Raw genomic sequence first — 72,089 nt, forward strand, 5'->3', positions numbered from 1 at the left:
CATTCCTAAATGAATCCGTGCTTGCATAACTGGGCTCATAGTGCCAATTTGTTTATAAATTTGACTCGATCCTTCAACAACTGAAATGACATCACATACCTTTCAACCTGTAAAGTTTCATCTCCTCTTCCCTTCCTGGACCCTTCACTGTTTTTTCAGGCCGTGTACTTATAATATCAACGTAAATGCACCCATGAAAATATTTCCAGAACAGCACATACTATGCGCTCTAGACGCCATCAAAATGAGGACTTCACCAGCTGCCGAATTCCTGTCGCTCTTCTCAGCAGCGTACGGTAAGAAAGGTTAGTGTTTAATGCATCGTCGACAGCGATGTCATTGATGTTGTAGAAGAACAGAGCTGGAATGGGCCGTGTTCTTAAGAGATCCTGGAATTAATCGGTAGCAACTCGACCTGTGTTATGACTGGTTTTATGCGGTCCACCACGAATTCGTCTCCTGTGCCAACATCTCAAAATAGCACTTGAACCAAACGACCTCAATTCTTTGTTGCATATATTTCCATCTCTGCCTTTCCTCACAGTTTTTAGCCTCTGCAGCTCTTTCAAGAACCGTGAAAGCTATACTTTGATGTCTTAACGTATATTCTATCATCTTCTTGACAATGTATTATATATGTTTCTCTCTTCTTCGAATCAACGGAGAACCACCCAATTTCTTGTCTGATCAGACATTCTAATTTTCAACAGATTTCTATAACTTCAAATTGCAAACGCTTCTGGTTTTCACACTGTACATGACTTCCATACAACTCTGTGCTCCAAAAGCACTTTCTCATAAATTACATCGTCATATTATGGAAAATGCTTGATACTAATAGGTTTTATTTTCAGGAATACCCTCTTCCCTGTGGTAATCCCTTTTCATGTACTCCTTGCTTCGTTCACCATAAATTATTTTGCTTCCAAGGTAGCAGGTGTCCTGCACATCGTCCACTAAAACAGAGACAGTTTTGATCCCGTAGTCACTACGAATCAAGACACAAAGTAATTCATGACGTGAGCTGTCAGTGGACATTGACTTAAATGAATGGGGAAAGTAGAAAATTTGTGCAGGACAGGGATTCAAACACGCGTCTCCTGCTTACTAGGCAGCAGATGCCCTGACTGTTGCACCACATGGACGCAGTGTCATTGCAGCTGCACAGACCACTGACTGAGAAAGTATCTCCTTGATAACTCCTTCTGCTCCGAACAATTACTGTCATGAGTAACAGATGGTGGGTAGGAATTACGATCTCATCTCTGTGTACTGCTTTTTTCTTGAAAAAGAAGCACTTCCAAATGTTCATAATGTAACCATGTGTTCAAATTAATTTGCGATGTGAATGTAAAATGCCTCCTTCCACGTCATTACGATCTATCGTTAAAATGGTTCGTGGAATGGGTAACTAATTAACTACCTAACTATCCTTGCACGCATCCCGCCAGACCCAAATTCACAACTTATCCACACACTACAGATGTAGTGCCTCTTGCCCATTAAGCTTATTACTTGCGGCATTTCGCCGAGTGTGCTAAGAGTTTGAGCATGGTGTGTATCTGCACTGAAGAGATCAGTTGGTCGCCCTCACCTAAATTATATATGTTGTTAGACGTCGCGGTCTCCTGACCTTCATTACTTACATGTTCCGCCCTCACAATCATGTTCTGCACATCAAGACGCATCATTCGAACCCAAACTCGATAAGACAAAGTCAATGTTGTATGAATTCATGTAAACGATACGCAATTGACAAGTGAGCGCACCGTGGTTGAAATACTCGAGGCTGGCATGCACACATGCATTCCAGACACGACGGTCACAGAGGCTTTTAGTTCGGGAGAGAGGCCGCACAATGGGATGCCAGGCCCTTCAGAGGACGACCCAGCCCATGTCGGCCAGTGACCACCTGTAGCGGACAGCGTGGGCCCGAGTGGAAAGGGGGGAACAACCCCGTGTTCGGCTTAAAACCAAATTCCGCTACATTGTGTGGGAGCGGCCAGCCTACACATTCTTTATACATAGCACGCAGTTTCAGAGATTTTCACAGGGAGACAGCAAACGCCTAACGCCAAAGCTACAAGTTTCCGGATTGGTCACCTTAAACGAAAAGTCATTCTCCCGTTTTAGAAGAGAAATGCTGATTGGCAGACGATATTTCTGACGCCTTGAGCTGAAGGAATAATGGAAAAGACTGAAAGATATACCCCTTTACGTCTGGCGTGGAGAGGCGCGGTTCTGTTGTCACTCTTGGAACGAGAACACGTAACGAGAGCGTGCGCGCTCGGACGTGTACTCGAAAGAGCGAGGAACAAATCTCTCCTCAGTACTTCACTGGGAGAGCACCTCTGTTGAGAGCGAATCAAAGGGCTACTCTATATTGAGTCCTTGCGATTAAGCGTTGTTCACTGTGTTGGCCGACACACTTATTGTGTGGCGTGAAAGGACAGAGTTACAGTTAAACGCCTGCGAGCGAATTTTGAGTGGCATCGCGGTGGACTGGTTATCTGACCGGTGTACCACGCCAATAGTTAGAATAGGGGCGAATAGGACTCCTTGACTTCATCAAGGCATAGAGTTTGATTGGCGAAGGTCAATCCAGATAGAACGAGAGTTATCTTATTTGTCAGCAGCGAGCGGCGCAGACAGCAGTCATCGTAGCTTACAGTATTGTGCGCTACAGCTATTGCGAGCCCCATATTTCCTCCACAACAGTACACTTCACTGCATTTCACACGCGACAGCCTCGACCGTACCTAACAGCATTCTAAAGGATAATTGTTTAAGTTGAGTAGGCACGCCTCTCAGCCATTCTGCCAAGGCAACAAGCATCTTAAACTTTGTATAGAAATTTCATTAGCGAATCCTATCCTTGAGAGGTAACTTCACATTCCGAAAAGAGCCAGGATATAACTTGTTCAGTTCATAACTAAAAGTGCCATTGTGATTTCTCAGAATTTTGCAAAAATAAGTAATAACTTTCGTTAGTTTCATGTTTTTCTTACACTAACTAGCACTAATCAAGTACCCAAGTATCCCACTAGTTACGTAAGAAATTTTGTGAATTTTTGTGTCATTTCCTTACAGCGGACGACTCCAGAAGATATTTATTGCTGAAAGTATTTCAGGCATTTCTCTTTAGAACGTCTGACTTCTGTAGTAGTGTGGGGGTGGAAATTGCATCTTGCAGGAGCCACAGGGTAAAGGTTACATCTCAGATTAATCCGTTGCGCAGAATAGCAGAATAACATATCAACCCCACACCTCAGAATGTGAAGCGTCTTCTTTCGGATATGTCTGAAAGAACACACAATTTTAATCCCGCAGTCGCTATGAATTAACGACATTAGCTGTAAGAGGGCATTGATTTAAGTCTATAGGGAAAGTTAAACATTTGTGTTGGACTAGGATTAGAATCCTGGTCTCCTGCTTATTAGGCAGATGTGCTGACCAATGCGTCATCCAGACACAGTCGCCATTGCAAATGGGCCGATTACACGGACTATCCTAGCAAATCACGCTACTCCCAATTTCACAACCTGTCCACGTACTATTGATGTAATTCCCTTTGTCCATATAATTAAGGTGAAGACGGCCAATTGATCACTTCAGTGCTTTTGCACACCACGCTCAGACTCTTAAGGGAATCGGCGAAATGCCGCGAGTACTGTGGATAATGTGCAAGCGGCACTACGTCATTAGTGTGGACAAGTTGAAAGTGTGGTTCTGATGGGAGGCGCGCTGGTGGTAGTTTATGCAGTTGCCATGACCACTGTGACCGGAGGGGTAGTAGGCAGCGCATCAGCGTAGTAAGCAGAGACCTGGGTTAGAATACCGATCCCACGCAAATGTTCAATTGTCGCCGTTGACTTAAATCGATGCCGACTGGAAGCTAATTTAGTTAATTCCTTTGTGTTTGATTTACATTTCTGCAATTCCTTATTAATTATTATCTTTGGTGTACTCTCTGTCCATTTTCTGTACACTATAGACTGTTAATTCCATTCAGCACGTTCTGCAGTTCTTCCTGTCTCTCGTTGAGGATAGTAGTGTCACCAGCCTATCATTGACATCCTTTCGCAAGCCATTTTAATTTCACTCCTGACCATTCCCTCTATTTCGTCAATGCTTCTCGCATATACAGGGTGTTACAAAAAGGTACGACCAAACTTTCAGGAAACATTCCTCACACACAAAGAAAGAAAATATGTTATGTGGACATGTGTCCGGAAACGCTTACTTTCCATGTTAGAGCTCATTTTATTACATCTCTTCAAATCACATTAATCATGGAATGGAAACACACAGCAACAGAACGTACCAGCGTGACTTCAAATACTTTGTTACAGGAAATGTTCAAAATGTCCTCCGTTAGCGAGGATACATGCATCCACCCTCCGTCGCATGGAATCCCTGATGCGCTGATGCAGCCCTGGAGAATGGCGTATTGTATCACAGCCGTCCACAATACGAGCACGAAGAATCTACATTTGGTACCGGGGTTGCGTAGACAAGAGCTTTCAAATGCCTCCATAAATGAAAGTCAAGAGGGTTTAGGTCAGGAGAGCGTGGAGGCCATGGAATTGGTCCGCCGCTACCAATCCATCGGTCACCGAATCTGTTGTTGAGAAGCGTACGAACACTTTGACTGAAATGTGCAGGAGTTCCATCGTGCATGAACCACATGTTGTGTCGTACTTGTAAAGGCACATGTTCTAGCAGCACAGGTAGAGTATCCCGCATGAAATCATTATAACGTGCTCCATTGAGCGTAGGTGGAAGAACATACTAACGAAACTAAAATGAGCTCTAACATGGAAATTAAGCGTTTCCGGACACATGTCCACATAACATCTTTTCTTTATTTGTGTGTGAGGAATGTTTCCTGAAAGTTTGGCCGTACCTTTTTGTAATACCCTGCATAGACTGAAAGCTGGAAGAGGAAGACCGCATTCCTGTATAATTCACTTTTTAATTCGAGTACTATCTTCGTGGTATTCCTCATGATTTTATCGTCTTGATTCTTGTACATTTGTACATTATGCGCGTTTTCCTGAAGCTTACACCTATTTCACTGAGAATATCCAAGTTCCTGCACCGTTTCACACTGTAGAATGCTTTTTATAATTCGAACACCCTGTGAAATTACCTTGTTGTTATTTAAGCTTTACTACCATTAATTAGAGTAATGTATGTAATACCTTCCCCAAAGCCAATCTGATAAGCTAGTAGATTTTCAAATTTCAGTTCCACTCTTCTGTGTGTTATTCTTGTTAGTAACATGGATTCATTAGCTATTCCATTGATTGTACGATAGTTCTCGCACTTACCTTCCCTTGCTATCTTTGGAATCGTGTGAATGATATTTTTCCCGAAGTATGATGATGTGTCTTCTTATTCATAGATTCTGCTCATCAACTTGCATAGTTATGTATGTATCTCTTCCTCCGACGATTTTAGAAACACCAAGGGAATGTTATATATTTCCTTCGCCTTATTTGATCGGATGTCTTCTAAAGCTGTGTTAAATTATGACCCTACTGTTGGTTCCCTTATGTCTTCCATATCGACTCTCATTTCTCTTTCTGTCATATCAGCAGACAGTTCCTCAGCCCCCTAGAAGCCTTCAGTGCATGCAGTCTTACCACCAGTCCCGTTTCTCATCTGCATTTAACAACTTTGAAGTGACGCAGGCAAACATAAATAATTACGACTGGCCTGGATATTAACTTCTTCCAATGCCACACCTTGCACAGTCATCACAGTGGAATCAGTGAACCGTAACACATCAGATGTCAGTTTCATAGGATGAAAAGGAAAGGCAATAGTGTGAGTGATGGGAGAAATTCATTACTGTTATTCGTACCACACAAAGGAATGATACGCCCATCGGCTCAAGAACTTTGGTCGTCCCCACGCGACTGTCGTACTTACTTAATTGTTCCGAATATTTTTTGTTTTTTGGTGCTTGTGAAAAATTTCTCAAGAAATCGATTTTGAAAGTGTCTGGCGCCTGTTGAACGCCACATGAGAGCAGCAGCCGCCGAGGCTGTGGCTGAGGCGGCGGAGCAGAAATCTGCCCGCAGTGCATTTGTGTGTGTTTCAGCTAAGTGTACGTGCCAGCAACTGTCGTTCAGTATGTGTTCTTGTTGCAAATCTGTAACTTTGTTTTTCATGCTTTTACATTATCTGTTATGTTGGTTTTCTAAAGTTCTGAATAGTTGTCTATCCCTTGTAGCTCCCTTGATTTCTGCGTAATTACTGCAACCCATATCCATTTGAACTTATTACTGCATTCGTGCCTTGGCCTCTTACTGCAAACTTTACATCTCAAATTTATATCTTCTTTTGGTCAAGCTGAGCCATAATTTATATTTCCCCAGTCACATTTACTCACCCCCCCCTCAAGCTGAGCCATAATTTATATTTCCCCAGCCATATTCAGTACCCCACTCCCCCTCTCCCATTACTTATTAAGATTTACCCATTTAAACTCCAGCGTTATTATGTAGCACCACATTTCAAAATATCCATTGTCTTCTCTGGTTTATCGTCTATGTTTCACTTTCCTTCAATACTACACTCCAGAAGACAACCACCTTCAAAAAACCTCATAATACGTAGATGTATAGTCTATGTTAAATAATTTCTCTTTTTCAGAAATTCTTATATTGCTGTTACCAGTTTGCCTTTAATTGCCACTCTAATTCTGCAATCATTAGTTATTTTGCTTGTCAGACAGCAAAACTCATCTACTAGTTTTAGTGATACATTCAGCAATGTACCTCCTTCAGTATCGCATGAATTGATTCGACTACATTGCATTAGCCTTGCTTTTCGTTTGCTAATCATCATCTTGCAATGTTTTGAAGACACTCTTCATAGTGGTAAACTGATAATACGTGCCAGAATGAGATTTTCACTCTGCAGTGGAGTGTGCGCTGATATGAAACTTCCTGGCAGATTAAAACTGTGTGCCCGACCGAGACTCGAACTCGGGACCTTTGCCTTTCGCGGGCAAGTGCTCTACCAACTGAGCTTCTGTAAAGTTGGGAAGGTAGGAGACGAGGTACTGGCAGAAGTACAGCTGTGAGTACCGGGCGTGAGTCGTGCTTCGGTAGCTCAGTTGGTAGAGCACTTGCCCGCGAAAGGCAAAGGTCCCGAGTTCGAGTCTCGGTCGGGCACACAGTTTTAATCTGCCAGGAAGTTTGATAATACGTGCTTTGTAATCTCTGACGGAGTTACAGTGTCATCGGGAAGCCTCTCTGATCTGTGATTTTATGATCGATATTACCCAAAATACTGTCGCCTGACGATAACAAAGAACAAATGTAATTGTAATGACTTAACCGCAAAACCATTTTAACACGCAAATGATTGTATCCATAAATAAACGTCATTTTATCTCGATTCGTTATTGTGGTTCAATTATACCTTACCACGAATAAAGTATTCCTTTCCTAACAAACGCGGTTCGTTGAAGCAATGCAATGCTGAAGGAAAATGGCAACACTCAAATGCAGTGTGGGCCTTAGCCGGTTGCTCTAACGATATTCAGCGACGTGTTGCGCTGTTGTAAGATTTCCACGAGCCTCGTAAAACCTTAAACCTCGATTTCTATAGAACACTTAGGAAATGCATCGTACCAGGGCAATATTTGCTACATTTTAGTATGTATTGCTGCAGCACGAAAGAAGAGCAAAATCCGTGACTCTTTGGATGTATGCTTCCCTATTCAGTCACCTATTGACATCTTGCAGGCAATAATATAATACATTATCTGGTCAAAAGTATCCGTGCACCTGTTAGTGTACATAAACATTTGATGTGTCTGTCTTCGCGTTTATGACGGGCTGAACTCTGCAGCGGATTCTTCCTATAAGGTGCCTAAAAGTCTGTGGAGAAACAGCAGACCATTTCTTCCTCAAGAGCCTAAGACACAAAAATTAATGATATTGGAAGAAACTCGTCCCCAACGAGTTCCATTACCTTCAGATCGGGACTCTGGGCAGGCTAGTCGATTTCAGGATAGTTATTGTCCACAAACCACTCCACCTCAGATACTGGATTATAAGAAGTTCCGTTGTCATGCTGAAATACTCATCGTCTGAGCACTGTTCCTCTACTGTACGCTGTACTCAACTGTGTAAACATATCCTTCAGAATTTAGCATTTTATTAAATGCAATTAATAGGGACCACACCCTAACCACGAAACACACCGAGATACGGTGACACAACCTCCTCAGTACTTGACTGTTGGCACTTCTATGACGGGTAGGTAACATTCCCCCGGCTTTCGCCAAAACCTAACCCTCAAATCTAATTGTAGTAGGGTACAGCATGATTCATCGCTCCAAATCGTTCGTTTCCAGTCATCCACTGTCCGGTGGCGCAGCACTTTACACCAGCACTGAGTACAGAAATGTTTGGTGTATGAGGAGCTGCTGAACCATTGTACACCATTCATTTCACCTCCGTATGCACAATGGTACACTACTGGCCATTAAAATTGATACGCGACGAAGATGACGTGCTATAGACGTGAAATTTAGCCGACAGGAAAAAGATGCCGTGATATACAAATGATTAGCTTTTCAGGGCATTCACACAACGTTGGCGAAGGTGGCGCAATCTACAACGTGCTGACATGAGGAAAGTTTCCAACCAATTTCTCATACACAAACAGCAGTTGACCGGCGGTGCCTGGTGAAACGTTGTTGTGATGCCTCGTGTAAGGAGGAGAAATGCGTACCATCACGTTACCGACTTTGATAAAGGTCGGATTGTAGCCATTCGCTATTGCGGTTTATCGTATAGCAACATTGCTGCTCGCGTTGGTCGAGATCCAATGACTGTTAGCAGAATATGGAATCGGTGGGTTCAGGAGGGTAATACGGAACGCCGTGCCGGATCCCAACGGCCTCGTATCACTAGCAGTCGAGATGACAGGCATCTTATCCGCATGGCTGTAACGGATATTGCAGCCACGTCTCGATCCCTGAGTCAACTGATGGGGACGTTTGCAAGACAACAACCATCTGCACGAACAGTTCGACGACGTTTGCAGCAGCATGGACTTTCAGCTCGGAGACCATGGCTGCGATTACCCTTGACGCTGCATCACAGACAGGAGCGCCTGCGATGGTGTACTCAACGACGAACCTGGGTGAACGAATGGCAAAACGTCATTTTTTCGGATGAATCCAGGTTCTGTCTACAGCATCACGATGATCGCATCCGTGTTTGGCGGCATTACGGTGAACGCACATTGGAAGCGTGTATTCGTCATCGCCATACTGGCGTATCACCCAGCGTAATGGTATGGGGTGCCATTGGTTACACGTCTCGGTCACTTCTTGTTCGCATGGACGGCACTTTGAACAGTGGACGTTACATTTCAAATGTGGTACGCCCCGTGACTCTACCATTCATTCGATCCCTGCGAAACCCTACATTTCAGCAGGATAATGCATGAGCTCCTGTTGCAGGTTCTGTACGGGCCTTTTTGGATACAGAAAATGTTCTACTGCTGCCCTGGCCAGCCCACTCTCCGGATCTCTCACCAATTGAAAACGTCTGGTCAATGGTGGCCGAGCAACTGGCTCGTCACAATACGCCAGTCACTACTCTTGATGAACTGTGGTTTCTTGTTGAAGCTGCATGGGGAGCTGTACCTGTACACGCCATACAAGCTCTGTTTGACTCAATGCCCAGGAGTATCAAGGCCGTTACTACGGCCAGAGGTGGTTGTTCTGGGTACTGATTTCTCAGGATCTATGCACCCAAATTGTGTGAAAATGTAATCACGTGTCAGTTCTAGTATAATATATTTGTCCAATGAATACCCGTTTATCATCTGCATGTCTTTTTGGTGTAGCAATTTTAATGGCCAGTAGTGTAGTTGGAGTACTGGTAGTTTCTTAGAATTCACAATTCTTATCAATGATTCCACACGATTTTTTCCTACCATCCTCCGCAATGCTTGACAGTCGCTGCCCGTCGTACATGAGGTCTTCCTGGTCTTCGTTTATGAAATTTAGAGACTAATCCAAGTTAGAAGTCACTGAACTCTCCTGACTAAGCCATTCTTACGTGACTGCTTCTTTAGGGAGAACACTCTTCGCCCCCTATTAAACTGCCGGCTTCCCCTTTCGACACAGTGGTCAACTGATTCCGCAATACATAATGTACATTTCTGTCACATTCTCGGGAAGGATCCTAGCTACAATAGCAATTGTGGGACCAGTTCCTGTGATTACCGGGAACAAAATATGTGAAGGAATTAGAAGTGAGGCTAGAAGAGGGTGTTCGATATGTATTTAGTCCCAAACGGTCAAACTTCGACGGCCGTCGGAAGTTACGTAAAGACGCGTGTGGCGCGACGCGGCGCGGTCCGGCGCTGCTCGGTGGTTGGTGAAGGGTGGGGCCGGTAAAAGTGTCCGACGCCGCCCCCTCCCCACCCCCACCCCCGGGGCCGCCGCCGCCCCTCCGCCTATAAAAGACGCCGGCCGCCTCATCCAGGCACCGCTCTCCTCGCCAGCCTCCAAGAAGCGACATGGCTCTCAACGCGCAGGTCAGTAACTCGCTCTCTGCCTCCGCCTCCGCCGCTGATCTAGTTTCCCACCACTCTAGCACACCGCTCCGCGATCTTTCTCTATCGGTTGAGGACCGCCTACAAACCTTTCTTTCTTTCTGCCCACTACACTACCGTAAAACAATTAAGCACACTGGACGTCTGAAACAGATGAAAGTCTGGTCTCTCAGTACTACTTTCGCCAAATTGTTTCACTTATTTGAGTCAAGTATTTCGTAATTGCACCCTTTTTTCCCAAATGTCCTGCACGCAAATGTGTGAGGACAGCTGTAAGTTGTAAGGGAGGTTAGTGTGTTGTTGTCGGTGTAGAGGCCATTACAGTCCGATTCAATTTACATCAGCATCGGACGTTTGAGGTCCAGAGATGGGACGTTATCGCAACAAGTACTGTGGGCAAATACCCACCACTATGCTCCGACTTCCGCTATAGGCCTCTATAATATATCGCTTTAAAGCCACTCCTATAGAAAAGTCACGCAAAAATTCTGAAATTCACAAATTACGTAGAACTCTAAAGCATCTCTAAGCATGTAAAAGTCTGTTCTTAGTTGTAATTAGTGTTAGTGTTAAGTTTTTTCTTGAAATCCTTCAAATTTTCGCACACAAAAAAATTATTTACTAAGAACTGGCACGTACAATGCTTTGCGCAGCGAAAGTGTCAACAACAGCTGTGGCTGATACTTCTAGACTCTTCATTAATGTACTGCAGCGGGACTAGTATCGCTCGCCAGCTGTCAAATGCCGGCTTTTTTGCTCGGACTCTAGAGAAGTAGGGCAAGCTATTGAAGAAGGAAGGTTGGGGAGTAATCGACAGAAGCCACTCTGGCAATCATCTTGAGTGCCTTAAGGATACTACAAGAAAGAAACAAATCTTTTACTTATCAAAGCGTAGCAAAGACTGCCATAGTTGTATGTTTCCTGCTGTGAAGTCAGCGCTTCTCCCTCGGAACAACATACCAAATGCTTGAAGAAGAAAGGAAAAAAAAAAAGTAGGAATTTTCGAATACCAGTGGCAGTGGCACTGTAATGTCATTAGTACCCTGATGTAATGATAAGAATTTCTGTCTATCGAGTCTTTCACACATCTCGAGGTCTGTTCTAGACAACTTCTTGAGTGCTGTCAGTTATAGTCTCATTGCTACAAGAATAGAGCACCGACGTGAATGACGAAAGAATGTACACTGTACAAGAAATGAACCAGGACCTGTTGAAACGTGCAAAAATGCAGTCTCTAGTCCGAGTACACGAAGAAAAACTTGTAGAGACATTTTTTCTTCCAAAGTCCCTTGGGAATTGCTGTTTATAGAGAAATCTAAGTGCAGAACGAAAGAACGTTCAGTTTTCCAACGGATCGCGATGAATCTCTACTTCCTGGTTGGAGCAGGTGTTAATGCAAATGTCGGTTTGCTTTCTCCCCAGGCCATACCTGCGGTATAACCTGCGCTTGTTGGCTGCACTATCGCCTGCATCAACATAATTGTTGGGAAAGCTGCAGAAGTGCATCTTGTCCGGGCACGAACCTCCGCTTAAGAAAATGAGTCGCCCGGCGTCGGACGATCTGGCATAAAAACAAGCCACTAACGTTACTGATGCAATAGCTTAAAAAGTAAACTTTGTCCACTGATTACTCCCAGCATCCATTTAAGAATGACAGTTACGACTTCGGTTACGGAGGAGCACGTATCTTCGAACCAACGTTATCCTTGGCGATGCTCCGTTTGTAGCTTGTGGATTTTTAAAATATGTGAGGCTCCGGAAAGAAATACGAGATCTGGGATTCTGTCTAAACATTGGCCTCTTTTTCTGATCTCCTGAGCATCTTATTTATCCGAGTTTGTTTCATAGTCGATCTTATTACGTGCAAATGCAAAAAAGTATTTTTTTAAAGCCAGTAATTACGGAATTTGCGAGTAAGGTACAGGAATAGACTGCAATAGTAACAATACTGACAGGAAACACGTGTACGCTTCATTTCTAAACTACGAGAACGTTCAGCGAGAGCTTACGTCTCACAGTAGACGGCAGCAATTGAGTTTGTATAGCGTACTTGCTCGTGAGCCATTGCAGCTGTCCTGCGCTCGTTAAGTTGGTGCTGAGGAGCTGATGGTAGTGCTGTGCAGTAATACGACAGTAACACAAGCTTACAGCAGTCCGTCCGGCGGAAATATATTCCGGGTGTCTGGTACGTAAAGGACAGAAGTCACAAAGACTTCGACTGATGTGGCGTGGAGACTGTGCAGATCACATCCACTAGCACAGACTATTACCACTTAGATGCACAGCTGATATTCGCAACTGACAAGGACTCACGGAAAATTATCAACGTACGAAACTAAAAATTCAGTAACTTCTGTGAATCGAACATGTAAGAAGGGAGACTAGTGTTTTACGTCCCGTCGAAAGTGCGGTAATTTTAGATGGAGCATAAGCTCGAGTTACCTCGAGTGAAATCAGCACTGGTCCATTGGAAAGGGGCTTTGCTCCGTATTGATAAACCCACTAAAAGCCAAATAATGAGGTCTAACGTTTCAGGTCATCAGAGATGGAGTGAAAAATCTGGAAGGAATAGGATACAGACCGTGGCTGTTTCAAAGGAACTATTCCACCATGTACCTAAAGCGATTTGGTGGAAGAATGGAAAACCTGCGTCTTGATGGCTGGACTGGGAGTCGAAACGCCCTCCTCTTGAATGCGAATCCGCTACCTCACTCGATGGCTTCGTGTTTGCTACGTATTTCAGCAGTTAATATGAATCGGCTACAAAAATCAATAATTTATGATGATATGTTTGGTTTGTTGGACGCTCAACTGCAAGGTTATCAGCGGCCGTACAAATTATGAGGACAACACAAACACCCATTCATCTAGAGGCACGTGAAAATCCCTGAATCCGTCGGGAAGTGAACCCAGCACCCCGTGCTCGGGAAGTGAGAAAGCGACCGCGAGACCACGAGCTGCGGACGTCAATAACTTAGGAGATATTCCTCTGAGTAATCTTCAGTAGCCCAAAATTGGCTACTTTCATCGTGTTACGAACGGCAGTTTCTAAAATTGACAGACGGACCAAGATAATTGTATACTTTCAGCAGCAACCTGATAGGAAGTGAGGCACATCCTTTTCATGTTCAGCAGCATTTCATACTGTACTGAATGCGTCATCTCGACGATAGATTCAGCTACTCTGCAGATATAGGAAAATATACCAACTGGGAATATGATGTGATTTGGAGATTCAGAGCTAGCAACAGTGGCGTGTATGCTTTGTTCGTTAAATGATCAAACTCGTACTTTAAGTATATTGGAGTCAAAACGCGAGTTGCAAACGATGAAAGAGGAAAATTTATAAGGAAAATTTCTGATTGTGATATCAGTTAAGATTTCTCAGACAGGCCCAACGGAAAGGGATCGTCAACAAAATGTTTAAAACTGGGCCGATAAAGGCTTCGATTTGAATTCAACTTCGTTCTGGCACATGTGCTTCACCATTTTTCTGAACATTTAGCTAGAGAAAATTCTTATTAACTGGGACGAGTATGGCGATCGTTCCCGGCTGTTTCGCTCAGATGCAGCCCTCCGCTATAGAGTCTCTTATCTTTTCTTTACGGCGTCAGCGTGAGAGCTAATTAGAAAAGAGCCGAGCCATAAAAGCACGATGATTACGCGCGCCGTCCATATGTTGGAGGCTAACTAACAGATGGGTCATTACCATCAGCGCCGATGGATTTGAAAGGCAAATGAAGTTATCCGCGGAGAATTCACGGCGCTCTGCTCTGGAATTAAAGAACTGGCCTCAGTATGATTTCTTAATAATATTACATTTTAAGCAGAATTACAGATTTCAATAAACATGGAAATACACAATACATTTTTCAATACGATTTGATTAGCGAAGGCTATTACAGCAACCGAGACAGTGACAAATGTATTGAGAATACAATGTATGGGACACAGGAATTTGGGGGCCGTAATTCTGCATGAGAATTAATCAAGAAAAAATTTAAATAAATTGTCTGTGACAAACAATTTATACAGTGAACGGTAAAAGATATATATGTGGTTGTGAACTAATACATATGAACGAAGTCATTAAAAAGTGAACAAAGCAAAATGCATGCACTGAAAAAAATGACATGTCTTCATTGAAAGAACATTGCTACCTCCAAGAGTTCAACAAGCAAGAATATCAGAGCAATTCGTGGTGCTACTAAAGACAAGAGCTTAATGATTCAGAGCAATCTGTGGCAGTGACTAGTTGAAAAGAACGGATGTGGGAGGAAGAGAACGGACACAAAATGTGTTACAGTTGTTAGTAGCGTAAAATTAAAGAGTCACTCAGGAAAGAGTAACTGAAGAGTTGTCGTCGAAAATTTGCTCGTGCAGGTGCGCTAAACCATTGTCCGATGGGACAGCCTCAGAGGGGTCACAATAGCTAACAAACTGGGAGAACCAAGGTTCAAATCTCCACCCAGGTTGAGGTTATCTATGGTTTACATAATCTATGATCTTGCAAAAGTGCTTGAGAATATAGGAACTGTTCGTTAACAATCGCACTGGCGAACTGCTTCCCGATAAAAGCTGATACCAAATTCTCAAATGGTAATGATGTCGATGTACTGCAAAATTTCATTTATTCCTCGCTGTTATCATTTTTCAGACAATAAAAGGCAGCAGATGAGAAGTCTACCAAGTTAGACAACATGTGAACACGAGAAAAATTGGTAAACTGGAAGGAGAAACGGGTTGCATTGCGTGCGCAATTTCACGTGAGAACTCTAAAGGAAATGCGTGCACAGATTGCGACGGAGAGTTAATTTTCTAAATAACTGTGAAAGTTTCGGCGCACGCAGGTGCAGCGGCACGTGACTAGAGAGCTGCTAGCGTTTCGGGTAGCGTGCTCGCTTGACGCATTCAGCGCACGCTTCTGCGGCTACCGGGACGTGCCTCGGTGACATGACAGGCCAACTGACAGCTGCGCGCACAGCTTTCTGTGTCAACACCGAAACCTGTGCGCGGCCCGCTGCTGGGAACACAGAATACATTCCCAAATATTAGCCACAATTGCGAATAATTTTGACACCAGTTGCATTAGGTATTGAAGGAATACCTGTTGGTGACACGCTTATTCGTACATATCGCGGCAAAGTTTCTCTCTAAATCCAACTGCGTTGATATAATCAAGACAATCGGGTCAACGTTTATGCTGCACAGCTTAGAGTGGGCGTCTAACTCCCCACTTGGTTGGTTGGTTTTGGGGAAGGAGACCAGACAGCGTGGTCATCGGTCTCATCGGAATAGGGAAGGATGGGGAAGGAAGTCGGCCGTGCCCTTTCAGAGCAACCATCCAGGCATTTGCCTGGAGTGATTTAGGGAAATCACGGAAAACCTAAATCAGGATGGCCGGACGCGGGATTGAACCGTCGTCCTTCCGAATGCGAGTCCAGTGTCTAACCACTGCGCCACCTCGCTCGGTAACTCCCCACTGAGCGAGGTTGCGCAATGCTTAGCACACTGGACTCGCATTCTGGAGGACGACGGTTCAAACCGGCGTCCGGCCATCCTGATTTAGGTTTTCGTGATTTCCCTAAATCGCTTCAGGCAAATTCCGGGGTGGTTCCTTTGAAAGAGCACGGCCGATTTCCTTCTCCATACTCCCTTAGTTCGAGCTTATGCTCCGTCTCAAATGAACTTGTTGTCGACGGGACGTTAAACTCTAATCTCCATTTACTCGCGAGGAACACACACCTGAAGACTAAAAATGGAACAGTGTGTCTGCCGGTACATACTCCATCAAAGTCACCACACTTGCCATAAAAAAACCTTCACACTCAATATAATACGCATGAAAAGGATTCAAAAGGAGACACTAGTTTAATCAAACTGGAAGATTTATTGTCTCTAGCACAAGGCACAGTACAAGTTCCTAACGTTTCTGCGCACACGAACTGACGTTCACTCGTATTTCGGATTGTTATTGCTTTCCTGAGGTAACCATTACTTCTACCGGTCTTTGCTAACGACTCGCTTCTAATATTGATGAATTCCCTACTCCGTCCATTTCTCACACCACGTGACCATGTATCGTCCATGTATCGTCCAGGCACGTACAACATCCAGCCACGACTCCCCACTACCACTTGCCTTCCGCGCCACCCGTGGCGGTTGGCGCCAAACCGCGCTATTCGATCACTGGGGAGTTCCTGGCGACACTTCTGCTGCGCTAGCCCGCTACGTGTACTGTACAGATTTCGATACTCAAGGAGTGACTATGTATGTAACCTTACACAAATGGAAATTTGTGCCGGAGTGGGCACGAACCAGGATTTCCTGCTTTTCGCTAGCGGTCGCCTTAGCCATCGGGCTATACGTGTACGCCTCCAGGTCGAACCAGATCTCCAGTATCCCACAATGTCTGAGACAAACCTGTCCAATGTTAGTAGTATCGTCAAGGAACGTCGAGACAGCATAATGATAAAAAAATACAACAAAGAATTTATTTGTGTTAGGAAAGTCTCTGCAACCTACATACAATACAGAATGATAGTGAGAAATGTGATTTTTTGATTATTGTAAGCTTTATTTTTCTTTCACTAAAGAATATATTTCGACATACAGTTCCCAGACGTGACACATAAAAGATTTCCATATTATCATTCAGTGGACACCCGCCAGGTTAGCCAAGAGCGCTAATGCGCTGCTTCCTGGACTCGGGTAGGCGCGCCACCCCCGGATCGAATCCGCCAGGCGGATTACCGACAAGGGCCGGAGTGCCAGCCAGCCTGGATGTGGTTTTTAGGCGGTTTTCCATATCTTGCTAGGTGAATACCGGGCTGGTCCCCACGTTCCGCCTCAGTTACACGATTCGAAGACATTTGAAACCCGTTCGCACTATTTCATGATCTACACAAGGCGCAATCAGCTGGGGTACGCTGATTCCATCCCAGGGAGGTAAGAGTTGGCGTCAGGAAGGGCATCCGGCCACCCATTTAAACTAACATTGCCAGATCCGATTGTAAGTACGTCAACACTGCATAAATTGCGGAACAAAGGCGTCAGCTATCGAATAGAATTGTCATTCACTGGAGCGCTATCTATCGAAACATTTTTACACATATTAGATGTTGCATACTTACGTTGTTGCGGTTGCGTGTACTACGTATTACTTACAGACGTTTAAAGTTGGCTTTGGAATTAATTATTCTTCTAAATGAAACCAGTAGCTAACCTGCTTTTAACTTTTTCATTGTTTATGAAATTTTCGTGTCGATTATGTAAAAGTTCTTTACACTTAAGCAACTGAATAAAATTTCTATTACATAAATACAAACTCACAAAATGAAAAAAGGGCACCTAAATGTTGTTATACGTTCATGGGAAACAGAATTAAACAAATCGAATTTTATAAGAATTCATTATACCATAGATTTTTCATTATTTTTTTGTCATTTGCGTGGTACACTAGAAAGAATTTACACCCTACCTGAAACTGTAATTTGTATTTTTTTATGACACACTTGTTGACCTTCTTCGCATACTATAATTTTTGTACGTATAGCCAATAGTGGAGCGTACGTCACAGTCATTGATGGCATACAATCATAGAGTAATACGATGCACTTGTAGTGATGTGGACTGTTACGTATTCTGTCTTCAAGAAATTATTTAATTGTAGCTCTCTCTCTCTCTCAGAAACTGTCTTTCTCTCTCTCTCCCGATATCTTTCACTTTCTTCACCCTCCGTTTCCAGGGCAGTTTTGTCTTTGGAGTGTAGACGAGGATTCACCTTACGTTTAAGGTGAGATAGCAGTACCACAGATCCTATAGATTGTATGTTTCAACGACTGAAAACACCGTTTTGAAATGTCATGCCCCAGGCGTTTTTGGAATTAATAAAAGAAGAACCCATCACGTATAGAAGTGTTTCACATTCACAAATTCAAATATTATTCACTCCCGAGATGCCTACCATTTCATTGGTCACACAGACCTTAGTGCAGATTTAAACACGATGGAATTTATTTTATCACTTCTTCTCAAGGATATGTTGGTTATTAAGACTTCATCTTCTGCCAAAAAGCAGCCGTGTGTCGTATTCAGTGTCTCTCTTTTTCTGTTTGAAACTAAATTTATTTCAAAGATGGGATTATGGAATTTGTGCTGTTTTTATGCATTTCGTGCTTATACGGATGTCAAATTTTTCTTCGTACTGTAAATGTTTGGTACGTTTCTTTGTGAGTTTAATTGTATGCACTTTCGTGTTATGTAGCAAGTTTTCGTATACAAAACGGAATTCCGAAATCTTCCTTTAGCAAATATCTTAATAGGGCATCCAGAACAAGACAACAAAAGTCCAAAACGGCACATTTAATCTCATTACTTAAGTAGCAGACTCTCTTCAGGAGTAGTGGAAGATCCCCACGAACTTCCTTCAACTTCGTATGTTGATTGCACAACATATTGATTGCACAACATACCTCGAGTGAAATATTTTGTTCGTGCACGATATGAGTACTAAATGGTTCAAATGCTCTGAGCAGTATGGGACTTAACTTCTGAGGTCATCAGTCCCCTAGAACTTAGAACTACTTAAATCTAACTAACCTAAGGACATCACACACATCCATGCCCGAAGCAGGATTCGAACCTGCGACCGGAGCGGTCGCGCGGTTCTAGACTGTAGCGCCTAGAACCGCTCGGCCACCCCGGCCGGCGATAAGAGTACTGTTCGACTGAAATGAGACGTGTGAGACTGTACAATTAAAAGATATTTCAACAACCCACCGTGCGTTCTATGAGTCTGAAGACTCGACAAACCCAATACCGGGAAAGCCCTTACCTGTAGCCAGGCCACTGTACAAATTATCCTCTTTATGTCGATACCGTTTACCAGCTTTGCTTTTTGGAGGCGAGTACGACGTGAGGCGGTGCTTTCTGTGGCAGGTGGTGGTGCTGTTGGCGACGGCGATGCTGGCCGGGGCGCTGCCGCTGGAGGACGAATACGGCAACGTGCTGCACACGCCGGGTGGCTACGCCGCCCCCGCCGCCTACGCCGCCCCCGCCGTCGCGTACGCGGCGCCCATCGCCAAAGCCGTAGTCGCCGCGCCCGCGGTCGCCTACGCCGCCCCCGTCGCTAAGGCAGTCGTGGCGGAGCCTGTGGTAAGACACCGAACCAGTCACATCATTCATATCCGATGCATCATCTGTGATGTAGTTCAGGGGTTCCCGAATACAACTCACACGAAAAAATAAGTCACCACCTTAAAAGAGCACACTGTCCCTTTGGAGCGCTTTAGATGGCACAGGACAGGTATCAAACGGTCACGTGACCTCCACCTCTCATTTGACTCATTACGGTGAGGGTATGTAACTGCCAGTCAGTTGTATAGAATCAGCGCAGCAAGATTGGTCGAACTGGAGACGAGACAGTGGAGTGCTTAGGTCTTTCGTAACTGGATGTGCCTGCGATCACATGGTGAATGTTGTTGCTCGATTTCTTGGTGTATCAAAATGGAATGTCAACGAGTCTACCAGATGTCGTAAACTGGCGAGGGTCGGGACATACTTATTTGGAAACTCACACTCAGATCACAGATGATTCGTGATTCAAGATCATACGTTTCTTCGCACACGAGTAGCTGCGCACGGGAGCGAAACAGCGATGGGGTTGCACTGAGATTTTTCGGCTGCGTACAGGAGTGAAACGTCGATGGGGTCAAGCTGAGACTTTTTTTGGTCACTGTGGGTGGAGACAGTACAGAAAGACTTGGATGTTAAACTACGGACGTAGAAATTGGGATGATAACGAGATGAGACTCTGGATTGGCTTAGAGGTCTGCTTTTTATTGCTTCTTCAAGTATTTTCAATGAATATACAGAAGAGCATAGACACTAGTTTATATTTACAGCAAGTGTAAAACATAAATGAAGCCTACTAGATTTTCAGTAAATTCCCAGAAAAGGAGGCCACTCCAGCCTATAACTTTATTAAGATTCGGGTATACACAGTAACGTATGGTAATGCAGACAACGAACCATGGAAGCGGCGGATTCTGTTGCTCTAATCGAAACCTTAAGTTCAAGTACTCGTCACAGTGAGAGTGACATGCATAAAAATGTAAGACAAAGACAGATAACCGTCGTCCAGAAGTAGGTACAGGCACGCTCTGCAAGTCGTTCTCTGTGTAAAAGCCTGACTAAGGATAATGCTCACTGTTCTGGCCACTGGACTTTGGAACTCAGCCTTGTTTGGTGTTTGAGGGCCGATTGCTTACAGATTGAATGGGCTGATGAAAGAGGTTTGTACTGTACGTATACCTCCACCTAAGTTACAAGGCTTACAACTAATATTCATAATTAGCTACATTTTTTGGCAACCCATTATGATTCGATCGTTACGAAGATCTACTCGTAGTCATAAAATGTTCGTAACCGAGAGCGGCAGGCGTCGCGTGTTGACAAAAGCCGATAGGAACTGTCGCTGTCAGTGAATGCAGATCCATTCCATCTAGTTTCCAAGCTGACATTGCGAAGGGGACTGCATGCGCTGTACGTTTACAGCCGGGTATTTCGGAAAATGCAGCTGCTCTCAGTAGCAGATGAAGCTGAACGTCTTCATCAGGCCAAAACATCGAAACTGTCTGGCTGGAAGCATGTGGTGTGGTCTGGCGAGTCGTGACTTCGCCATTTCTCAAATGACACACGGGGTGCAGAGCTTCAGTGGCCCACGAGGCATTTAGCCCGCAGTCTGTGGAGGATGAAGTTGATGTCAGAGGTGGTTCTGTGACGTTTAGGGTGTTTTTGTCTTGCCATGACGTGGGTTTAGTCATTTAGGTTAACGTGAACATGTACCAGGTTGTATGTTTCAACAATCGCAGTGACCTGCTGTTGTCTTTCTTCTATAACTTCCTGATGATTATCCGGATGCTTCAGTCTTGCAAGATGAGAACGGTTGTGTTTATAGAGCTGCATGTAAACATCCCCGGTATGACGAACAATCAGGCGCGCCATCCTCCCTCAACTGGGCTGTTGCGTCATCCGATCTTAATCCGAAAGAAGATTTTCCGGAGTATTTGGAAGATCGGAAGCAGTCAGCATCCTCGCCTTTGGGAAGCTCCGCGGAATCATCTGTGGGTGAATTGACAAGGATTCAGCATACCTGAAGAAACTTGTGGGTCCTCTTTCCTGTAGAAATGAAGCCATTATCAAAAGTGCAGACGGTGTCTCCTAAGCTGTCGTGCTTATCTTGTCTAAGTATTCGTAGGTCATAAGGCTCTTCTCCACATCTGTGTCCGTACTGTTTCATTTCTTCATTCCTAGGGATGTTGCGAACATGTCAACTATTGGCGCAAGGAGTAGTGAAGCTTCGCTCCTTAGCTCCAGTGCTCTGACAACGTCGAATCCTGCAGAAGGGGAAGTGATGAAGTGGCAGAAAGCCTCTCCGTGTTTGACTGCGTAGTACTTTAATGTCTTCGTGATTTTAGTATGGACAGCATCAGATCTTCCTGCTGTAGTATCCTAAGTTAATGAACTTATCAGACCTCTAAGAACGCCCTCATGCGCAATACCTGAGGCCCTCAGCACGTCATTGTTACTTTCGGTGATATTTAAGTAGAGTATCGTTCACAGTGAAACACACTTCTCAGTGATTGCAGGAGCTCCCTATAGCTCGAGTAGCTAGAATTCCACTTGATGACTAAATATGTTACACTTGAAAGTTTATAGAATAATTCTGTGGCTGTATGAGTCATGATCTGATGAGTCTTGGCCACTTCTTGCGTCATATTATTGGAAGGATACTCTGGAAAGCAAGGCTTCTACCAGCAGACTCATCATAACGCGTTTTCTTTCTGCTCCTCTTACTACACGTCGGAAATCAGCCAGATGACTGTTTCTGCTGTCCACTCGGATCCAACGCCATCGTGATCCACCTCCATTCCCCTCATCTATTTAACTGTGCTTTATTTCGAACTATATCGCATTTTTATTTCATGAGTAATTGTCCATTGTCTCCAAATGAGTTTCCCATTCTCATCGATATTGTTACATTTCTTCGTTGCTAGCTTATATTAAGTTCTTTTGTTTCTAGTTATTCATTCGTTTCCGTACCTAATAATGTACAATAATTCAGTTGCCTTTATATTTCGTTTCTCATTTTGAAAGGAAACGCAAGTATAGAAGTTTTACATATATACGTTATTTTATTACTTTAATATTTACAGACAATGCTTAGCACTACTTTCTCGAATTTTCAGGCTTTTATCGCCCATTGCTGATTCTTTGCCAGATCAATACGCTTTGGCCGGTACATATTTCTCCAGGTGTTACCTCTGTTCCTTTCTGAACTTATTTTCTTGTGATTAGAGAATCTGTACCCCGTACACATGACCCACGTAATGTAACTGTAGTTCGGCCAGAAAACAAATGCACAGCCAAGATTTCCTCCTGCATCCTTGCCCAGTTGGTAAAGAGATGTTAAAATTTCCTATTTTTCCCCTCTTCATTTCAAAAAATTGTTCTCTAACTTCAGTACGTAAGTCCATTTCCCAGGTGTCATTGCTTTTGCTACTGAGCTACTGACATGTTTTCATAACGTCACACAACACTGTCTGTTCCATCCGTTCTGTTTAGTGTTATTTCTCTCTTTCTCGCACATGAATTTCACATAGCTTCCTTGCCAAATATGTCTTTCCATTGCAACTAAAGTGAAATGAATTTAATTACAAGAACATATCTCTTCTGTGTTTTATCACTTATCGTAGATAGCAGGAGATATATTTTAAATCTAATGTTTCAATTTCAGTAAAACAGTTTTCAAGTTAATCTGATTCTTTGTTGTAACCGAAGTAATGCCTTCTAAACACTGTCGTCATCTTCCACCACTGTGCAGGTTGATGACTTGGAAAAATTTGTACATCACAAGCAATTATGTTTTTTTCGTAATTTCAAACTATACTAGAGTACTTATGTCCTATGTACTGGTTGTAAATACATCTGTGAACGCCAAACAGAAACTCAAAGAAACCCATTCGGGAAAATACATTTGCAAATCGATGCCGGTTGTTAGAAGCGTATCGCTTTAGTGGGCTAACTTTGACTGTCTAGACGTCTCTTTCCCTCTGCAGTAGACAGGTGTTACGGAAGAAAGGAATATTATGCTTCAACGTTTCGTCGACTACTGTGTAATTAAAGAAAGACTGTACTCTCGGACTGCGGACAGATATCGGCTGCTGTTGGTCCGTCATGGACACGGGACCTCGGCTGGTTAAGTAACTGTCAATATCAATAAAACTGACCAACAGGCGTGTATATTAAGATGTTATTTTATTTTATTTTGAATTCTACCAATGTCATCATTTCACTGTGCCACCTTCAGGTCTAATATGTATCTCTCCAAATTAAAAAAATAGAAAAGTCATGTAGAGCCATTAATCACTGGATGTCGTGAGTTTAATCGTTACACTAGTGCTTCATTAGAAGACTTGATTGGAAAGATGCATATGGGGCCTGAAGGTGACATAGTGAAATGCTGAAACTGGTAGTCTTCAAAATAAAATAAAATAACATCTTAATATGCACGGCTGTTGGTGAATTTCATTGATATTGACAGTAATCGACCTTGTTCTTTTTAAATCAAATCACTATTTGCCGAAGCGATTTCGTGAAATCACGGGAAACCTTCATCGGGATGAGCGGACGGGAGTTTGAAACGCCGTCCTGCTGAAAGCGCGCTGATTGTGTTGCTATCGCGCCGTCTCGTTCGGCCACCGACTGGAAGCGTCATGGCTGCTGTTAACGTTCGAAAGTGAGGTAGGTGTGCGAGTAACGGAGGGAGAGTGATTGACGGGGCACCACTGGAATGAAGACACAAAGAGAGAAGCAGAGGAATGATGATACGAGAACAACGCACGGTGGGGTATTAGCGTGTGGCAGCGGGACGACCACTCAGCGTCTTTACTGCTGGCGGCGGAGCTCCGTAACAGCCAAGTCGTTTGTGCTGGCGGGCTCTATGCTCGATAACTGACTCATAACTGCTCGGCAACAGTTGCGCTGAACGTCTGGTGTGTCTGCAGCGGTGGCGACAGCAGGACTGTCCATAATAGTCACCGTTGTGTTTATTGCAGCTTAATATGACTAAGGATGTCAAGAGAAGGAACTTTATAAATAATGTGCATTCGCATTACTTTCCATATGTATCAGTTACTTACATACTCGACGCAAGCGATAATGTAACATTCGCTCTACCGATCAGAGATCACAGTTACTGCACACCTTCCTAGTCGTGACAGTCGGTCGTTGCCGCCAAGTTTGACCAAAGCATATCGGTAATTTTCAAGAGAGCTGTACGTCGGCGTTCATGAAGTTAAAGTGCATTTATTAACTGTTTACGATGCTGCCACACAGGTGAAATGAAATTCCCTTGCCGCTGGTCAACATGAATATTGAAGATCACAAAACGCTGACGTGTTTCTCTTACGCTTATCTCCTGGCTCTGTTGATATCTTCTCGCGCTCTAAAATGAAAGCCTGAGGCCAGTGGTGTGTCTGTCACTAGTACACTGATGACCCAGTTCAAATACTATAGTATGTTTGCGTCTACATACATATTTCTCGAGCCACCATATGGTGAATGGCGAAGGGAACCTTGTGCCACTGCTAGCCATATCTCTCCTTGTTCCACTCACAAATACAGCGATGAGAAAACGAGTGTCTATATGCTTCCGTATGAACCTTGATTTCGACTTCCTTCTAAAGGTACAAATTCGAGTTCATGTGACATTTCCACGATACTCGCGTAGTAATCGAACCTATCGGTAACAAATCCAGCAGCCCGTCCCAGAATTGCTTCGACGTCTTACTGATGCGGATTCTAAGCACTCGAACAGTACTCAAGACAGAGTCTTGTGCGCCGTCTCTTTTATACGCATTTCTAGAGATCTCCCAAGAAACTGACCTTACAGGCTCGTTCCATTTCATATCACTTTGAAGCGGCAAGCTCTTTCGTTTTTAGATATTTTTATTCATTTGCCCCTATAGTAGCGTCCATAATTACTGATATCGTAAGAACCTCTGTATTCCGTTTGTCGTTTCGAAGGAGAACATAAGTATCATATATGTCTATGGTTTTATTACTTTAATATGTACAGACAGTGGTCAATATTATGTTCATGACGTTTCAGGCTTCTATAGCCCATTCCTGATTTGTTGTCGCATCGATATGCTTTGGTGGGTATATATTTCTCCAACTGTTTCTTTCCCCACTTATTTCCTTGTGGTAAACGACATCTTTCGTTAGTTTGCCTTTGTATATATGATCTCCATGTAATTTAGCTACACTTCGGCTAGAAAACAACTTCACAGCCAAGATTTTCTCCTCCCTCCAGCAGCAGCGTTGTCAGCCTTTCGACGGTAATTAGAAAACACCAGTACAATGACCGCAGAACGCATCTTGTGTCAGCTGTTTTACTGAGTCTGGGACGCCGCAACGCGTGCCAAATTCGTGGAGATATCTGAAAACCAACAAGCTACCCTCAACTACATTAACGCCCCCCCCCCACCCCTACCAGCCATCAAATGTAGAAGTTATTTAACCGGTACGATGACTCAGAATATAATATTGTTAATAGGGTGGTGCAAGCCTTTGAATTTGTCGCCTATTTAGCTGCCTATTTATTAGAGCAGCGCCCTTGACTCACATTGAGCGGAGGCTGCAGGGAACTAATAAAACGCAGAAAACTATAAAGTGGGCAACAGGAACAGTCACCACTACCCCCGTGCTTATAGTGGCTTGCGGCAAATCCTGTGGAGGCCATTTGAATACATCAAGCGTAGAGGTATTGTGTTCAAGCATTGAACACATTTCGATACTGTGTTGTTTTTCCGATGTTAGTTTAGAGACTTGTGAGGTCTGACAACTATATAGGTAGTCTTCACCAGAGTTATCTATATGCAGCATACGACCTATAGTTCCTCATCCTAGTGGTTAGAGTAGTCTACTCTTGCTGTACCATTTCAGATAACAAAGAGGTTCATAAAGAAAACTCAAAAGTTAGAGTAATTTTGAAATAAAGGTCGTTCTGTCAACTACAGAAGGTACTCGAAATATCTCGCAAGGTCCTGATTTCTATTTCAGACACTGTAACATAATTTCTAGCTTCTGTCAGGACAAATTTCATCGGTCATGAGATGGTAGACTTACGTACAGAAGTAGACTATACGAATTTCAGACTGTGCCATATTTGATTACTGTGCATTGGCGACGGACTGCGAACTCTAAAAGCACTCCGTCTTCAGGCCACGAATGGCCTACCGGGACCATGCGACCGCCGTGTCATCCTGAGTGGAGGATGTGGATAGGAGGGGCGTGGGGTCAGCACACTGCTCTCACGGTCGTTATGATGGTATTCTTGACCGAAGCCGCTACTATTCGGTTGAGTAGCTCCTCAGTTGGCATCACGAGGCTGAGTGCACCCCGAAAGATGGTGACAGTGCATGGCGGCCTGGATGGTCACCCATCCAAGTGCCGACCACGCCCGACAACGGTTAACTTCGGTGATCTCACGGGAATCGGTGTATCCACTGCGGCAAGGCCGTTGCCCGCGAACTCTAAAACGTTAGTTACTATGCATTCGAAGTACCAGTTGCCTAATTGTCTGTTTCTTCAGTCGTCTTTTATCGCCGCATCATGTTTGATCACGTGTGGCGGTTCAACGTTCAATTACTATACTCCCATTTATGAAGACATCTACGTGTAGATTTTCTCTAAATTCCTCTCATGATCTGAGGTGAATTCCAGGAGGGTGGTACTGAAAATACCGCGGCCAGTTTCCATCTCCATCGTTCTCCTATTTGAGGTTGTGCATCGACTGTCACTATCTCATCGTTGCTAGACATTAAGTCCAGCTCCTCATTCGTTTGGATCCTGTCTACTTATCATGTATGCCCAGATGTAAATATGACTGCGTATCGCCTGTTGGATGCTCCAGAGGTGAACCTAAGGATACTCCTGACCAGCAGCCGCTTTCCTGGAATAGTAGGGGGCAGGAGTGAGGAGTGGGACCGAGGAAAGCGAGAACGTAGCCAGCGGCAGAGGAAGGACGCGCAGCGATCGCTTTCTTGGCGGAGGAAGCGCCGGCACAGGGACAGGTTTCTCCGCTGCGCGGCAAAAGTGTTCCAGCCCGAGCGAGCTGGACACGCGCCCGGAACACGCCGCCAGTGAAACCCTGCCGGCCACTGACTCCAACGTGAGGCCTCTGGAGGCTCCAGTTAGTGCCAGAGGCAACTTGAGGATGCAAGAACTGTTGCGAACGCGGCCTTGCGGGACCCCAAGAGCAAGCGCGTAGGATCACGACTGGACTACACAAATTAACCGTCAAGAACGATACGTCCAGATGTTGCCGGTCTTATCTTCAGATTTATACCATTTTCTGCAGAATAAAGTGTTTTGCTGTTTGGCGCTTGAGGAATGAGACCATGATGCGTAGTTCACCGTCACCTATATTGCGCATCTTCATACTTGTTGCCACAGTTTCACTTTGACCTAACGAAAGTAAAATGTTGTGGCCGATTAGATCACATCGTTTTTGTCTTCTTTTTCTTCTAGCCCACGCTTTGATTTCTCTCCTGGGATCAGATTCAGCAGGGATACTCTGATTCGACCCTTATACTGAGCTCGTTATGTTAATTTTATTGTGATGGAGAGCAGGTGGAGGAAGGAATGGGAGTGAAGGTGGGGGTGGGGGAATGAGAAAAGAAAAGATTTTTACGCTATATACAATGTGTAACAACTAGGACTTTCTTCTGCTAGTGTTACGATCATCCCCTGACGATGGATGTAAAGCGCGATTTGTCTCCATTTCTCCTGAAGCGTGGACAATACTCTTTGGTTGAGTTTTACAGAGAACTTACCAGAACGTGATGTGACGCTCTTCTTCATTTGAACAATTTTCAGTCAGAAGCAAGTTCCACCTTTGAGCGGTCAACTCTGACGAGTCGATCTGATTTTCTTCAAACCAACGATGCAGTGACCCTTACAGAAAAGTTTAGATACCAAAATGCCACTACTGTGTGAAAATAGTAGTTTTGTCTGTAATAAATGGTTCCTTAAGTATCCACCGAAACTAATGCTCAAATTGAGTACCGGGAGAAGTGGCAATCCGGCAGTCGCAACTGTAACTGACCGCGATACCTGACGTCTTCGGAATCATTTAATGCATTCGCAGTTACGAATAAGGACATCCATCAGCTGCAGAATGGAATGAAGACAGTGAAAATTTGTGCTGGACCTAAACTCGAATCCGGATTTCCTGCTCATAGCGTGACGTTGCCTTACCATTGGCTATAACGTGCACGACTCACGGCCAGCCCCAAAGTTCCATATGTCGTCAACCATGCGTATACGACCTGTACTAGTACATCCATTATGTATATGCACGTACAGGTCATGCGTTGTACTTGAAAGTCTCTTTCCCAGTATCGGCAAATAAGTACGATATTGCAGTGCCTGTGTTATTCTAATTACGATGCAAAGTTCCTTTGCACATGCATGCATGTGTCGTATATATCGTATCGTATATTCGGAATCAGATGGCCGTATAGGTCTACCATAGTGACGACTGGATCTGATATTCCTGCTTCGCACTGTTGTTAGCAGCGGACCTGGTCATATATAAACTCCTGTCTATGAACGAATATAGGAACATGATAAAGAATATGAAGTCTGTGAAATACACATACGAAACTCTACGAAGCCCTGGGAGTCGTATGTGTAATTTTTGTATCATCTCGCAAATCAGTTAGACGAATCTAATGTGTTGCATATTTTACAAAAAAGTCACTGCAGAATGGACGCGATAGATGTTGTTACTACATGTCTGTTGGTGTGCAAGTGTTGGGGAAAGCCTCGCTTAGATTAGAAGAAATTCTTGTCCTCCCACGTGCGGTCATCGGGAGTTCAAAACATCCTACAGGTGTGGTTGGTGGACAAGAAGTGTACAACTGGTCTTTCAGCTCGGCGCCGGCCCACATTCACCCTGAGGCACGGTGAGAGGTGCGCAGAGCAGCGAAGAGGTGCGAACCGCCGTCCCAACCTCTGCACAAGTGTCTCCGGTACAGTCTGTGCTTGCAAACAACGGATCAGTTGACAAAGTGAATCTGTTTCGAGATTTGTGCAGACTTTTCTAAATGATACAAATAAACTTCCGACGGGTTAACTATTGTGATTCAACAAAAGAGTTGTTAACAGCACAATAGTGCTGTTCAAATATGTTGGGGAGAGAAATACCTCTCTCAGAAGTGAATATGCGGAGAAAGCGGTCATCTCAGGCCACTGTAAATCGATACTGGTGGAAAAGTGTCAGCGTCTCAGAGCTAGCATAGACTTTTTTCTCGGATGAGACTAATTAACAAGGAAAAGAATAGTTTTGAGTGACGGCAAGATGATTAGCGTTTAATCACCCCTTGACAAAGTAGTGGTTAATGACAGGACACAAGCTCTGATGAAGGAACATGTGGGAACGAACTCGGTGGCGTTCTTTTATGGAAACCACCACGGGACTGACATTAACGAAAGTCACACAAAACGAAAATAAATGAGATCGATAGTGATTTAAGACCTGCTCTTGTCGAATTCGGGCCCCCAGTAGGGAAAATACTCCCTCGTTTGGTTGTTGTGCTGGCAGACGGAGAGAGGCGGCGAAGTAGTTTGGGAAGGTGTTGTCCATAATTTCCCAAATCGTTTAAGGCAAACGCCGGGATGGTTCCTGCCAAAGGCCGCAGCCGATTTCCCTCGTCATGCTTGCTCCACTGCGAGCATGCGCTCCATCTGTCGCTGAACGCTTTTGTTCATTCCATCTTTACTGTTGACACATGCTAACTGTGATTACTGTTAAAGAAGTAAGAAAATTGGAATTAAAATTGATATTAACATTTTTTTCAAATAAATACAACCAAATTTTACTGATATTGAACTTTACGCTAGCAACTGGCCGCAGGGGCTAGAACTGTAAATGACGATAACCAGATTGATTCAAAGAATTCCTAACTCAGTTACATATAGCAAAACGCTGTTTTTTGCCAGAAAAAGTTTACACTTTTTGGCACTGAAAAATTCTCACAGTGTCTCCTCACATATTGGAGGACTTCTGAATTTTCTATCCTTGACGATTCCAGCTACACGTCAGAATCAAGTTTTTGTTTGCGAGTTACGAATGTCTCCAAATGTAAAGAATATTGTTTGTTTAACCCGCAAGGCCTTGAAGGAAGAATGCATGTATTATGAAAGTAACGGGGAGTAGGTAAGCGGATGTGAAGTGTAAAAGATTAAAGTTTCAGAGCGATAACAGGCATGTTTGCTGGGCTGCTCTCGCAGAAAAGGTGCGTTAGATGTACGTCTATTACTACTATGGAACTCTGTCGGTGTTTGACAGCAGAAAGCGTTAAAAGAGAGATCAGTTACGCTGCTAGAGGCCAGAGGGCACCCAAAGACTGTGTAATCAACGTGTTAGACCACTTCATGTAATTAAGGCTGTAAATGTCGCAGTGCTACTACAGTGATGCGCGACTGGTAGACACGATTTTCAGCCGTAATTCCAGCTGCGAACCGTGAAATGTGGCCTGAGGTTTCGGTGACGACCACCTCATCCACCCGACAGTGAGTGTTATCACAGTGATCAAGTAGTTTTCCGAAACAGAAGAATACGTCTTGTAACGATGTTCGAGTTTTTTGCTCTGCATGACTGATGACAATCCCTTTGGCCACTTATTCTTCTGTTATGTCACCGACTGCGTATTTTTAGTATATCATTTATTACGACGTGACGTATTATGGCTGAATTCTGGCTTGGGATTAAAAAGATATTCATAATTCCATCTATGAGAGACAGTGGAAATATTTTCATTCAATGAAATCACATCTAGAGACTTTGCCGCAACCATGGCGCTTTGTATATTTTTTATTTATTCATTCATGATCCTGTGAGTGCCACGAATGATAGAAATATTTAAAATTTTTAGCTTGTTGCGGAGAATAGTGAACTACTGTTCTCATTATTGTGGTATTCTCTTATTACATCCACTTCACACAGCTGTATTTAATGTTGTTTATTAATAGTTGTAGATTGCCGAGCGCTCAGGCCTTCATAATACGGCACATGTGGTGACAATCGACGTACTGTACACCCACAAAGTACATTGTTTCATAATAGTGGATCGTTATCTAGTGTGGCAGCACCTTAATTTTCGAGTCAGATCATTGGTGCATTAAATATTCGTAAACAGGTAGAGTTCACCATCTGAAAGTTTTAGACAGCATGGAAAGACAAAGATGGCATTGGAAAAACGGTCAGTGGGAACGGCATCTATGTGACCGCGCCATCAAATGTCTACTACAAAAATAATGTGAAATAAGTTCGTACAGCGATGTAGAAGAACAAATAGAAACCATCTACACATGATTCCACAGTAGTGGCGAAATGTGTTCAGGTGAACTTGGAACAGAAGAGGATCCAAAATAAAGAACATCAATAGCGTAGGCTTGTATGAGAGCAACTGTAAGTACCCGAGACGGCTGCCTTTAAATGCTGATCTTCAGAGCGGGAAGAGCTGTGCTCCAGTTGGGATTTGCAAGCGAGCGTACGCCGGCCAGGGCGTAATTAAAGTGAGGCGAGCGGTCGGCGCTCGATAGCGGTGAGAAAGTCGAGCAGCGGCTCAAGGTTTGTAGCTCAGTGGCAGCCGCTGCTGGCCGGCCGTCACTTTCGCCAGGGCGGGCGAGGGAGCTTCTCGGACCTGTCGCGGTGCTCGCCGCTGATTCACACACACACACACACACACACAGTGCTTTGCCCCCCACTCGGTAATCAACAAGGATCTCTCCCGGCATCCACACTGTACTTTTCTCCTCACCTACCTACAACTCTGTCACTTCATTTAGAATCGTTAAAACCAGGGTGATAAATTTCACTCTTTTTGGTGAAGTACGCTTTTATAACTTATACTAAAGATCCACCTAGTGGATTACGTGAGAGGCTCCACGAATCCATTCGCAAACGCTGCTGTCGTCTGTAGGGAGGTTGCAACGTCGTGAGAATGGCACTAAGTGCAGGAAGAGCTGCGGAAGATCGGCGCCTGGTGCAGGGACTGGCATTTGATATACATCTTCGTCTACATCATACTCCGCAAGCCAACTAATGGTGTGTGGCGGAGGGTACTTTCGGTATCACTATCTGATCCCTCCAACCCTGCTCCATTTGCGAATAGCCGGCCGGTGTTGTCGAGCGGTTCTAGGCTCTTCAGTCTGGAGCCGCGCGGCCGCTACGGTCGCAGGTTCGAATCCTGCCTCGGGCATGGATGTGTGTGATGTCCTTAGGTTAGTTAGGTTTAAGTAGTTCTAAGTTCTAGGGGACTGATGACCTCAGATGTTAAGTCCCATAGTGCTCAGAGCCATTTGAACCATTCGCGAAAAGTGCGTGGCCAGAATGACTGTCGGTAAGCCTCTGTATTGGCTCTAATTTCTCGAATTTACTCCTCGTGGTCAATACGAGAGATGTATGTGGGTGGAAGTAATATGTTGTCCAAGTCCTCCCGAATAGTGCTGTCCCGAAATTTCAATATTAAATCTCTCCGTGGTCCACAACGCCTCTCTTGTAACGCCTGCCAGTGGAGTTAGCATCTCCGTAACGCTCTGACGCCAGCTAAACGACCCAGTGATGAAACTTGCCACTCTTCGTCGGATCTTCTCTACTTCCTCTATCAGTCCTACCTGATAGGGATCTCAGATAAATGAACAATACTCAAGAATCAGGCCAACAAGCGCCTTATAAGCCACTTCTTTCGTGGATGAGTCACATTTCCTTAAGATGCTTCCGATGAATCCGAGTCTGGTGTCTACTTCTCCCACTATCTGTTTTATGTGGCCATTCTACTTAATGTCGCTCTGGATAGTTGCGCTTACTTAAGGTCGCTCTGGACAATTACGCCTAGATATTTTACGGTAGACGCTGTCTTCAGCCGTATGTCATCAGTAGTGTAGCTGTACAGTAGTGTATTTCTTTTCCTACGTTCGCGCAATGTGTTACATTTATTTAAGTTCAGGATCAACTGCCAAAATCTGCACCGTTCATCAATTCTCTGAAGGTCGTTCTGCAAATTCTTACAATCTTCTGGCATTGCTACTTCGGTATATATAACTGTTTCATCTGCGAATAACCTTGGAGTGCATCCGACGTTTTCTACTAGACCATTCATATACAGTGTAAACAGCAAGGATCCTATCACACTTCCCTATGGTACTCCGAATATTACCTTAACATCTGTCGATTTTGTTCTGTTACGAGCGTGGTGTGGAGTTCTATCTGCAAGAAAGTCTTGAATCCAATCGCAGGTCTGCTCCGACACCCCGTAAGCTCGTTTTTTTTTTCATTAAACGGTAATGCGGGACGGTGTCAAACGCCTTCCTGAAATCAAGGAACGTGGCATCAATCTGAGAGGCCGTTGTTCAGTGCGCTGTGGATCTCAAGGACGAACAGAGCGAGCTGAGTTTCGCAGGATCTCTGTTGGCGCAATTCATGTTGATATTTATAGAGGAGTAGCTCATTTTCCAAAAACGTCATAATTCTTGAGCATAAAACATGTTCCGTAATTCTACAACAGATTGACGTCAACGATATAGGTCTATAATTTTGTGGATCTGTCTTACGGCCTTTCTTAAAAACGGGAATGACCTGCGGTTTTTTCCAGGACGTAAATAAATATAACGTACTGCGGATTACTAAACGAAGAGTTCCACTGTTGGTTCGATTACACTATAGGCGACAAATTACTGGTGACAACTACTACGGTACCGGTAAATATGTTGGAGTAACCTAGAGTGGACAAATCTCCCGCTTTTCCCAGGATCTCGCGTGTTACAGCAGTATTTCTATAATCCTCACGGCTCGCTTATTGACCCCCTGTTTCTACCGAATATTCCGTCAGTGATCTCTTTCGCAAACAGTAATCCCACGGAGTACTTTCTATAGTTCAAGTTTCATGACCGACTGATCGCTGTTTTGTGTTCGTACTTCTGTGGAAAGAAGAAGGTTTGGCATAAGGAAATGCGAGGAGGCGGAACGAATGACATAGTCAAAACGTATCTAGAGAGGTAGTGAGAGGTGGATATTCAGCTGTTTCTCGGTCAGCACTGGCAGTCCACGGATGCTCTCGCCTCATACTAGTCAGCAACTGTGGCAGAAATGACACATGGAAGTAACAAGGACTCGGTAAAGACGATCAGAGATGTTGACGTTCAAACACACTCGTTTCGTTATTCTCAATTGATCTACATTTCACAGTAACATTCCGCAACATTTAGAAAGATTATTGTGTCTTACGAGCAATAAGTGGACGGATCATAGAAACATCAGCGGCTTAGAATTGATTAAGTCAGAGTTGATGACTCAAATCAATTTTTATTGTAATATAGAGTATATATATATATATTGTGTGTGTGTGTGTGTGTATGTGTGTGTGCGAGCGCAAATTTCTTGAATTTTTTTATGATTATATATGCATATTATATGCGACGAACACATCACTTTTGCTTAAATTACATTATACTTACTTTTCATTCCATAGACCCAAAAGTGAGAGGATTCTTCTACGTGTGGAAAATGGCAAAAAACTTAATACAACAAACACATTTAGAATGCTTGAGTGTAATATTCATTTTTGGATTTACACCACAAATGTCATATTACATGCTTTTGCACTCTGAAAACTTTCTCTGTTTGTGCTGTTGCCCCAAAATATGATACCGTATGACGTAATAGAGCAAAACTAAGCAGTATATGCCAGATGTTTATATTTACATCTCTGTTGTCAACCTGTCTAAGATAATACGACGTAGTTGTGCAGTTGAAATTTATTGCGACCAGATCTCTCTGGAACCTCCCGTAAATCGTGGTCAGGTCGTGGTAATCTCCCTTAAAACCATGATCAAATGTTGGCCTCCATAGAGTAACCACTTGGAGCGGGCTAAGGTGGAATGACTACATAAAACAAATAATCTCTTACTGAGAAGAACTTAAGGAAATATCATTCACCTGCTAAATACGTGGCTTACAAAAAACCATTTGAACGATTAGCAAGTGTTGTTCATCATTCTGAGATCTTTACCAGGTAGGACTTATATCGGAGATAGGAAAGATCCAACGAAAAGCTGCACGTTTCGTCACGAAATCGTTTTCTCGACGCTGGAGCGTTACGGAATGCTCAACAATCTCCAGCGTCAGATGCCACAAGAGAGGCGTTGTGCACCACGACGATGTTTTCTATTCAAGTTCCGAGAGAATACTTTTCAAAAAGAGTGTGGCAACATATAATTGCCTCCTACATACTTATCGCGAAAAGATGACAACGAGAAAATCGGACGACTTAGAGCCGATACGAAGTTTTGTTGACAATCATTCTTCTGCGAGCCATTCGTGACTGGAATAGGAAAGGGGGTAAAACATTTGGTACCACAAGTATACCGTCAGGTCGCTGGTGGAGTACTGTTGGAGACGAGATAGTCCCTCGTGATTTAAACTTGACTTTCGATGACACCAACACAGTTATCCTCAAATGGTTATTTTCAACTTAATTGTATGTATATGAGCGTTAAGTGATTCACTGTATCTTCTATATCCTGACGCACTGAAATGCACTAATACCGCTTCTCAAAAAAGCGGTAAGAAGCAACCTAACTGAAAACGAATGTTGGGCTATGAGGGCTTATTAAGTTGGGTGAAATGTGAATTATGCTCACGTTTTCAAATAAAGACGAAAGAATGTTTATTTGAAATCTCACATCTTCCTGGCTGTTTCGTTCACCTATCACGATTCAACCTGAAGTAAATTCTGAAATTCACAGTATTTTTATTTTTCCATCTTTTATGAAGTTAGGACGTGTCATCTGAAAAAAATCACTCTATCTCTATATGTTCAGAGATATTACGTATACTGTCAGTTGCAGGAACAATTATCTAATACACGTTCGAATTATGTGGGTGTTCAGAGTAACGGAGGAGGGAGAAGAAATCAGTAGCGATTAATAATAAAGGATTAGAATTTGTAAGAGTGGACCGATAGGGACTGCGTTCAATGATTTAAAGGTTGCGAAACCAAGTATCGAAACTGCACTACTGGCCATTACGAGGCTGCCTAAATCGCTGACGAAACTACACAGTTTCGAGTTGTTCTAGCTTTGGCGACATGAAACTAGTAGTTGCCCGTGGTTTGAGGTTAGGTGTTGCGTCTGTAACACGTACCAAAGTTACGAGCAACTATGAAGAGAGGAATGCAGTACTTCGTTTCATGGGTATCTATTCTGTACATAGGTGTTTGTTGGATTCCAACGGTGTTGGCTACAGAAACAATCAACGACATATAGCTGCACTTGAGGCCGCCCTACGCAACTTGAACATGGACGATCTGACGATAAGTAACTTAATGATTCATTCCCTTAGAAGCAGATCTATTGCAGAGATGGATATCTCCCCACTTGAAAAAAAAAAACAACAAAAAAAACAAAAAAAAAAGAACGACGTAATGTGTAGTTTTAATTACGCCAACAATGCTTTCACATTATAGTACCTTTCTTCCTTGTCACATCAATAAAGAAGGCACGCGAACTGTTGTGGTGTCATTTTCAGATGGCTGAAATAATTTGTGTGATCATTTAAAATAATTTCTTGCAGTAATGTCTCTGGACAACCGAGGTGACATCTTTTTGATCCTGTCGGGAATCCAAACACATAACTTATCCGAAAGCACGGTATTTACTGATAAAATTCTTTCGGGCTTCGAGCCGTGTCAAGTTGTTTACAACACAAAACGCCTCGCGGGATTAGCCGAGCGGTCCGGGGCGCTGCAGTCATAGACTGTGCGGCTGGTCCCGGTTCCAGTCCTCCCTGGGCATGGATGTGTGTGTGTGTTTGTCCTTAGGATAATTTAGGTTAAGTAGTGTGTAAGCTTAAGGACTGATGACCTTAGCAGTTAAGTCCCATAACATTTCACACTCATATTGATGTGGCTGGAAACCCGATAGAGTTTTCTCACGTATCTTATTCTTTTCTTAGTACACATTTCATGCAGACAAGCATTAAAACTCCACCGCTCCTTGTGCAACTGGCAAAACTTTATTCGAAAGACAACTTTGGCGTTCAAAAGACGACGAAACGCTGGTGTCGCAGTGTCTACTGTTGTACACGAAATCAGTTTCGTTAAACTGGTTTCACGAAATGAGTTTCGCAACTTAAAGTCGTCGTGTAAACTAGCCGTTAGAATTGTGGTGACGCGGAAATTCAGGCAAATGAAGATGCTATCTCGCGGCAGGAGGAACAAAATGAAGAAAGGGAGAGAGAGAGAGAGAGAGGGAGAGAAAATGGCCCCCTTCCCATTTCGGCCGGCTCCTTCGAAGTGTGCTGGCTGCAACAGGAGCGCCTCCCGAGCCGACGTGTAGCAGCAGGTTGCCTGCCGTGCGTCCCGTCCTCCTCCATATTTGCCGACACGTCCAGCCATCCGCGGCTGTGAAAGTACTCTGCGACCGAGCAGTCGCCGCGGGCTCAGGCACGCAGCGAGCGTCTGCTGCATGCCGCGCCGCCGCTCCTTCCCGAGACATCTGTGCTACGACACAGTCTTCGCAGCCGCTAAGAGCCGCATAACGTGTCACACTATTCGCTTCTCTGAACAGCTCGAGCTGAACACCTGGCACTTTACGCTTACAACCGGTTGCTAGAACTAGGAAGAGTATTACACAACGCAGGGCTACTGTTACGACTGACCACTCACTCAGAATCCTCTCCAGTGGACACAGTGAAATAATGAGACTGGGCGTATGTACGCAGAATGAAGCGACGAATGGAAATTTGTACCACGGCCGGGATTCGAACCTCGGTCTCCTGTTCACGAGGTACATGCGCTAACCACTTAGCCACGGCGGCTTTGCACATATACACGGACTACCCTAGCACGACTCTCTGTCTAATCCAAATTCCAATTCACGTATCAGCCCACTTCGTATTCCCCCTAAACTTGAAGCGCATCTGCCTAATGAGCAGGAGACACATATTCGAATCCTAGCCTTGGTACAATTTTTCATTCATCGCTTCAGTTTGCATAATCAGGATGTTCCCGTTACAAACTTCTAGGATTTGTAGATAGGAGTGAGTAGACAATATTTTGAATTGGAAGCCATGTCCAGAAACGTACCGTTTCCGTGCTGCAGCAGATTGAAAACATGTTTGATAGGTAAGTATGGAACAGTGGGAGGTGGTTAAGTTGCATCGGCTGATGTCATTCGACGTCTGACCTACCTCTCCGACCTCATGTTTGAGATTTAAAAAGGTCTCTGGTATCATGTAGTTTAATTTGAATGAGACTGAGGTACTTTTTCTTCCCTCCGTGCAAGTAGTCTCTATAAAAGTGGTATCTTATGCAGGATAGTGTCTGTGCTGTATTAACGTCAGACATGGAAATGAAAGGGTGAGAGCGAAGCATGGTTTCTGCATATAGCTTACTCTCTCCGCATAGCATGAAGGGGCAACTCTGCTTGATGTCGCCATCCCACGGACAGTGTCACTCTCCTCGCCAGGATTATTAGAGAATTTTGACTCTATTTAAAGTTACACAGTAACAATAACGTAAGTTATAAATAGCCAGTTCTACATTAACAATGATGCCGACTGCTGGAGTGTAAAACACAAAGAGAGAGAGAGAGAGAGAGAGAGAGAGAGAGAGAGAGAGAGAGAGAGAGAGAGAGCAAGTGAATTTTACGTTTGTCCCAATTTACGACTGGAAGAATGTTTGAAGTACTGCAAGTGTTAACCTCTCGTTGGAGGACAAAGAATGGCGAAGGTGATACTTCCTTCCATGTGACAAATTAATTTTAGCTTCTCCTGGCATATTAATCCGCGACTTTAGTGTTTTGTCGAATATCTTGTTTTCTTCTTCAACTCTGATGTTTCTGCCCTTATTCCGCAAATTTTATGTCCATAGTTTGTTCAGTTGTTGCGTAAACACTATTAGGGAATTAAAGTGAACCTAATTATGTTATCGAACGAAGTTATAAAGTTTTTATTTAAGCGAATGCCGTCGTAGCTACGAGGGGTACCCTGAGTAAACAAGTCCAAAGATCCAGATTTAGGATGTATTTGTTACCTTAAATCATTTGGACTATATACTCTCTGATGACCTTAATGTCGACAGGGGATTAAATTCTACCAATGACGTTTCAGCCGAACTGAGCGCAAGGTCCCACAAGGTTGCACTGGTAATCACCGTAACCTACTGCAAACAAGTTGCTTATGCTAATGGCAAGCCTGTGATGAGACGCTCCTAGTTTTGATGCAAGTGGTACCCCATAACCAGCAAGTATTCGAAAAAGTGGTACTTCGAAAAGACCAAGACCTGCTGATATAATAATTATCCACGTACTAACAGTTCCTAAGTTCCTATCTTCAGGTGTTATACAATTATTTACAACAGCCAACAGCCCAACTTTCTTACTGTCATGTCAGATAAAATACAAGCCATCCTGCGCTACTGTCACCAGCAGGAAAATTCATTGACAGTCAACAGTAAAATCTGCTCACATAAATAAATAATGTTCGTATAATGTCAATTAGTTTCTATCTTTATGTGTGGACGTGGTCAGAACTATAACAAATAGAGAATTCTTTTATCAACAGGTCTTCGCTGTTTTGAAATAATAATTTTTTTTATATTTTAGATGGATTCCATGCTAGACAGCTTTAGTAATTCTTCCAGCTGTTCCTTGCATTTAACTCAAAGGGCGTTTTCAACTATAAACTTGTAACTCTCTCAGTTTTCAGAGACACAAATATTTTGATTCATCTCCACAGAAGTACACTCCTGGAAATTGAAATAAGAACACCGTGAATTCATTGGCCCAGGAAGGGGAAACTTTATTGACACATTCCTGGGGTCAGATACATCACATGATCACACTGACAGAACCACAGGCACATAGACACAGGCAACAGAGCATGCACAATGTCGGCACTAGTACAGTGTATATCCACCTTTCGCAGCAATGCAGGCTGCTATTCTCCCATGGAGACGATCGTAGAGATGCTGGATGTAGTCCTGTGGAACGGCTTGCCATGCCATTTCCACCTGGCGCCTCAGTTGGACCAGCGTTCGTGCTGGACGTGCAGACCGCGTGAGACGACGCTTCATCCAGTCCCAAACATGCTCAATGGGGGACAGATCCGGAGATCTTGCTGGCCAGGGTAGTTGACTTACACCTTCTAGAGCACGTTAGGTGGCACGGGATACATGTGGACGTGCATTGTCCTGTTGGAACAGCAAGTTCCCTTGCCGGTCTAGGAATGGTAGAACGATGGGTTCGATGACGGTTTGGATGTACCGTGCACTATTCAGTGTCCCCTCGACGATCACCAGTGGTGTACGGCCAGTGTAGGAGATCGCTCCCCACACCATGATGCCGGGTGTTGGCCCTGTGTGCCTCGGTCGTATGCAGTCCTGATTGTGGCGCTCACCTGCACGGCACCAAACACGCATACGACCATCATTGGCACCAAGGCAGAAGCGACTCTCATCACTGAAGACGACACGTCTCCATTCGTCCCTCCATTCACGCCTGTCGCGACACCACTGGAGGCGGGCTGCACGATGTTGGGGCGTGAGCGGAAGACGGCCTAACGGTGTGCGGGACCGTAGTCCAGCTTCATGGAGACGGTTGCGAATGGTCCTCTCCGATACCCCAGGAGCAACAGTGTCCCTAATTTGCTGGGAAGTGGCGGTGCGGTCCCCTACGGCACTGCGTAGGATCCTACGGTCTTGGCGTGCATCCGTGCGTCGCTGCGGTCCGGTCCCAGGTCGACGGGTACGTGCACCTTCCACCGACCACTGGCGACAACATCGATGTACTGTGGAGACCTCACGCCCCACGTGTTGAGCAATTCGGCGGTACGTCCACCCGGCCTCCCGCATGCCCACTATACGCCCTCGCTCAAAGTCCGTCAACTGCACATACGGTTCACGTCCACGCTGTCGCGGCATGCTACCAGTGTTAAAGACTGCGATGGAGCTCCGTATGCCACGGCAAACTGGCTGACACTGACGGCGGCGGTGCACAAATGCTGCGCAGCTAGCGCCATTCGACGGCCAACACCGCGGTTCCTGGTATGTCCGCTGTGCCGTGCGTGTGATCATTGCTTGTACAGCCCTCTCGCAGTGTCCGGAGCAAGTATGGTGGGTCTGACACACCGGTGTCAATGTGTTCTTTTTTCCATTTCCAGGAGTGTATATGCTGTTTAAAATAGAATTCATGTGTTTATAAATTCTTCTACACGACAATCGCAAACAACGGATTGTGTGTTGATATCTTCAGCAATATTGCTTGGTGCTACTCACATTTATGCCATGTAATGCTAATCAAGTAAATTAATAAGTAAGCCACACTTAAAAAAAAGAAAGCTGCTGCCTCCTCAGTTCTCCCTGCTGCGTTTCAATTAATAATTGCTTAATATTTACTCGATTACAAACATATTTTTCAAAGAACTTATGTCTGATATTTGTACATACTTAGTCTCACTTATAATACATTAGTACACCTCATACACTTGAGAAGAGAGTGAGACAGGGTCTATCATGTTATTCATTTTGTACATTAAGCAAGCAGTAAAGGATACCAAGGGGAAATTTAGAGTTGGAGTTAAAGTTCAGTGAGAAGAAATACAAAATATTGAGGTTTACAGATGACATTGCAATTCTGTCAGAAATAGCAAAGGACTTGGAAGAGCAATAGAATCGAACGGACAGCATCTTGAAAGGAGGATATAAGATGAACATCAACAAAAGCAAAACAGGGATAATGGAATGTAGTCGAATTAAACCAGATGATGCTCATGGAATTAAATTAGGAAGGAGAAGCTAAAAGTAGTAGACTTTTGCTTAGCAAAATAAATGATGATGGAGAGGACATAAAATGTAGACTGGTAATGGCAAGAAAAGCGTTTCTGAAGAAATTTGTTAACATCCAATACAGATTTAAGTGTCAGGAAGTCTTCTCTAAAGGTATTTGTCTTCATTGTAGCTATGAATGGAAGTGAAACGTGGACAAGGACAGTTTAGGCATGAAGAGAATAAGGATTCTGAAACGTGGTGCTACAGAAGAACGCTGAAGATTACATGGGTAGATCGTGTAACTAATGAAGAGGTACAGAACAGAATTAGGGAGGAAAGAAATTTGTGGCAAAACTCGAGTAAAAGAAGGGTTCGGTAGATAGGACACTTTCTGAGACATGAAGGAATCACAAACTGAGTATTAGGGGCAAGAGTGGGTGTAAAAATCAGAGAGGGAGGCCAACAGGTGAATACAGTAAGCGGATTCGGAAGGATGTAGCAGTTGTTCGGAGATGAAGAGGCTTGCACTTGATTGAGTAGCATGGTAGTGTCAAACCAAGCTTCGAATGAAGACCACAACAACAACAACATAGTCTTAAACAAACATTACTATTTGCCGTGTGATTAGAACTTTTAAGTCCCTGAATCTATTGGGTTGGTGCATAGTTCGTAGCGTTTTCCCACGAGTTTAAAAAACACAACAGAGGCTTTAGTCATTAACTATCGACAGCAGTCTGTCAACGCTGGGATTTTGGAATCGGTGACTGTAAAAATGAAGTGATTTTCAGGCGAGGAACTCGTCGAACTCTGTTCGGAGCGTATTTTCATTCGGAAAGGAAGTTCCTTGAAGGTTGTTCCATAGAGAGTGTGAAAATCTGAGGGCGCAAGATCAGGCGAATAAGGTGGTTGCGGAAAACCCAACACCTGTATAGTGCTTTTAGTCGGTCTATTAGAATGCGGGCTGGCGTTAATCGTGGAGTAGCATCGTTTCACGCAGTGTTCCTGGTCGTTGTCCTTGGGTTGCGTCTGCAAGACAAGAAATGTCAGCAGTGATGGTTACAGTCCAGGAAAGCAATTCGTAGCACACCACTCCGTCGCTGTTACACCAGATGCATAACAATATCTTTTGTGGATGAGCGCAGGTCTTTGTATGGAGAGTTCTTGCTCTATTTGAGCTCAGTCATTCCCTCCTTTCCTTTACGTTAGCATGAAGACACAATTTCGCGTCACCAGTAAGTATACAGGACAGGACTGCTCGGAGCTCTTTAAGAGTCAAGCAGAGATACACGTACGGTCACCCTCAGATTTTTATAATTTTGGCTTAGAGCAATAGCTTTGAACCTTCTCCATTGCACGCAAATGCCGCATGATGCTAGAATGATCAAAAACTGATACAAAAGGCTCTGGGCACTATGGGACTTAACATCTGAGGTCATCAGTCACGTACACTTAGAACTACCTAAACCTAACTAACCTAAGGACATCACACACAGTCATGTCCGAAGCAGGATTCGAACCTGTGACCGTAGCAGCCGCTTGGTAGAATGATCATGACATTTGCCAGTGCTCGAGCACACTAACGCGAATCATTTGTGGGTTAATGCGTTTAATCGATCTACATCAAACCCCGAAAGCCTTGTGAACGTGAAGTGTCGCAAATGTCAAAACGATCCTCCTTAAAACGAGAAAGCCGCTTTCATTCCGTGCCCTGTCGAGCGACATTATCCCCAGATACGGTGAAAATGTTTCTGGCTGCTGTCACCCCTCCACTGAGCTCAAACAGAAGAATTTGTCGGAAATGTTACGATTTCTTCACTTGGCTCTCCATTTTCTAGCGGCCCAGCTCCACTCACTACCTAGAAATGACAAGATTAGACTCAAACAGTAACGGTGAACTACCAAAAAGAAATTGAACAACCGATAAATAAACCCACACGAACTTAAATACCAACATGCAAAACAAAAACGCTATAAACTTAGGCACCAACCTAATAGATATTTATGTACTAGGATTGTTCGGAAAGTGAGAAACGATCGGTCGCGAAATGGAAACCACAGTGGAAATCAAAACTGTTTTCGTAGCACATTTAGCTATACCTTCCTGGTACTTCTCTACATAGTCGCTGCTCCGACTTAGGCATTTACCAGAGCGTTGTAACAAATTTCCAACACCATCGTCATAGAAGGCAGTTGCCTGTGCTTTCTGGTAATTCTCTACGCTGGTCTATAGCGCGTAGCCTGCATCCAAATGTTGTCTTCGTATCCAGTGCTTCATGTGAACAGAGATGATACTCAGGACTAGCCAATTATGGCTGTGTTGTGGGTGATCGAACGCTTCCCATCGAAAAGGCTGCAGGAGCGTCTTCACGGCCCCTGCAGAGTGCGGCAGAGAATTGCCACGAAGAAGGAAGTGCATGGCAGTTGTGTTAGGTGGGTTGCATTCATTAAGGCGATGCCTCTCAGCGGGCCCTCCTACTTGGCGGGAGACATTGTCGTTCTAGGCACCTTTACTCGCTGACAGCGCGCTCACAACTGAAAAGAGCGTCTTGATGCGATGACTGGCATTCTAGAGACACTGCCACGTCGTATTTTCACAGCGGTTGCAATTTCGCGACCGATCGTTCCTCACTTTCGGAATAGCCCTCGTAATTTGCAGAGTAATAAGGTTTTCTTTTTTTCAATTTTCCTTCGAACTGTTAGGCATTCAGATTTCTTGTTTCATGTTAGACAGAAGCTTACTGAATAATCTTTCCAACATGAATACATCCCTGGGTTCTTCTGCTTTCAGGCGTATCCGAAGTACGAGTTCAACTACGGCGTCCATGACGCACACACCGGCGACATCAAGCAGCAGTCTGAGGCGCGCGACGGCGACGTGGTGAAGGGCAGCTACTCGCTGGTCGAGCCCGACGGCTCCACCCGCACGGTCGAGTACCAGGCGGACGACCACAACGGCTTCAACGCGGTCGTGCACCGCACGCCCGGCGCGCACCCGGTGGCCGTGGCGCCCGCCGTCGCCGTTGCGCATGCGCCGGTCGCCGTGGCGCACGCGCCCATTGGCTACCACTAAGCCACGTCCGCCAGGCGCCGCCGCCTCTGCCTAGTCGCTCACCTCACGCCGGAGTGCGCAGGCTCTGCAGTCACACGGCCTCTCCCTAACCAAATTTTCAGCAGTTTGGTGACAGTAATCCAGTCGCTGGATGATCCTTATTTAACCTCTACCTATTCACCCCTAAGCTATTCTAAGCCCTACTATTTGCATCCGAGGACGAACAAAAGTTAGAACTCATGTATATGTGAAGTGCACAACAGAAAGTAAAATCAACCGTCGTGACTGTCTGGTGTGAAAATCAAGAATCTGCTGTCACATTTTCTCCAACCTTTAGGGAACAACTACGTCAATGACAATTTTCAAACACTTCAGTTCTCTTAATTTTCCTGGAACAGATGTGTTCAGTCCTCCGATTCGTATGATATCTATAAGATACACTGAGACATGAGTCGCTTGGAGGAACACATCGGCTACACTACGTGTATTCTAGTCATAGACGTGAGTTGAACTTCACGCAGACCCATGGAGAGGACAGTTTTCATACAATACCACTATGGTATTGCTTTCACACTTTCATTAGTCTATACAGCAAGTTCGACCAATTTTCTACATACATTTATTTTAATGCCTTTACCTTTCTGTTAATTTTACTTCTTTCTTCTCTTTGCGTCTCTATTCATTCACATACGATGTCTGTAGCTGAGCGTACTCTAATAAGATGGAAGTCGAGGAAGAGGTGATTCGTTGCAGAAATTAACGTAGCCAGTGTTTGATGGGCAAACGGATAGTACGAATTACGACCAGCCATTGTAACGGTCGCTACTACCTTATAGCTAAACCTTGGCTCGTTTCAGACACTAATATTCTTGCAATACTACTTACTGTCGATCCAGTTTTCAACAGAATGATGACACCGAGAAAATCTCTTCAAGGCGTCAGACTTTTATAGGATGCCACTCTGAACCACAGCGTAACAGGTTATGACACACTCTGCATTGCTTTCATGTCTATTTCTGGAGTGAAGTCTATTCTCCTATTTGCATATCAATTAACACTCCGACAATCCTTAAGACTATCTCATTTCCTCTTGTATTTTAATCTCGATTACGTAAGGCGCACAGTAACACTTTATAGTCTCATACTGGGCAACGAACGCAATCTAACCTCCGATATAACTTAAAACGGTACACAGTGATGTAACAGAGTGACAAGAACTGTAGAAGGTGCCTGAATCGCCGTGTCCGCTTGGAGTCTGCGCCCTCCGTTTCCTCAACCATTCCCTATCAGCCTTCTACGGCGCCTCCAGCCCTAGCTACTCCAACAGTCGCTCGCCCCATCCACTCATACTGCATGCATGTTGGTGTTGTTTGTACATTAGCTTTCGCTCATAGGCGACATACTCATGTGGAGGTGTTAATTACAATTCATGTTTTCATAAACAGCATGGCTATTCATTTTTATACGTCTATTTTTCAAATGTAAAATAAAGTTATTATCAAAAGATTACTTTATTATTTTATTTCCATTATCTATAAGTAATTATGACATCTGAACTGCTCCAACAGATCTGGGGCAACTGCAGTTAGATATCTGTGTAACTGTTAACCACTTGTACATAAAATCTAGTTTTCTACACTGCCTCGTATACACGGCACGATAGCACTTAATTTGCATCAGCGGAAATGTTCACAGAACGTACACAGAACATATACACTGTTCCATACACAATCAACTCACAAAATCAGTCATCGAAAAACACAAAAATGTACTGGACACTGGTTCAAAAATATAGAAAAGCTTAAGATACACTATCACTTCCAGAAATGGCGTGCAATGCATACAACGTAGGGATTAAAAATTTTCTTACGCCACAAAATGTGGGGACAAGCTAGATACTCAAGCTAGATAGTCAACCCATTAAGTACTTCTAATTTTTTCTTGCATATAATAATCGTAGTAAATACATAAAAATGTTTCAATCATCTCTTCCGCATTTAACAGCTGTAGCCGTACAACAAAGAAACCTTTATCAACAGAACTGTATAAATTTGAACGTAAATCATAACTGTTATTTCAAAGGTTCTTGTTGTCAGTCACAGCAGCTACAAGCGACAGTGTAATGTATAATGGTCAGACAGAGCATTATGACCAGCGATCTACTATAGATATGTACACGTGCAGGCGTTAGTAGCGTCACCTGGCGAGGGATGACTGCTAGTCACACTTACGCACCGTGCATGTACTATCAGTGAGTGTGCTGTCCGTGTGAAGAATTGAGAAGTTGTGCGATGCACCTGAGTTTGACCTATGGCCCGTATGCTCGGCACGAGCATTTCGGAACGTGCAAGGCGTGTTGGGTGTTTGAGGAGAGCCATGGTGAGCGTCTTCAACACGTGGCGAGACCAGACGTCGTCGGGTTGGCCGGCCACCTCTCATTACTGACTTCGGACGTTGTAGGCTAGCCAGACTGGTAAAATACGACAGGCGGCGTACTACGAGGGCAGTTCAATAAGTAATGCAACACATTTTTTTTCTCGGCCAATTTTGGTTGAAAAACCGGAAATTTCTTGTGCAATATTTTCAAACATTCCCGCTTCGTCTAGTATAGTTTCATTGACTTCCGACAGGTGGCAGCGCTGTACGGAGCTGTTAAAATGGCGTCTGTAACGGATGTGCGTTGCAAACAACGGGCAGTGATCGAGTTTCTTTTGGCGGAAAACCAGGGCATCTCAGATATTCATAGGCGCTTGCAGAATGTCTACGGTGATCTGGCAGTGGACAAAAGCACAGTGAGTCGTTGGGCAAAGCCTGTGTCATCATCGCCGCAAGGTCAAGCAAGACTGTCTGATCTCCCGCGTGCGGGCCGGCCGTGCACAGCTGTGACTCCTGCAACGGCGGAGCGTGCGAACACACTCGTTCGAGATGATCGACGGATCACCATCAAACAACTCAGTGCTCAACTTGACATCTCTGTTGGTAGTGCTGTCACAATTGTTCACCAGTTGGGATATTCAAAGGTTTGTTCCCGCTGGGTCCCTCGTTGTCTAACCGAACACCATAAAGAGCAAAGGAGAACCATCTGTGCGGAATTGCTTGCTCGTCATGTGGCTGAGGGTGACAATTTCTTGCCAAAGATTGTTACAGGCGATGAAACATGGGTTCATCACTTCGACCCTGAAACAAAACGGCAATCAATGGAGTGGCGCCACACCCACTCCCCTACCAAGAAAAAGTTTAAAGCCATACCCTCAGCCGGTAAAGTCATGGTTACAGTCTTCTGGGACGCTGAAGGGGTTATTCTGTTCGATGTCCTTCCCCATGGTCAAACGATCAACTCTGATGTGTATTGTGCTACTCTTCAGAAATTGAAGAAATGACTTCAGCGTGTTCGTAGGCACGAAAATCTGAACGAACTTCTCCTTCTTCATGACAACGCAAGACCTCACACAAGTCTTTGCACCCGAGAGGAGCTCACAAAACTTCAGTGGACTGTTCTTCCTCATGCAACCTACAGCCCCGATCTCGCACCGTCGGATTTCCATATGTTTGGCCCAATGAAGGACGCAATCCGTGGGAGGCACTACGCGGATGATGAAGAAGTTATTGATGCAGTACGACGTTGGCTCCGACATCGACCAGTGGAATGGTACCGTGCAGGCACACAGGCCCTCATTTCAAGGTGGCGTAAGGCCGTAGCATTGAATGGAGATTACGTTGAAAAATAGTGTTGTGTAGCTAAAAGGTTGGGGAATAACCTGGTGTATTTCAATGCTGAATAAAACAACCCCTGTTTCAGAAAAAAAATGTGTTGCATTACTTATTGAACTGCCCTCGTATAACGGAACGAACATCAGACTTCACTGCTGGGCAGACTACAACTGTGTCTGAACACACAGTGCATCGAAGACTCCTAATGATGGAGCTCCACAGCCGACGCCCCTTACAAGTGCCAATATTAACACCAAGACACCGGCAACTACGGTTGAAATTGGCACTGGAGAACCGGCAGTGGACGTTGGTGCAGTGGCAGAGCGTTTTATGGTCCGATGAATCCCGATACTTTCTTCATCATGTTAACGGGAGGGCGCGAATCCGTCGTCCTGCAGGGGAACAGCTCATTCAGAAATGTACTTCGGGACGGAGACAAGCTGCCGACGGCTCCATTATGCTCCCTGGAACATTCACACAGGCATCCACAGGCCCAGTGGAGCTCGTGAAAGACACAATGACGGCCAAGGGGTATCGTACACTGATTGTAGACCACGTACACACCTTCATGACGATCATTTTTCTCAACGGCTGTGGCGTTTTCCATCAAGATAATGCGCAGTGTCACAAGGTCAGGAATGTGATGGAATGGTTCGAGGAACACAGTGGTAACATCCAATTGATGCGCTGGCCTCCTAACTCGTCAGATCTCAACCCGATCGGACACATCTAGGATGTGATTGGTGTATCATTGGTGATTGGTGTGTGACTCATCCCCCTGTCCCCCGAATTTACAGGACTTTTAATCCTACCATTACTTTTGTAATTTACTATACTTTTACCTAAATAACAGAAAGCCAGTCTCTATGTTGTTCTTACTAAAATTTAGTTTAGTTTTCAAATAAAGTGCACTATGGGAGGATATTCCTGGTTATAGGGAAAGCAAATCAATAGAGTTACCCTTATCACAGGATTTCACCGTGTGATGTGTCTAATCGATAAATAAATCAGACTATTCACTTCTTCTCCTAAGATCTTACCCAGCAGTTAGATAGAAACGCAGTACGAATAATACTATACTGAAGCTGGGTCAACTCAGTTCCAAGTTCATTTAAAATACTAAAACATGTACTAATGGTCGACAGCCTATCCAGGCAATGAAACCGTGACGTGTTTGAAAGGCAGAATTATGAATTTTACCTACTTTCTTGCTACTATTTAATTTGGTTCTTCAAATTAATATTACTCCACTTAAACAATGTTGGACTACACCCTTATAAATTACTTTTTTAAAAGAGAAAAAACCCAGTAGATAACTTCAAGGAAGCTAAAAAATTTGGCCAGTTGGGGACCTTTAGAAAAGCACTTTCCATAAACAACTAACTTAAATACTAAAATACTTAGATATTAAAGTACACACTTTTTCTACTGAACATTTCACTTCAAGAAAACCTTTTTTTTACTGGAATATACTTTAAGAAGATGTTATCTTTTGAACTGACTCTATATAGTCATTTAAAAGATTCTAGTAACTTGGCTGCACTATGATTGAATTTTACGTAAGAAAACTCTTACTACACTCCTGGAAATGGAAAAAAGAACACATTGACACCGGTGTGTCAGATCCATCATACTTTCTCCGGACACTGCGAGAGGGCTGTACAAGCAATGATCACACGCACGGCACAGCGGACACACCAGGAACCGCGGTGTTGGCCGTCGAATGGCGCTAGCTGCGCAGCATTTGTGCACCGCCGCCGTCAGTGTCAGCCATTTTGCCGTGGCATACGGAGCTCCATCGCAGTCTTTAACACTGGTAGCATGCCGCGACAGCGTGGACGTGAACCGTATGTGCAGTTGACGGACTTTGAGCGAGGGCGTATAGTGGGCATGCGGGAGGCCGGGTGGACGTACCGCCGAATTGCTCAACACGTGGGGCGTGAGGTCTCCACAGTACATCGATGTTGTCGCCAGAGGTCGGTGGAAGGTGCACGTGCCCGTCGACCTGGGACCGGACCGCAGCGACGCACGGATGCACGCCAAGACCGTAGGATCCTACGCAGTGCCGTAGGGGACTGCACCGCCACTTCCCAGCAAATTAGGGACACTGTTGCTCCTGGGGTATCGGCGAGGACCTTTCGCAACCGTCTCCATGAAGCTGGGCTACGGTCCCGCACACCGTTAGGCCGTCTTCCGCTCACGCCCCAACATCGTGCAGCCCGCCTCCAGTGGTGTCGCGACAGGCGTGAATGGAGGGACGAATGGAGACGTGTCGTCTTCAGCGATGAGAGTCGCTTCTGCCTTGGTGCCAATGATGGTCGTATGCGTGTTTGGCGCCTTGCAGGTGAGCGCCACAATCAGGACTGCATACGACCGAGGCACACAGGGCCAACACCCGGCATCATGGTGTGGGGAGCGATCTCCTACACTGGCCGTACACCACTGGTGATCGTCGAGGGGACACTGAATAGTGCACGGTACATCCAAACCGTCATCGAACCCATCGTTCTACCATTCCTAGACCGGCAAGGGAACTTGCTGTTCCAACAGGACAATGCACGTCCGCATGTATCCCATGCCACCCAACGTGCTCTAGAAGGTGTAAGTCAACTACCCTGACCAGCAAGATCTCCGGATCTGTCCCCCATTGAGCATGTTTGGGACTGGATGAAGCGTCGTCTCACGCGGTCTGCACGTCCAGCACGAACGCTGGTCCAACTGAGGCGCCAGGTGGAAATGGCATGGCAAGCCGTTCCACAGGACTACATCCAGCATCTCTACGATCGTCTCCATGGGAGAATAGCAGCCTGCATTGCTGCGAAAGGTGGATATACACTGTACTAGTGCCGACATTGTGCATGCTCTGTTGCCTGTGTCTATGTGCTTGTGGTTCTGTCAGTGTGATCATGTGATGTATCTGACCCCAGGAATGTGTCAATAAAGTTTCCCCTTCCTGGGACAATGAATTCACGGTGTTCTTATTTCAATTTCCAGGAGTGTATAACACTTTGCAATAGTTAATAAAACATAAAAACAATTTAAATCGTGCATCTTTATATTAACTTGGCACTTCATATTGGTGTAAAGTAGGATACTGGGATTAATCAAATACCAAAAAAAATTGCTCTGAGCACTATGGGACTTAACATCTGTCGTCATCAGTCACCTAGACTTAGAAACTACTTAAACCTAACTAACCTAAGAACATCACACACATCCAAGCCCGAGGCAGGATTCGAACCTGCGACCGCAGCGGTCACGCGGTTCCAGACTGAAGCGCCTAGAACCGTACGACCACACCGGCCGGCAATCAAATACCAAAAAGGAATCCTGTATAGGTGTATGAGTAGCATGAAATAACAGGGTGAGTCAGTTTCTTTAAAGTTCAAGAACGATTATTAAAACACAGTTCAAATTAATGGTTCACGCTGTACAAAAGTAAAAATCCAGAAATAAATCTTATCTGATGGCTGTATACTTGGGTGTGGCGAACAGTTGTAACGGCTACACCACCCACAGTACGGCCTGCAAGTATGTCGCTGTATGGGCTGAATTTGTCTTCTTGGCGACGTTCGGTTTTACATACAGTAGCTCAACAACTCAGCTCGCAGGTATGCCGTAAGCCTTTTGCGGTCTTCATCCGAGGCGATTTTGTGCAAAGTTACAGGCAAATTTTCTCCTGCTCCACAAAGGTGTTGCCTCAATTACTGCTGCCTATAGAGTGTGTGGCTCTTCTCACGCTTGCTCTAGGTAGCGCGCCAATTCGTCCTTGCCACATTTCCCATTCCCCATAGCCACTTCTGTTTCAAATAAAAGCATACTGGCTTTAACATAACACCTATATAACACATATTTCTTAGATTGTTCCTAAGCGTGACCATTTATTAAATTGTCAAATTTACATCAACATGAACAATTTATACTCTCAAATATTTTTAAATACAAACGGTGATCAGAAAATTATTGAAAGTTATAAACAATTTACGTAGTATTTTACATACATAACTTAAAGAACTTCAACCTCCAGTATAGTACACTTTGCTTTACATGTACAGTAAATACAGTATCAATACGCGAAAATTTTAAATCCAAAAAATATAAAAATTTAAATGAACCCTAAACAAATAATGTTATAACTTGTGTGTGTAGATGTGATGCACCTCCCTTCAGCGATCTACCAAGGACTCATTGTTTCCATGCCACAATGCGTCGCCGCTGCTAGCTGTGTCAAAGATAAATATATCGCCTATTAGATGATTTGTCATAATGTTATGGCTGATAAGTGTCAGTGAAAAAGACAGTCCATTGAAAGAGACATCATTGGGCAACATCAGTTCATACCTGGTGTAACGAAAGACAGACTTCGAGGGGTTGTGGAGGGTGTTCTGGGCAATAAGTTGAGAATTGGAATCTATGCTCCGAAAGGTTATCCAATGACGTTACAGTGCGTTCAAGTGATGGGGTAAATTCTTAGCGCTTGGCCACTATTCTGTCAGTGAGCATGACGCAGACGCCTCTGCCATCATTGCGTTTAGTGTCCCTATAGTGTTGACGTATGCGTGGACGCCATACACGGTCTCTGACGTTTTGAATACTGTCAGCCCTCTACCGAGGAGTTCACTCTGTAATCCGCCTGAGTTACAGCTCAAGTTTTCTACAAAAAGGGTGGACTAGTAGTAGGCGTTCTCTTCCGTAACTTCAACGCTCTGTAGCGTCGTTCATCTCGTTCCCGGACATGTATTCCTATCGTCAATTTATTTCTCAAGACACTCTCTACATCCTTTCGAAGTTTGTCCGTTTAATTTGGGTATACCATATACTTTCCAGAGCACCAGACATTCAAGGTAGTTCACATAAGCGTTTCTACAATTAAAGAAGAAACAGAGAACCTGAAACCTAACCGTGTTTTTCAATTTTACTTGAATATTTAACTCAGATTTTGAAAACGACTTGTCTTTTGAACTGATTTACTTTTTTCCAGCGGAGAGTCTGTGATATCGCTATGTGATTAGAAATATTCAGTGACAATATTTAAACTTTCCTAAACGGAATGTAAATTTATCCGATGTGTCCCTGAAGGAAACACGTTAGTTAATACTAGCAAGAAATTCTAAAAAGCTTATGAATCGTTCGTGTAATGACTCCCTCTGATAGACAAGGGCTCTTGTAGTCTAAATCTACACTGCTCTGCAAAACTTCAGGGACGCGCTAGGCAAAGTATCATAGCACAGCAACCAGTCGCTAAAATGGAAATTCCGGGTGGCTAGGGCTTCCCGTTGGGTAGACCGGTCGCCTGGTGCAAGTCTTTCGCGTTGACGCCAATTCGGCGACTTGCTTGTAGATGGGGATGAAATGATGATGATAAGGACAACACAAGACCCAGTCCCTGAGCGGAGAAAATCTCTGACCCAGCCGGGAATCGAATACGGGCTGTTAGATATGACATTCCGTCACGTTGACCACTCAGCTACCAGGGGCGGACAACCAGTTGGTGAAAATGATTGAAACTATGGGATCGCGTTGCTAGGTATCTCCCAGCCGTGCGCGGATGGATGGAAGTCACATGGTATGAGATCAGCGTGACTACAGCGATAAATGGGGCTGGCCTCGCAACGCAGTGCTGTTGAAGGGAGGGAAGAAACACGATGTGACAATCAGCGAGCAAGTACGGTGAACTATGCTGATTTTCTGCATTACAACACGGTTCGGAGACAGCATTTCTATGACTTCACACAAAGAAGCAGGATCGCGAAATTGGAAGAAGGACGAAATGTGACGAATATAGCCCAGCATTGTTGCATGGCGAGCGTTTCAAAGCACAGCCACTGTTGCCCCAAGGAAAGGTGATCGACCATGGTCAGCTGCAACAGCAGACGACCGCTACATTGTGTAGTAGGCAAGAGGGGTACAACGTCATAAATTGGCTACAGTTATCATCACATTTTACAGAACTGGAAGGCAGGCACTCGCACTCTTCACAATGTTACGGCGACTGCGGGTTGTCTCTTTGCCCGACGACAAGAACTTTATGTTCTTTTGACACGTGAGCATCTGTGGCACCATTTTCGATGGTGCCATGAGTACTAGAGCAACGAGGAGTAGGGTTTCGTGCTCTTCTCGAATGAAAGAAGATTTAGTCTGGATAGTGATTCTGGGCGTACCCTCACGTCCTCACGTGGTAAGAAGTGGGAAAACCTAGTACATCCGAGGATGTTGTTAAACATGATCGTTTTGGTGGCCCAAGTGCTATGGTTGGGGGGGGGGGGAAATTATTTCATGGGTTTAGTGCCCTCCAAATCTTTGAACGCGGTATACTCACCAAACAACGATATTGTGAAACTGTACTTTTCAGGAGTGAATTCGGCTCTGACTTCATTTTTATGGATGTCAATGCACGACCGCACCGAACAGCGTAGATGGTAAGCTCTTGCAACAATTCGAAATTCGACGAATGGACTGGCCTGCCCGTTATCCCGATTTAAATCCCATCGAGCACGTGTGGGATGTGTTGGGAGAGTTACTGAAGCACGTCCACATGCACAAGCGACATCCAGCAGTTATCAACGGCGCTCATGGAGTAACGGAAAGCCCAACCATAAGAACTCAGTATCAACCTTGTGGCCAGCACGGGAGCAGGTTGTTGGTTGCTTGATTAATTGTTGTGGGGGAGGGAACCGAACAGCGAGGTCATCGGTCCAATCAGGTTACGGAAGGATGGGGAAGGAAGTCGACGTGCCCTTTCGAAGGAACCATTCCGGAATTTGCCAGAAGCGATTTAAGGAAATCACGGAAAACCTAAATCAGGTTGACCGGACTCGTGTTTGAACCGTCTTTCTCCCCAATGCGAGTCCAGTGTGCTAGCCACTGCGCCACCTCGCTCGGTGAGCAAGTTGTAGAGCATGCATTGTTGACAGTCGTGATCACACACGCAATTAACAACCACGTCCAGTTTTTTTGCACCGTCCAGGGCACAACCGTAAATCGCGATTTAATTAATGTATTTGAATAAAAGTGCCATTCCTGTTCTCTTTTCGTATTTTTTTTCCGGTCACATTCTGCACTATACGGTAACGTTTCTTTCTATGCACGGTCCCAATTTAAATGAGCTATGTGACTTGACAGCGACATGCGAAAGTTACTTTCGGGCTTAAGTTTTGCACACCAGTGCATTTGCCATCTGTAATTCCTGAAGCTTAGTATATAGGAAAGTGTACTTTAGAACTCTGATGATTATCAACGAAACTACGTAGAAGACTGATCTATTGACTTTGCTGGCAGTGGAACTGTGTGCGTCAATAAATAGCATCAGCTAATTTTCAGTGTAGCTGAAATTATTAGGCAAGACATAAGAATAATGCGGGGTGATACAAAGCAAGAGCAATCCTAGTTGTATCAAAGCTTTTAATGTAGATCAAGTGGTCAGTACTGGTCAGGTAATGCAAAGCTATATGTTTACATCGACATACACAATAGACAAATGCTGATTCTTTGTTGTAGAGTTGATCAACACTCAAGCACTTTAATTACAGGACAGGCAGCGTAACAGCAACAATATCTCACATTTTACAACACAGACAAGAAATAACGTAACCAAAGCAATTTTCTTTCCAATCGTTGAAAGAAAGACAGCTTGAGCCCGCAGCTCGTGATCGTGCGGTAGCGTTCTCGCTTCCGCGCCCGGGTTCCCGGGTTCGATTCCCGGCGGGATCAGGGATTTTCTCTGTCTCGTGATGACTGGGTGTTGTGTGATGTCCTTAGGATAGTTAGGTTTAAGTAGTTCTAAGTTCTAGGGGACTGATGACCGTAGACGTTAAGTCCCATAGTGCTCAGAGCTACACTCCTGGAAATGGAAAAAAGAACACATTGACACCGGTGTGTCAGACCCACCATACTTGCTCCGGACACTGCGAGAGGACTGTACAAGCAATGATCACACGCACGGCACAGCGGACACACCAGGAACCGCGGTGTTGGCCGTGAATGGCGCTAGCTGCGCAGCATTTGTGCACCGCCGCCGTCAGTGTCAGCCAGTTTGCCGTGGCATCCGGAGCTCCATCGCAATCTTTAACACTGGTAGCATGCCGCGACAGCGTGGACGTGAACCGTATGTGCAGTTGACGGATTTTGAGCGAGGGCGTATAGTGGGCATGCGGGAGGCCGGGTGGACGTACCGCCGAATTGCTCAACACGTGGGGCGTGAGGTCTCCACAGTACATCGATGTTGTCGCCAGTGGTCGGCGGAAGGTGCACGTGCCCGTCGACCTGGGACCGGACCGCAGCGACGCACGGATGCACGCCAAGACCGTAGGATCCTACGCAGTGCCGTAGGGGACCGCACCGCCACTTCCCAGCAAATTAGGGACACTGTTGCTCCTGGGGTATCGGCGAGGACCATTCGCAACCGTCTCCATGAAGCTGGGCTACGGTCACGCACACCGTTAGGCCGTCTTCCGCTCACGCCCCAACATCGTGCAGCCCGCCTCCAGTGGTGTCGCGACAGGCGTGAATGGAGGGACGAATGGAGACGTGTCGTCTTCAGCGATGAGAGTCGCTTCTGCCTTGGTGCCAATGATGGTCGTATGCGTGTTTGACGCCGTGCAGGTGAGCGCCACAATCAAGACTGCATACGACCGAGGCACACAGGGCCAACACCCGGCATCATGGTGTGGGGAGCGATCTCCTACACTGGCCGTACACCACTGGTGATCGTCGAGGGGACACTGAATAGTGCACGGTACATCAAAACCGTCATCGAACCCATCGTTCTACCATTCCTAGACCGGCAAGGGAACTTGCTGTTCCAACAGGACAATGCACGTCCGCATGTATCCCGTGCCACCCAACGTGCTCTAGAAGGTGTAAGTCAACTACCCTGGCCAGCAAGATCTCCGGATCTGTCCCCCATTGAGCATGTTTGGGACTGGATGAAGCATCGTCTCACGCGGTCTGCACGTCCAGCACGAACGCTGGTCCAACTGAGGCGCCAGGACGAAATGGCATGGCAAGCCGTTCCACAGGACTACATCCAGCATCTCTACGATCGTGTCCATGGGAGAATAGCAGCCTGCATTGCTGCGAAAGGTGGATATACACTGTACTAGTGCCGACATTGTGCATGCTCTGTCTATGTGCCTGTGGTTCTGTCAGTGTGATCATGTGATGTATCTGACCCCAGGAATGTGTCAATAAAGTTTCCCCTTCCTGGGACAATGAATTCACGGTGTTCTTATTTCCATTTCCAGGAGTGTATTACTCCTATTAAAGACAGCTTGAACGCCGCCAAGAAATACGAATGTGTGTAACGCATTTTGATATTATTATCTACGTGGGTCTATCTTACCATACCTAGCGCAAAAGAATGCAGTCTTCCATTAAAATTTAAGCAAACACGGAATGCGAGAGTTTAATCTGAGTGAACATAACGCAAAAAAAAACAATATGTCCTACAAGAAATGTAAATAAACCGCATGCGGGCCCGGCTTAAACCAAGAGCGTGTAGCGACCCACCGAAATACGTGCAGCAACATGATGAAACTGCAGGGCAATGGCCAAAAATTAGGCCACATTAGGTCCAAACTGCTGATCCCTAAATAAGAAGGCACCAACTGACAAAACAATGACTTGATTTGAGGTGTTTCGGGTAGAATCCATCCTCAGATTATCATGAACGTCTCCGTAATCAGATGTTTAAAGACCATTTGTACCAAACAAGGCTGTCATGGCAGACTGTGGCGAGACTTTGCGCCCACTTGTCGTGTTACCAACAACACAGATAAATAATGAGGGCAACAGACCTCTCTGCAGATACCAGACACGAGAGGGCTGAGGGGCTGTGCTCCGCCCTGCCAGCAGGTGGCAAGCCGAGTGCCGCCAGACGTCATAAGCCCCACGGACATTTCCTCTTCCTGCATCCAGGCACTTCCGATCTGATTAAAAGAGTGGAAGCCATCTCCACCTTATGTCCCGAGCACTCCCACTGCCTGTGGACAACAGAGTCGCACTTCCTCCTTTCGGTGCAACACCAGAATCATTGGCCCACATCTTCATGATAGTGGTTTTTTTTCGCCGTCATCCCTACTGCTCCACCAGAGACATCCGCTGCCGGGCGGCACCACCGCAGTTCCTTCCTTCTGACCCAACGCTTACACCTTTGCCCTCATATTTCTGATTCATAGTAATTTACGCGACATTTCCAATGTACTTTCTTACTCACACTTATTCCCTGCTGTCTGGCCCTGATCGTACTCAACACACACATGCCAGCTTTGTCCTCTTTTCCTGTGCCTGATCCACGCACAGAATTTCTGAATATAGTTTCTGTGTCTCATCAGGCATGTAATTTCTGCTCACACAGTCACGTATGCCTACAGGGCAAATTACTCTGCAAATTGAAGTATGTGTGCACCGTCCTCTGCCATCCTGGCATATTCTCCTGCCTTCCAGACACAAAGATGTCACTTCCCGAATGCTACCGTATCCTCCTCAGCTCTTGTGAGTCTGTTCCTTTCCATTTCAATCAGGACTGCATACGACCGAGGCACACAGAGCCAACACCCGGCATCATGGTGTGGGGAGCGATCTCCTACACTGGCCGTACACCACTGGTGATCGTCGAGGGGACACTGAATAGTGCACGGTACATCCAAACCATCATCGAACCCATCGTTCTACCATTCCTAGACCGGCAAGGGAACTTGCTGTTCCAACAGGACAATGCACGTCCACATGTATCCCGTGCCACCCAACGTGCTCTAGAAGGTGTAAGTCAACTACCCTGGCCAGCCAGATCTCCGGATCTGTCCCCCATTGAGCATGTTTGGGACTGGATGAAGCGTCGTCTCACGCGATCTGCACGTCCAGCACGAACGCTGGTCCAACTGAGGCGCCAGGTGGAAATGGCATAGCAAGCCGTTCCACAGGACTACATCCAGCATCTCTACGATCGTCTCCATGGGAGAATAGCAGCCTGCATTGCTGCGAAAGGTGGATATACATTGTACTAGTGCCGACATTGTGCATGCTCTGTTGCCTGTGTCTATGTGCCGGTGGTTCTGTCAGTGTGATCATGTGATGTATCTGACCCCAGGAATGTGTCAATAAAGTTTCCCCTTCCTGGGACAATGAATTCACGGTGTTCTTATTTCAGTTTCCAGGAGTGTATATGGCTGCATCGGGTTCAGTCGCGTAATTGAAACGATATTCCATAAACATGCAATTTGGTTAAAAGCCGTTTGTGAGGTACAATGTCAAAAGCCTTTTGGAAATCTAGAAATACGAAATCAATTTGAAATCCCTTGTCAATAGCACTCAGCACTTCGTGTGAGTAAAGACCTAGTTGTGTTTCTCAAGAACAGTGTTTTCTAAGTCCGTGTTGATTGAGTGTCCATAGACTGTTCTGTTCGAGGCAATTCACAATGTCCAAACACAATTTATGTTCTGCTGCCTATCGACTTTACTGATATGGACCTGTAATTTAGCAGATTACTCCTATAGCCCTTCTTGAATATTGGTGTGACCTGTGCAACTTTCCAGTCTTTGGGTACCGATCTTTCGTCGAGCGAATGGTTGTACATGTTTATTAAGCATGGAGCTACTGCATCAGCATACTCTGAAAGGAGCCTAATTGGTACAAACCTGGACCGGAAGACTTGTTCTATTACGTGATTTAAGTTGCTTCACTACTCCGAGGGTATCTACTAAGTTTCACAAATGAAATTCAGGTTTCCCAAGTTGTTACCTGCTGTCGCAAGCAACGGTCGCTTAATGATTCTCACTCATCATCTATTTCGGCCAATATGTCTCGTACGTGTTCACGATCGTCTTAATCGTCTTAATAGTGTGTGTTTCGTGAGAGACTTTAGTACATCAATGGTTCTGCTCCCTCTTCAGAGTCATGTGACGTTTTTGTAACGTCAATCGGGTAGGTCTGAAACACTGCCTCTTCTCAGTGCTCAGATGTACACACATCAAAAATAGTTTTTCATCACCTCGGTTCCGAGAGCTCCGGAACTTGTACAGAAAATGGAACATCATTCCATTTGCTCATGAAAACCACACATTGCATGTTGTACCACTATACAGTGAGACCTTTAGAGGTGGTGAACCAGATTGCTGTACACACCGATACGTCTAATACACAGTAGCACGTCCTCCTGCATTGATGCATGCCTGTATTCGTCGTGGCATACTATCCACTAGTTCACCAAGGTACTGTTGATCCAGATTGTAGCATTCCTCAACAGCGATTCGGCGTAGATCCTTCAGAGTTGTTGGTGGGTCACGTTGTCCATAAACAGCGCTTTTCAATCTATCCCAGGTATGTTCGATAGGGTTCATGTCTGGAGAACATACTGGTCACTCTAGTCGAGCAATGTCGTTATCCTGAAGGAAGTCATTCACAAGATGTGCACGATGGGGATGTGAATTGTCGTCCATGAAGACGAATACCTCGCCAATATGCTGCCGATATGGTTGCACTATCGGTCGGAGGATGGCATTCACGTATAGTACAGCTAAGGAGCCTTGCATGAGCACCAGCGGCACACGTCGGCCCAACATAATGCCGCCCCAAAACAGCAGGTAACTTCCACCTTACTGCAATCGCTGGACAGTGTGTCTAGGGCGTTCAGCCTGACCGGGTTGCCTCCAAACACGTCTCCGTCGATTGTCTGGTTAAAGGCATATGCGGCACTCATCGGTAATTAGGCATATTGATGGGCCTATCTTTACCGCACCGCACGGTGTCGTGGTTGACAAGATGGACCTCGTCATGGACGTCGAGAGTGAAGTTGCGCACCATGCAGCTTATTGCGGACAATTTGAGTCGTAGCAAGACGTCCTGCGGCTGTACGAAAAGCATTATTGTACATGGTGGCGTTGCTGTCAGGGTTCCTCCGAGCCATAGTCCGTAAGTAGCGGTCATCCACTGCAGTAGGTGCCCTTTGGTGGCCTCAGCGAGGCAAGTCATCGACAGTTCCTGTCTCTCTGTATCTCCTCTATGTCCGAACAACATTACTTTGAAACTTCCTGGCAGATTAAAACTGTGTGCCCGACCGAGACTCGAACTCGGGACCTTTGCCTTTCGCGGGAAAGTGCTCTACCATGTGAGCTACCGAAGCACGACTCACGCCCGGTACTCACAGCTTGTTGGAAGGTAGGAGACGAGGTACTGGCAGAAGTAAAGCTGTGAGTACCGGGCGTGAGTCGTGCTTCGGTAGCTCACATGGTAGAGTACTTGCCCGCGAAAGGCAAAGGTCCCGAGTTCGAGTCTCAGTCGGGCACACAGTTTTAATCTGCCAGGAAGTTTCATATCAGCGCACACTCCGCTGCAGAGTGAAAATCTCATTCCGGAAACATCTCCCAGGCTGTGGCCTTAGCCATGTCTCCGCAATATCCTTTCTTTCAGGAGCGCTAGTTCTGCAAGGTTCGCAGGAGAGCTTCTGTAAAGTTTGGAAGGTAGGAGACGGGGTACTGGCAGAAGTAAAGCTGTGAGTACCGGGCGTGATTCGTGCTTCGGTAGCTCAGATGGTAGAGCACTTGCCCGCGAAAGGCAAAGGTCCCGAGTTCGAGTCTCGGTCGGGCACACAGTTTTAATCTGTCAGGAAGTTTCATATCAGCGCACACTCCGCTGCAGAGTGAAAATCTCATTCTGGAAACATTGCTTTAGTTCACTCCGAGACGCCTGGACACTTCCCTTATCAAGAGCCATTCCTGGCACAAAGTAATAATGCGGACGCGAACGAACCGCTGTATTTAAACTACAGACAACACGAGCCGTGTACCTCCTTCCTGATGGAATGACTGGAAGTAATCGGCTGTCGGACAAAAATGTTACCAGTCAGGTCGTAACACCATCTAAGTGGGTAGGCGCACACACAAACAACTGAAAAGCATCCTGCGTCAAACGTAATTTATAGAATTCGTTATCAATTTGAACTTAGTTATCACGCTAATTTATTCTCCAAAATTGAGCTGCGAAATTTGGAAATTAATTTATGTAAAAATATGATTTCTTTTACTGAAATGTGTTTCTATTTTGTGAATAAGAGATGGGTGGCATGACTACATGACCACCATGATGTCTCCCGCCAACCGCCTTCGACGCGCGTCTTAGTAAACTGTATACGCACAAATCATAAAATATCCCTATAGACGAAATATTCAACGTGAGCGAATTCAGCAATTATGCTGGACTTAAATTTCTTTATATGCCTTTCAAGACATCAGGAAATGACGTCCATGGCACTAGAGGGAGATGTAGAGGGCAAAAACTGTAAAGAAAGACAGAGATTAGAATACATCCAGCAAATAATTGAGGACATACGTTGCGAGTGCTACGCTGAGTTGAAGAGGTTGGCACAGGAGAGGAATCCGTGGCAGTCCGCATCAAACCAGTCAGAAGACTGACGACAAAAAAGTCGTTTATTTTTCCATCTCAGTTGCACATTTTTATTGTACGATTAGTTATTTTGCAGCCAACCATCTATAGTTCTATGTGGCTGCGTCAGCATCCTGTCGTGTCTATAAAGGAGCAACACATTAGAACACTTTGGTTCATAGCTATTGTTCAACAGCTGTGGCGTATACTCGTTTCGTCAAAACAAAAATCAGTCGTGCACTGACGACTGAGTATGATTTTGGTCAAAAGGACTTTGTAGACGCTGCACCACGATCTCCCTACTGTCAACATCTGGAGTTAATGCTTTAATGCTTTATGTTCAGCAGTAAATCGATCTCTCCAAAGTCTTTGCAACCTTCTTCTTGCCATTATGATTTACGTGACTTCGAAACTACGAATACTTTAAAATCACGACCTCATCATAAAACTGGTCCCAAACGGAACAAATTTGTTGGTTTAGAAGTATACAGAGTTAAATGTAATGACTGGAACCAGCATAGGCCAGACAGATCGTTCGTTTGAATCGTGTGCTAGGGAGCGTATATACTTCCAAATAAGACTGTCTTCGGTGAGCACATTACTACAGAGATATTAAACACATTGTGGAAGCGTTGCACACCGCACCCAATGGAAGACTGTTCAACATAGTGACAAGAAACAGAAATTTATAATAAAAAGAAAAATTCTCTGGAACTAACACTCAACGAGCAAATGGTTCAAAATGGCTCTGAGCACTATGGGACTTAACTTCTGAGGTCATCAGTCCCCTACAACTTAGAACTACTTAAACCTGACTAACCTAAGGACATCACACACATCCATGACCGAGGCAGGATTCGAACCTGCTACCGTAGCGGTCGCGCGGTTCCGGACTGTAGCCCCTATAACCGCTTGGCCACCACGGCCGGCCTCAATGAGCAACACGAGTTCAGTGAGAACTATTATTTTAATATTCTCGAAGAACTATTTTAAACAATGCTAATTTAGTGTTTTAATATGACTGATAGCCGACTGACAAATCTTTTATGTGTTCCACACGGAAAAGTGCCAACACAGACTCGCTGCCTTGCCCACGGCTCACTATGTTCGCGCTTAGACAACTCTACTAAACACGCCTGTTGGATGGCGCCTCAGTCACGGAGGATGATCATCGGCGACGAATAACAACTTTAATATTTATTCAAAATATGGAAACTATTGTTCATCATTTGGACTTGCTGCTCTTGCATTTACCGTGTTTCCAGTTAAAAATTATTGGATATGAAGTCGGCCTGTTACGTAAAACTCTGTTCTTTCCATGTGACTCAAACATGTTCCACTAAGTTTTCTTTATTAAAACCTGAGTATCGAGAAAATAATTTAAGCGATAGGTAATTTACCAAAATTAGACCTACGGACAATTCTTATTTGTTTTGTTATCACCTCAATTTTAAGTTTCATGTTTTTTTCAGGTCCATTTGTAAATTGCCCTTTAGCGATGGATTGCCATCTGCAACCAAGAACGTTAACGTGAATTTTTTTAGCGAGTTAACACATCACTTTACGTTTAAATGTAATTTTGTTGTGTCGAGATATTTCGCATATGTATTTGCTATTACTTAGTTTTTCTGTGACAAGCTCTTTTTCTTTTGCGTTCTGGTGAGTTTCTGAGAACAACACACAAAAACCGCAAATGTTTCGCAGAATTTTGTTTGTAACGAACGTTTCCCACTTCACTAAAATAAGAGCAAGAATTTTATAGTACGCCGCAATCCAGTCGGCGTTCACTTGTTCTGAGGTGAGTATTGTTTCCTGTATGTGGAAGTATTCTTCTGTTGCTAGTTTACGATATAGGTTGTGGCTGGATTTTAGCATTTTGAAACACATTTCTGTTGTATAAGACACAGTCAACTAAAATGGAACTTGTGAGAAAAGTAATTAAATCTTCTTTTGTTTTAAAATTAATAGCCGTAACTGTTAATACATTTATCCCACTTTCAGACAAGACGGTCAGTGTCTTCATGTAAAAATGTTTGCGATTGCCTGCGAAATCACGAATATACCAGGCATGTACCTCTACGTCTGAAGCATACCGACGGCCACCAATATCTTAATTCAGGACTCTAACAACACAGAAATCACGTAGGGAGAGATCGGGATTATATGGAGGATATGTATTGGCCGTAGTTGAAATAACATTTGCAATATGGGGGCGGTTGTTATCCTGCGTTCGTTAACATTCCTGTGCGTTTGTACTTGATGGCGCGCTTAAATATTAGCACACTGTTCATGTACAGATGTGCGTTAATTGTAGCACCCTGTTTCATGAAGTCAATGAGCAGCTCCAAGGAAAGGAAAATCTCATCATGACTTTCCAGGAACCGGCGTGCCTCTTGTTTCGGCCACGCTGCAGGAGTTTCGCTGGCAAGCCCTTACACTTCCTCCACACAGTCCAGATATTTCCCGGTGCGATTTCCATATTTTTGGATTACTAGAGAGAGACATTACTGGTCGTCATTTTCCTTCGGGCGAAGAGGTGTACACCTGGGTACAGTCATGGTTGCGTTCACATCCACAAAAATTTTCCCATGAAAGCATTGACTACCTTGTACCACAGTGGTATAAGTGTATCAACAGTTATATGATTGTTTTTGAAACAGTAAACAGTTTACTTACTTTTTTCCATCTGTCCCCTGTACATTTGATTGACCATTATAGTTGGGTAGTGGTTGTGGGCTATTAGGTGGCCAGTTAATGTGTTGTGGGAGTAGTTACTTTTTAGAGTCTGTTCTGAATATCTTGTTTTTAAGTTCCTGCATGTTTCTCCTATGCATACCGAATGACAATTGCTGCAAGTGATTTTATATATTCCTGATTTGTTGAATTTATCTGTGGCTATTTTCTGTGTTCTGAGTTTTATCTATGTTATGTTGTGTGTCCAGTAACCTATCTGAAATTCCTGTTTCTGTAATATGTTGCCTATTCTGTGAAATATTTGATTGTTGTAAATGAGTATGTGCCATTTAGTTGTGTGTGTGTGTGTGTGTTGTTGCTCTGTTGTGCCTTGTACGTAGTCATTATTTGTGTGTTCTGTTGTGTAAAGTGTTGCGTGTATGTGGCCTATTCATTCATTCTTCACTTACTTATTTTTTGGTTTAGTTTGTCTATCATATGGTTATCTTAACCATTTTGCACTGCTATTTGTTTTATTGTGTTTAGCCCCTGCGCTAGTTATGCTTATTAGCTTTTTGTTTAATCTGTGGAGCATGAATCTGTAGCTTGCTTGCTTGTGTGCCAACGGGTGGTTGTCCGTTTGCTGAATATTATGAAGTCATGGTTGTTCTTTATTTTTTCTATGGTGAGATACAGAAAATTTAGAGTATTTTTTGTTTCTGTTTTTAATATGAACTGCATATTTGCGATTAAGCTATTTATTTTACTATTTATGCAATTCGTCGATCAGGCATGTTATGTCATCGACATAGCAGTACCAGTATGCAACGCTGTATATCTTTGTTTTTATTATGTGTCTGAAGGTCTCTTTATCTAAGTTGTTCATGAATATGTTGTTTAGGAGACCGCTAATCATGATGCTAATGGCAGTCCTACATGTTGGGAACAAACTTCTTTGTTGAACATGAAGTAATTTTGTGCTGTTATGACCTTGTGTATGGTTGCCATTTCCTCAATGCATGTGTCTCGTATGTTTCCTTGTTGTTTTAGTTCTTGCATGAAGATGTTGATTGTTTCATTTATTGGAATGCAACTGTGCATTGATCATCATCTCACTCCGAGGAATAGGTGTTGTCGTCACATTTACCGATCTCCAACGTCCATCTTTTCATCTCTTTCAGGTCTGCCTAGTTCTCTCTTTCCACTCGGCAGATAATTCATTATCTTTTGTAGCTGTATGTTCAGTATCATTCTCTTCTATCTTATCGTTAAGTAAAAAGATTTGTGCATTTGGTCTTATTGTTTCATTCTTATTTCATCTATTCTATAATAGCCTCTTACATATCTCATGAACTTCATCTCTGTTACTTGTATTCATGATTTTTTTTGTTACTGTCCATGATTCGGAACCAGGTACAAGAGTAGGTAGAGCCATTAATTTATAGAATTTCGTTTCTGTTTCTTTGCTTGCTTTTATTCCCAAAGTTCTTCCAATTTTTCCGCAAATGGCTTGAAACATATTAACGTTCTTCTCAACGTCCTTGTCATAGTTGAAACTAATCACATCTAGATAACTGAAGTTGGATACTTGTTCTAAGGTTTTCTCATTTTTTATTACTTTCTGTTTGACTAGATTTTTTTCCTTTGAAGGATTCTTTCCTTTGTCTTCTTTGCAGATATAGTTAAGTTGTGATATATCGCATTTTGGCTCGATCTATATAATGCTCTTTGTAAATTATCCTCTGTTTCCTCTATAATTATGTGGTCATCAACATATAACATAGTATTTAGTGGTACCTTAGATCCTATTTTAATTCCTAACTTCATAACTGGGTCGTCAATATACAAATTAAGCAAAGTGGGTGACTGACTTCACTCTTGTTGAACATCTTGATTTATAAAAATTTCGTCTGACATTTTGGAACCTGAACATGTAACTGTTTCTGTGATAACCTATAGACGCTTTACGGTATTAATAAGGGGTTTAGAAGAACCTTTAATACTCACGATTTTCCACAAATGGGGTCTTTTTTATCAAAGGCCTTCTCATAATCAATAAATGCTAAATGCATTTCTGAGCCCAGTTGCCAATGTATTTCAATAATTTGCCGTGTTATTCCACAAACGTCCCTTTCTGAAGCCTGACTGTTCTTCTGAGATTATTGTTTTATCCTTATTTTATCCATTTGTAATCTTTGACTAAGAATTTTTCCATAAATTTTATATGCTGCATCTAGTAAACTTATTCATTTATACGGGCTGTTCAAAAAGTCTCTCCGCAGTGCCGTATGATCGTTAGCCTCTCGTGCCGTACGATTGTTCACCTGCCTGGGTTAATTCCCTTCAAGTGGACTCTCCCAACATTCCATTGTTTACTTTATCTCAGTCAGCGTCAGTAAAAATTAATATTCAATAAATTAATAACTAGTATTTCACTGAGTTTCATTTCGGTATGTTCACTGCGGCATATGGCACGCGCGGCTAACAATCATACGGCACTGCGGAGGGACTTTTTGAACGCCTCGTAATTTCCTGTGTCTTTACTACTGGCTTTTTTAAAGCTAGAAATAACAGAGACATCAAACGCTATAAGACTAGCTGTGTCTCGTATGGCTATGTGCTTGATTCTATTAATTCCTTTGAGTTTTTCACGTGACTGTTGTTTTCAGAAGAGTTCATTAGCGATTTTTGTGTGTGTTTTGAAATTAATGACTGGTATTAATGAAAGATTTTCTATGTGCAGGAATGGTAGGAAATTTAGAGTGGGCGTCTTTGGATTCGTATGTAATTCTTTTTATTTGACCTTCTGAGAATATATTTTTGCCGGCCGGAGTGGCCGTGCGGTTCTAGGCGCTACAGTCTGGAACCGAGCTACCGCTACGGTCGCAGGTTCGAATCCTGCCTCGGGCATGGATGTGTGTGATGTCTTTAGGGTAGTTAGGTTTAATTAGTTCTAAGTTCTAGGCGACTGATGACCTCAGAAGTTAAGTCGCATAGTGCTCAGAGCCATTTGAACCATTTGAACCAATATATTTTTGATGTTTTTCAGTGATTGTTGAATGTTTTTCTGGTATCTTTTCTGTTGGATCACTGGTAAATTTGATGTTGTCATACAGAAAATCTAGTGTTCTATCAATGTATTTCTTGGTTTCAGCCTTACTTTTAATAGCCACCATTCGATTATTGATTTCTGGCCTTCAGCAGTTTTTGTGAATTTCATAATTATATTGGGCGTACCATTAATTTTTTAAAAGTTCCAAAGTTGTAACTGTGCGTTCTTGTGTGCCACCTGTAAGTTATAACTGGTGAACGCAGCCAGGCACTTTCGGTGATTAGGCTGCTGCTGATGTCATGCATTGTGCTGCTGTGGCTAACCTTTTGAGACTGACAGGGTAAACTTAGTAACGATGTTGTTGTAGTCAACACTAAAATTAGGTACCAACTGTGGTACCTGCATGGTAGGTTTTTTACTATTTTTTTGTTTATACCTGTATAGAAATGTATTATTTTTAAAAATGTTATTAGATTACTGAAAGGCGGTTGTTTTGTTTATTTTTAAAAATATGAGAACTACTGCCAGTAAACTAAAACCGACAATCACCAAGTTGCGATTAAATTCACCGTGAGCCGGCCGTTGTGGCCGAGCGGTTCTAGGCGCTTCAGTCCGGAACCGCGATGCTGCTACAATCGCAGGTACGAATCTTCCCTCGGGCATGGATGTGTGGGATGTCCTTAGGTTAGTTAGGTTTAAGTAGTTCTAAGTCTAGGGGACTGATGACCTCAGATGTTTAGTCCCATAGTACTCAGAGCCATTTGAACCATTTCGAAACTCATCGTGATCAAGACTATTGCAACGTAAAATCTTTATATATCGGGGACTTGTCTTTTAACAGCTTGTGTGTCTTATACTCTGAGGCGGAAATTGAGGAACAGCTCAGAATTTGCATAAACGAGCATGGGAAACCATCTAAGAACCACAATCCGGTCAGTGCACCAGCCACAGCAGTTAGCTCGCTGTGTATATTCGATCCTGGTCTGGCTCAGTTTCCTGTCTTGCAGGCTAGCGAGTGCATTCACATGCAAATTGTGCTCCATTCTCAGAATATTACTTGAAAGATGTGTTCTGGTTGTTATTTTTTATTGGTGCCATCTCCGTGTTCTCTAAGAAAACTATGTTTGTGTAATATGTATTATTTATGAGGTCAATCTTTATGTGTCTATTTCAACATCTTGGAGAAATTACTTGTAGTTTTAATCCACTGGAGGAAACACTGTTCGTCGTTTGTTTCTGCCTGGGAAATGTAAGCCCAAACTGGATCGTGTCTCATTTTATGTGTGGAAGTAATTGTGACCCGCACACTATTCGTGGATAAACTCACATACCCTTAGAAATGTTTTCTGTAATGTCCCCGCCTATGTTACAGTGATACTCATTAAGGTGGCGATAAACCTAGTAAGACATGAAATTATGCATCTTGTGAGTAAACAGTACTGTAGGAAGACATCATGATAAACTTTGTACGAGATCTGAGCGTACGCAGGGAGTGAGGTTTAGTTCACAGAGCTGGCCACCTCTGGCAGAAACGTTGGCTGTAACCGGCTGGGCCTCGCGTCTTACCTTCGATTACAGATACAGCTGCGTCATTCCATGCGGCATCAACTCTGTACCGGAGCTGGTTGTAGTAGCTGGCGAGTAGTGGCGACAGCCCATGGACACATGTTTTCAGTAGGAGAGAGCTACAGAATTAGCTGGCAACGGCAAAATTCTAACACGGTCTGTACTGACATAGGTCAGAAAAGCACGGGTATCAAGCGACCTCACAGTACGTCCTTAGAAGATAACGTCACGCTGATCTCGACTGCAGGGCACAGGCACCGGATTTAACATGTCAGAAATGTAGTAGCAGGCGTCAGAATTATCACCTATGTGAACTGTTTCGCGTGTTGTACCCAACAGCACATCATACCATTACGTTAGGGGCTGTGCACACTTAACGAGGAATGTACTCTGGCAATGTTCGTTCTCCTCGAAGCCTCTACACACGCTTATAGCCATCGTGATGCTGTACGCTGTTTTAGTTGCTTTGCTGATGGTCTGTGGTCTCCAGGGCATTCACACTATCAGTTTGGATATTGTCTTGGTGCAAGCTAGCCTATCCCATGATTTTAGATATGTGACGATTTACGATCCTGCACGGCCGGACGAAAAATATGTCTATATCGTGCGGTAGCTGCGTTGGGCTAGTTCTCTACTGAACATACCGGTTCCATATTCGAATCGCGTGGGACTACAATCAACGTGAGCAGCACTACCGCGGATCGATTAACCACAATTTCGATAGACTACGATCCTGACGCCATCTAATTCCGACACATGCTGGTAGAGCAGGTATTAGACGATCTTCTCTTAAGCAACGAACATTCAAAAGTTATTTATGAATCCGATACCCAGTGCATTATCTTTCTTTACACTATTGCAGTAATTAAGTTTTGAAACTGAAGCCTGAAGAGTAGGGACCCTAGAGAACCTGAATGTCTCACAAGATGCCGCCATAATACAGCTACATTTTTGTTTCTTTTCAAATTTCTAATCGACTTTTGGTTCAAATGGCTCTGAGCACTATGAGACTCAACATCTTAGGTCATAAGTCCCCTAGAACTTAGAACTACTTAAACCTAACTAACCTAAGGACATCACACACACCCATGCCCGACGCAGGATTCGAACCTGCGACCGTAGCAGTCCCGCGGTTCCGGACTGCAGCGCCAGAACCGCACGGCA

At 44.3% G+C, this 72,089-nt stretch overlaps 1 protein-coding gene across 1 annotated transcript; it reads left to right on the forward strand.

The window, feature by feature from the left end:
• The first annotated feature begins 10,542 nt into the window (after positions 1-10,542).
• On the forward strand, positions 10,543-47,055 carry LOC126418671 (cuticle protein 8). The gene is made up of 3 exons (XM_050085556.1): positions 10,543-10,578; positions 19,537-19,752; positions 45,286-47,055. Exons 1-3 carry the CDS (start codon positions 10,561-10,563, stop codon positions 45,565-45,567), a joined length of 516 nt encoding a protein of 171 aa, XP_049941513.1. The 5' UTR covers positions 10,543-10,560; the 3' UTR covers positions 45,568-47,055.
• The last annotated feature ends 25,034 nt before the right edge of the window (positions 47,056-72,089 follow it).

Source organism: Schistocerca serialis, chromosome 9 (genome assembly GCF_023864345.2).
Source record: "Schistocerca serialis cubense isolate TAMUIC-IGC-003099 chromosome 9, iqSchSeri2.2, whole genome shotgun sequence".
Taxonomy (NCBI): domain Eukaryota; kingdom Metazoa; phylum Arthropoda; class Insecta; order Orthoptera; family Acrididae; genus Schistocerca; species Schistocerca serialis.

Bases quoted from the DNA above. Each gene is read 5' to 3' on its own strand.
- LOC126418671 (XM_050085556.1), top strand. The intron at 19,753-45,285 runs GTAAGACACCGA...TTCTGCTTTCAG, and splicing joins CAGTCGTGGCGGAGCCTGTG to GCGTATCCGAAGTACGAGTT.